Below are 66180 nucleotides of genomic sequence, written 5' to 3' on the forward strand. Positions count from 1 at the left end.
GTTGTTATTTACACCTATTTATACAACACTGAAAGCGATTAGGCTAAGAGATGAACCACTTTATTTGTTGCACGGAATATTTAACGCTAAGTTACGATCGAACGACTCTTATTTTTCTTTCGATCATCGGTGTACATTTGAAATTTTACTGAGTGAAACACAGTTTCACAAATTTGTTCGAATTCGTAGAATTCTAAAAAAACAGTGTAATTATCTGGTTATGAAACGAGAGAGGTAAAGGAGCCATTAACGCCCGACAGCTTTCCTCTGAGGACGCATATATGATTGATTATTTTAAACTCACATGGATAAAAACAAAATCGATTAGTGAATTTAGAGTTTGTGGGTCCAAATTGTAAAATAGGTTTTAAAGTGTAGTTAAATATTTACAATAAAAGAAAGAGTTTGTAAATTACACACCACAAGAGAGTGCACTGCCTTTCAAATGCTGCCAATTTAAACCTAGTATCACGGTCGTTCATGGCTTTGTTTTTCTCAAAAGATATCATTTCTCAATAAATTATTCATATTCTATGAAAGTCGCGCGCGGCGGGAAAACGACGAGGAAGATTTTTGGTTGCTCACTTAAATTTGACGAGCGCTCTCGATGCCTCGAAAGTGTTAATGAATTACTTCACCCCCAGTAAAACTTAATTATTCCTTTTATTGAACTTTCGAAAGATGAGAAAATGGTTTTGAGTCACTATTCACAAAGGAGTCACGGATTTAGCATTACAAAGAGCGGAGGACTGATTCGTAATCGTTATCGGGAATTTGTGAAAAGGCCGGAGAGCTTTCGCTCATTAATGTTTTTATCTGCAGATAAAAGAAAAAAGCCTTTATCAGACTAGCTAAAGAGTGAGCGAAAGTTGAGCGACCAATATATCTTAGGATAACGGCGCAATTATAATGTTCCCGATTAAAATTAGTAATAGAGTTTATTCATTTTTGGACCAAGTAACAGAGAACTTCAAACAAAAAATGGGTTTAGGATAAATTTCTTCTCAACAAAATTGCAAAACGGGAGTCGTGTTTTGCTTTGCTTAATTTACATCACTGAATCTACCATTTAAAAGCGATTTACTTTTCTTAACCGCATGGCATTTTAAACAGGTGAACTATAGTCACCGGTACCGGAGTGGATTTTGTCACGGGAGAAAAGAAAGCTAAGAGTCAGGATGAAGAATTGGTTCGAAAAGATCAACATGATTAAAAGTGTGACTAAATAGGGAATTTTATCACTGTCTTATGGGTATAACATAAATTGAAAATTTCCTGAAAGAAAAGTCGAAAACACAAATTGTAAAAAACAAGGATATTCGTCTATCAGGCAATCTCATGCAATGAACAAAGATGATTAAATATTCATGGTAAAAGTGATGTTTAAGACAAAATTTTAATGGTATCATTATTCACTTGGGAAAGGTCCAAGCCCACAACATCAGCCTAAAAAAAAAAAAAAACAAATACTTGTGTTTCTCTGCAGGACTCCTATGCAGAAGGGATGGGGATGGGGTTATATGGTGGACGTGCAAAGTTAAAAGCTTGTTTGCTCGTGTTATAAAAATTCAAGTGTCCACGCGAAGCGAATATTGGACCATTTGCACTGAGTGGAAGCCATGGACAAATAAAAACCGCAATTTGACATTGAATTAGTCGCTTATCGTTAGTAAAACAGGAAATTTTAGGTTAATGGAAAGCATTTGCCTGTGCTAAGAGATATTTTAAAGACCAATGGAGTACACAGTTGAGTGCCAGATAAGTTTGGGTGATAAGTAGGCAACCCGCTGCCTGGGTTAAACGAATTGCTTTTAGTGTCGATAAAACGTAGACTGACTTAAGACGTTTCCACGTGTTTTAAATCCGCTACAAAACCTTCAAAAGGCTGCTTTTGTAAACGAATAGCAACCAGGGGTAAGACGAGAAGAGTTAGACAAAAGGACAACCAACAATAGGGAGTGTCTCGTAAAATAAAGGTCTCAAATGACGTTCAAATTTGTTGACTTAAACTTCTTTGCAATCCGTCAACAAAGACATTGAACGACATGCTGCCAACACACGATGAGACTCGTTTAGTTTACAAATTGCCAAAGCAGTTAGTTTGAGTTATGCTTTCAGCGTCAAAATAAAACAGCGAGGGCCGGATTGTTTATAATTAACGAATTGAAGACGTTTTAAAACCATCCATAATTATTTTAAAAACTTATTGATGTTGGCAGCTGCTATGTATTCATAACTCAATCTTTTCGCAGAAACTAATTTTATTGACGTGTTAAAACATGAAACACTGCCAACTTTTAGACATAATGGCCAATTTTGTGTTTTTATGTGGAGGTTGTCGAATTGAAACAAGAAATCATAAGAGGAAGTAAAACAAGAAGTTGACCTTGAAATGATGCGAACTTTTATCGCAAGGCTTTAATAGTCGCAATATCTTGCTATAGTACGTGCTTATTATGACCACTTCTATTGTTTTACATCTCGGTTTCTTAATTTAATACGTTATCTGAGCAGTTTCGGCTTTGTTTACACGCGACTCATCACGAAACCTATTAAGCTTCCTTTTCGAGCAAGCGTTATAACTAAACGTCAAGGAAATGGGGCAAACGTTTTGGTAACTTGATGCTGTAGTGTAGCGTAAATTGCTAAAAAGAAGAGAAATGATTAATTTTATTGAATTTAAATGATTCCTTTCAATTTTTTTGTGGTCATTTGCCAGCAGGGAAGCATATTAATAAGCCCGATAAGAAAGTGATAAAATATACGCTCGAGCGAAGCAATTAAAGGGTTGCCAGGCAAAAGACGTAAAAAAATACTGTCCACGGGCGTGAAGCACGAAAGAGAGCTTTTCTGAGATTTCGGTGTTTTTTTTTTCTGGATTTTTTTAAAAGAAGATATTTTTTCCATTGCATTGTGAAGAATACGAAGATTGAAGCATTTTGGACAAGAAAAGTTTGTCTACAAAAAGCGTTGTTTATACTTTAAAAACGAGGCGTGAAGTTGATAGATTGATAAGATGAAATCTACCGAAAATTCGTCTGTTTGATGAAAAATATGGATGACTATATTTGACAACAATGAGTTTTTGTCGCTATTGACTCGGGAAATGTGGGATATTTCCTCACAAAAAGGGTTGGATTAAAGACTTCCTCTTTAAGAAAGGGACATTAGAAGCTTAATTGCGCGAGTAAATTGGGAAATAATTAATAATATGGCGGGGCTTCCGGTATATTACACGATACCGAGGGATAACTCCCTGAAGTGCCGGTAGATAAAGATAAGCTGATTCTCGATTACCAGATTCATTGTTAGGACAAAAATAAAAGTGGAATTACAGGCGGTCCTTTTCCGCTCATGAAGGTGTGTTAAAGCATATCTTCTCTTTTTGTCGGACGCTTAGGAACGACCGGGGATAATTAAAGTTCTGAAAGCAAAATGCCTTCCAGCTGAGTTGAAAGATTAAAGACAATTTGTTGTCATTTTATTTTCGGTTCCTTTGTCCTGTCTTGGTGAATATATATTATCAAAAATGATCAACAAATGTAAAACGAAATTACACCAATTATTTCTATTTTTAAATACACGTTTGAGGACCTCCCTGAAAAGCACGGGATGCGACGGGAGCTTACCTCATAAAGATTGTTATTGTTTTTAATAATATTTGGAAATAACGTAATGACTAAACTGCGCACAGAATTAAGCTCTTGAGAGATGTTACCCTAGCTAGCTGGCAGAAGGAAGAAGATATTGTAATTTGTTGCTTAAAGTTAATACCCAAGAAAACAATACAAAATATTCGCTTTTAACTGACGTGTGACTAATGTCTAGTGTTTAGTGAAATGAATATTTCCTAAACTGCAATGGGTTAGGAGATTTTTTCAATTAATGTATGGACTTATAGCTTTTTATGAACTAAATAAAGAAAGGAATTTAATTCTGTAAGGAATTTAATGTCTTAAGAAGTGGCCCACTATTCAGTACAGTAAAGCGTCAGCATAAGTGGGCCTTCTTAACACAGACGGAAATCAAATTGGAGATCAAACCTGTAATGAACTCCCTATTCAGAGGAATAGTAGCACTCCTAGTCGTTCATCCTACGAAAACCGGTCTATGCTCCGGCAGAGTGAGTCAGTAGGCTCAGTGCTTCTGTAATTAGTTTTCACCTTGGGACCAAGGCATACACACTGTGATTGATCCCAGTCTTAAGAAAATTTTGTCAAGAGAAAGTGCAGAAAGACCATGAACGCGACATTTTGAAATTATGGTAAAAAAATTTCTTTAAAAAAAGATTGCAATGCTAAATTCGAGCTTATCATGAAGAAATTCGAGGGTCTTTTGTAGACGAGGGTTGTAGATTGCCGTCTAAATAACTATTTCAGTATTGTGGCATAAAGAATTGGAAGTCAGTAGATCTATAATAAATCTAAGCCTAGGAGGTACTTATTCTGGCTAAATAATCATTTTTCCTGTTTGCTTTACTTTATAATATTTCACTGGAACTACATCGCAAGAACATTTCAAAATATACCTTCGTATTAAGAAAAGTTTAAGTAATATAAACAAAGGTATCTCCTTGTATTAACCTATCTAAAGTAAAAAAAGGAAACAATCAACAAAATAAAAGGCAAAATATCTATTTCACTGTTAGCGAATGAAAATAATAAACAAGGAAACCCCACATTGGTTTTAGATAACTCAGGAGAGGTTTAGTTGCATGTGCTCGAGTGTGACGAAAGAGATAGATTGCATTCCCAATACTGGCTTCCACACTTGCAAAAAACATTTTGATAAAATGGCCGTTTTGTAGGAAGAATTTTTAAAGTAATGGGTTTCTTGTTTCGTTAAAAATTTCGGCAAGTTTTGAAGTTAAGACATGTATTAATATTGTTCTGTTTCTGTGAACCCGTGTGAACCGATCGAGTCCATACTCTTGTTTATTCGCACAGACGTAATCAAAATGTCCATTACAAAAGCATATCAAAGGCAATATTTTACACCACAGCTGAAGAAATATTTTTGAGATTCATTGATGTTTTTCAAGGAAAATGCAGAGGCGAGGCTTAAGAGTGGGTGAGTTTATTCTTCTCAGTTCCCTCTGTGAGGCTATATTATTCTGCAAGTTGCATGGGGGCTCAATATCAAAGAGCGTAAACTACAGCTGAGGTTATTTTTATCGCTCCAAACTTTGTTGAACTGATACTGATATTTTGATACATGTCAAATGTTGCTAGACCAACGTAAGTGAGATTTATAAAAAATCACATTAACAAAGGAATCTAGTAACGTCAGAAGGCTTTTACAAACAGTGATATTATACTGATGCTAGCGATATCGCACAGGCAATCAAATACACACGTAAATGACAAAACTAGTCAGCAGAAATCAACCTATAGTGTTATGTTTGGTAGCTGCAATCATTATGGTCGGCTAAAAGGAAAAATCTTTAAAATCGATAACTTTATTTCAATACACAATGGATGTTTCGAGAACATTTGCAGAAACTACTTGAAAATTCCGTAATAGGTCTTATTTAAGCTTGTATTGGACGCTGTTTTTAATTTTGAAACTTGTTTCTTGATAGTTTCATTGTGTAGGCGGTTTGTTTATTCCGGCTTGCTATGTCTTCAATTAATTCAAAACAAGTCGGAACTTGGTAAATGAATGTGGGAAAAAAAATAACTAACTTTTCTATTTCCGTTCCAGGATAAAGCTATGATTTTCTAAAAAGGAATTCAGCAGAAGCAAATTTGCCTGCCTTCCTTCAGAGTTGAGGAAACTCTGAAAGATAAGCAAAATTCGAAACAGTTCTTGAAACACACTCCCTCGGCTTGTGTCATCCTTCCACGGTAATTTCTTTTCCCTCAGTCTTTCTCTTGACGAGAGCACGAAACACTCGCCCTCACAAACGTTCAAGTTACGTTCATTGTTTACATCAAATTAATGAAGTTTTTTATCCCTGCACATATTTTGCAAGAGTTCTTTTATAGGCGAGATAGAAATGGATCTGTTCGAATAACCAAGAAGTCATGTGATAATTACGATATTTTTCGAAATGTTTTAGTTATCGTCTGGTATGATGCAGCAGTCAAATGGTGTTCCTGATTATACTTGTGTAATTTCGCTGACTCACGAAGAGACAGCAACTAATTAAAGTTGTTATGATACGAAATATCATTTTTATGGGCAAATAATTATTTCAATTTTTTAGTGTTGCCATTAAAAATATTCATTTTATTTTTTTTTTAGAATCTGACTTATCACAATCTACTTGTGCTGAGCTGCAAGTAGAAATTGCTGCAAAAATGAAAGGGTAAAATCTTTGTCAATCGAAAGTGACTGAACTTAAATTATATGACAATGAAAATATATCATTCTAATTATTATGCATGCTATGAATAAATTGGGAATTATCTTCTACAGCAATCTCTAATTGAAACAGATCAAGAAAATGCTTATATTTCGACATTTAAGGCGTGTATTAGATATATTGGCAGAGTAAAAATAAAAAAAATATACAATATGCAATACAATTATACAATCCAGGATCCATGCCAAAGAAAGGATCTTGAGCTTCAACGTAACTTAACACATTGAGTTATTAATATTTACCATGAATAATATTTCCGTCAAATCGAAGAAAAGGTTGAAAAAATATTTTACGGTATAAAATCATCAAATAAGTAGTTAAAAACCAAAAACAGAACAAGGATGGTTGAAACGGGTTTAAAACTGCGAACATGAAAATATTAGGTGCCATTTCTAACACACCTCTTTTACGAAGTGTTGCTTTCAACACAGTTCTTGTTTTTTCATTGCAGAATCACAGATCTGTAACGAGTGGTCATTTCTCGTTTATACTGAGCGTTCGGGCATTTCGTTCGTAGTGATAATTCGTTTATTCGGGGTTAGTAACTAGCTGATGGTGGTATTAAGAAGTGGTGGTTTCGTACTTGCTCTACCGGGGTTGCGCATGCGCTTAAGTAGGACAGTAGCACAGATCCATGAAAATATACCAATTTTATAATCTTCTTCTTGAATTTGTTACTAATACTTTCACTACGTAGGTAAAAAAAATAATATACTGCTCCAGGATGCGTTCAATGAACAGTAATCAATAAAGTCACTTAACACGGTTTGTAGCTAAATTAGCGCAACGGTCCTTCTAAGTGATTTTGAATTGACAAGCACATAGCGTTGAAAGCAGGTTGGTATTTGCTCGTTTACCGGGTTTGGTTTCATCACAACAGAACTAGGAGAAATAGACGGTAGAACTGCGCCAAAACACCGACTGAGATGTCTTTAGACTGGCAAGTACTGTTTTTACAGAAGCAGACAAGAAATGGTTTTACCACATAGAAAGACCGAGGAACGAAAAAAAAAAAAGGAAAACATCCATTAGAGCAAAGAACAAAGGCTATCAAATATTTATGATGTTGTGAAGGTTAAGATAAGTTACACATTACCGGGAAAATCTCCCAGCGTGTTGTCTTCGGCTTTATTTAAAGATATTTATCACCCTAGACAAGAAAACCTTTTAGCAGTGCAAAAAACATGAAGTTGACCATGTATATAGTTAAAAAACAGCGATTTAAAATTTTAATTTACGCGGGCGAAAGTATCAGACTGAAGAGCAACTGGTGTATTTGACACTTAACTTTTCGCTAATTGTTTAGACTTATGAAAACAAATAAAACACAAAAATCTTCGGTTAATAAGAAATTTCTAAGCGAATTGATTATTCAGTTACGACCAATTAAGAATAAATTCGTACACGCTTCTAGTCCACATTTACCGACAAGTTCGCTTTGAAATGAAGCCGACGCAACTAGTTAAATTAGTGCATCTAATATCATAGGTGACAAATTACTCCTTAATTTTGGCGCGAAATTTTAACGTTAATTTATAATTTCACATGTGAAATTATGAAATTGCCATAGCAACGTAGTTAGCGGCAAGATGGCGTCCGGGATAAAAGATGTTTTAAAGCTTAAACTTTGTATATTTTCGCTTGAATTTCATCTTAGACAGCTATATTTGAAACTTTTTGTCAACAGCAGAAAGGAGTCGAACAAAGGTTTTCTTCAAAGACTAAAAAACTTGCGAACTTAAGCAAAATGTATGCTTTCAACTTTTCACGCTCGGAGTTCGCGATGCAGTATACCAGTGAAAAACCTAAGATTCCAAGCGTAATTTGTCACCTATGATATTAATATGAAATCAAATGTTATACTCGTGAAATTAGGAAATAATTTCACTTGCATTTTGTCAAAATTCTTATAATTTCCCTCGCCTAAAGGCTCGGGAAATTATTAGAATTTTGACAAAATGCGCGTGAAATTATTTCCTAATTTCACTCGTCACCATTTGATTACCCATTCTAATATTGGGGCCTATTGCAACCATTTAAAAGCTTTTCTGTCACCTGTCAAGATATTTCAAATAAAATTTAGCTTTCTGCTTCTTAACGGTTCAGAAAAAAAAAACAAGTCTCTGGCAATTAACTTTACTGAATTGAAGAAGTTTTTCTGGATTTAAAGTTGTTTAAAAAAATATATAATTGCTTTTTAAAACTTCCAAAACTTCAGCTAACCAGGCCGCCGCCTGGTTAACTCAGTTGGTAGAGCGCCGGACTGCTGTGCGGGAGGTCGTGGGTTCGAACCCCAGACCGGACCAAAACTCAGGGTCTTAAAATAACTGAGGAGAATGTGCTGCCTTTGTAATTACATCTGCAAATGGTTAGACATTCTAGTCTTCTCGGAAAAGGACAATAAACCGTAGGTCCCGTCTCCTGTATCTTCAGTCTTATCACAGGGGACGTTAAAGAACCCACACACTATTCGCAAAGAGTAGGGCACGAAGCTCCCGGTGTTGTGGTCTGGCCTTGTGTAATTAATTACAGTATGTGTACAGCGCATTTGAACATATATATATGAAAAATGCGCTATATAAATTCATTATCATTATCATTATCATATTGTCTTGATTCCCTACCAAATTCTTAGAACTATTATTAAAAGACTTTATGGTAATCAGTAGTGAGAATTTACACTTTTAGCCTGGGACAGGAAGTGTTTTGAAGTCCTAGTGCAGGAGCTGCAGAAAACTTATTATATTTATTCGAAACCCATTCATTTTGTCAACAATGTTTAACTTGTTTATAATCATAAAACGTTCTCAGCACGTTGATAAGTTTGAAAATGAGGCTAAGTTTCCTCAATGACTACCGCTTTTCTGTGCAACTTTCTGGAATTAAATCTAGAATTGAAAAAAACAATACGCTAAGACTGTCTTCAAAAAAGCAAATTATTATTATTTTATGTAATTCGTTTAACTCTGCACACAAGCGTCGGTTTTTCTTCAATTGCACTCTTAAATAGTCATATTATTTGAGATTTTCGTTTTTCTTTTAATTATTATTGTAAAAATATTATATGAGAACATGTTCCGTTGATGAATCCGTTTCGGAAACTTGCATTTGTAGAAACAAAGTGAAAGCATTTTGTTTTTGTAAATTGAATTTAAAGTTCCAATATTTCTGGTTATTTGCCAGAAGGAAGACTGACAAGTTGAACCTATGTAAAATGTTATTTACATAAACACATAGTTAAAAACTGCAATTCAGAGTTTATTTTACGTGTGTAAAATTATCAGACTGAAAAGCAACTGGTATAATTGACACTTAACTGTTCGCTAATTGTTTAGACTGAAAAAAAAAAAAAAACAAAGCACATGTTTTATTTGAAAACAAGAAATTTCTAAGCGAATTTAATGGATTATTCAGTTACGACCAATATTCATTTACGCTTCTAGTTTGCCTTTACCAAGAAGCTCACTTTGAAATAGTAACATGCAATCAGCATATGCATGCTTGGAATAAGCTTTTTAGAACTAGTTTAAAGCTTTATTAATTGTCACCTGTCAAGATATTTCAAATAAAATTAAGCTTTCTCCTGCAAGATGGTTTAGTTAAAACAAGTAGCTGGCCATTTAGTAACATTGATACTGAATTGAAGAAGTTTCCTAGCTTTCAAGGCCACCCAATCCTAAGTTGTTTAAAATAACTATGATTTCGTAGTTTTTATAAATTCAAAACTTCATGCTTTGCAATTTGATTCAGGTTTGGGACAGGGAGTGTTCTGAAGTCCTAGTGCAGCAGCTGCAAAAAAGGTGATTATAATTATTCGAAACCCAATCATTTTGTCAACAATGTTCAACTCGTTTATGAAATACTATGGTTACTGCTTATCTGTGCAACTTTCTGAAACTTAATCAGGAATTAAAAAGACAATATCCAAGACTACTTATTTGCTTCAAAATAGCAAATTTTTATTTTTAATTAACATTATTTGAGATTTTCTGGGCTTTTGTATTATTGAAAAAAATAATATATGAGGACGTTTTCCGTTTCCTTCTTAATTCACAGCTTCAAGTAAGGGAATCCATTTCAGGGACCTGCTGGTGTAGAAACAAAGTGAAAGCATTTTTTTGTAAATTGAATCTAAGAGCCTATTAATTCCTGGTTATCTGCCAGAAGGAAGACAGATAAGTTGCGTCCACTCTGTAAAATGCTATTTACATAAGCATAAGAAAGAAATATTAATGTTGTTGAGCTACGTTGTGTGGATTAGACAGAAGAAAACCTTCTTGTAATCCAGGGAAACTATGCTTATAGTAATAAACCGCAATTCAGAGTCTCACTTAGGTGGGTGAAGTTATCAGACTAAAAAGCACTGAACTTGTATAATAGGCTGTTAACTGTTTGCTAATTGCTTACACTGAGCAAAACAAATAAAACACAAAAATCCTCGGTTTAATTGAAAACAAGAAATTTCTAAGCGAATGGATTATTCACTTACGACCAATTGAGGATATTCATACACGCTTCTATTTCACCTTTACCAACAAGCTCGTTTTGAAATTAAAAGATGCGACGCAACTAGCATATACATGTAATATTGAGGCCTTTTACAACTATTTTAAAGCTTTTTGTCATCTGTCAAGAAATTTTAAACAAAATTAAGCTTTTTGCTGCTAAACGGTTTAGTAAAAACAGGTAGCGCTAGCAGGCCATTTGCAAAAATTAATTCCGAATTGAAGACGTTTTCTAGCTTTCAAGGCTACCCAATCCTTACTTGTTTTTAAAAGTATCATATAATTCTTAGAACATTCAAACCTTCATGCATGTTTATTTGGTCATATTGTCCTGATTCTCCGCCAAATTCTCAGGACAATCATGAAAATGATTTTTTGTTAATCAGTAGCGAGAATTTACACTTCTAATCTGGGAAAGGAAGGGTTTTAACGTCCCGATGCAGCAGCTGCAAAAGAGTCGATTATATTTATTCGAAACCCAATCATTTTGCCGACAATGTTTGAATCGTTTATGAAATAAAATGTTGTCAACACTTCCGTTCTGTTTTTTCTTAATTCAGAACTTCAAATTAACGAATCTGTTCTTGGCAACTTGATGTTGTGGAAATAAAGTAAAAGCATAAATTTATTTTATAAATTGAATTTTAAAGTGCCTATTAATGTCTGGTTATCTGCCAGAAGCACGACAGCCGCAGTTGAGCCCGTTCTGTTAAATGCTATTTGGATAGGCGCAAAGAGATGTGAATGATGTGTGTACTTAAAGACAAATTTTGATGCTATCGGCATTCTTGAGAAGAACACTCAGCGTTGCCTTAAGCTTATTTAAATATATTTATTATCCGGCAGAAGAAAACCTTCCTGTAAGCCAGGAAAACGCACGTAGTTAAAAACTGCAATTCGGTTTAATTGAATTTAATTCATGTCGGTGAAATTATCAGACTGAAAAGCAACTTGTATAATTGGCTCTTAACTGTCTGCTAATTGTTTTATCACTGAGGTTAACAAGTAAAAACGAAAAACGTTTGGTTTATTTGAAAACAAAAAAAATTATGAGCGAATTCGAATGGGTTATTCGGTTACGACCAATTGAATGTTCATGTACGCTTTTAGTCTGCCTTTACCGATAAGCTTCCTTTGAAATTGTAAGAAGCCGGCGCAACTACTACATGCATGTAACATTGGGGCCTTTTAAAACTAGTTAAAAGCTCTTTTGTCACCTGTCAATTTTTTTAAAAATAAAATTAAGCTTTCTGCTGCATAATAATTTAGTTAAAACAAGTAGCTGGCCAATTAGTTGAAATTATACCAAATTGAAGAAGTTTTCTAGCTTCTAAGACCACCTAATTTTAAGTTGTTTAAAAAAAAAACGTGTAATCCCTTTTTAAAACTTCGTGCATGCAATCGAACCCATGGCTTCCCAGATACCGGTTGGGCGCTCTAACCAACTGAGCTACGAGAGACTAGTTGTGAGCTGGGCCAGTTGATTGAAATAAAATGTTGGTTAGAGCGCCCAACCTGTTTCTGGGAGGCCATGGGTTCGATTTCCGTCGGGGACTCAGAATTTTTCCTTGTCCCATGCTCGTGTCATGTTGAACATCTCAACTTATTTATTTATTGTCAAAGGTTGCGTGTTATAACCAAGCATGGATTTTAATTTTCCACCCCTTTCCTTTCTCTTTCTCCTTAGCCTTTCACCCCCACCTGTCTCTCCCACTTCTACTCTCATTCAATTTAATGTTTGTTTCACATTTCCTAACCAATTCAGTATCGTACTTATCTGTGCCAAGCAATCAGATAATAACAGAAATTTGCCTTAATTTTGATCTCCCTTACCAAGACCTTAGAGTATAAACCGCTAATAAAACAAAACACACTTGATAATAATTCTCTGAGGTTATACACCTTGCAGTATTAACGTACTAACGAACTTGATAACAAACCCCATGTCGTACTAAGGATTTTTACTGATCAACATAAAAAATAAGTTCATAATGGTTTGTTCCCAAAACGTTTTTTACTGTACAGAGGGTCTGTATATTGACCTGTAACTTGTATACCGTATTGAAAAATTCAGAACGAACCGACTTCTGCCCGCTACCATGATATCATGTTGAAAAATTAGCTCGTTCGAAACCGTAGCCCCCCGGTTTACTGGCAGTCTTTGAAAATCCTGAATTTCGTCAAAATGAGCCAAAATAAAGTTTTAAAATTTCCTTTATCAATATGGTTCTTATCTTTTCATTCAATTCTATGAACTGCTTTTATACAGTACTGTCCACAAAGATTTCAATTTCCTCAAAGTTTCGGGACAAATGGATACAAAATATTTCGTGCAGAATGTAATTTGATTAAGCGAATGTTTTCACGTCTATAAAAACTTCAAGCAGTGAATGAAAAACCATTTTGGTTTCATCGATGAGAGCCACTTTCAAATAGTTAATGCATAAAAAATAACAATCAGATCAGAATACAATAATTATTAATGTAAGGTCTCGCTATTATGTCTCGGCAGAGATACTTCTTTTTTGCAAGTTCAAATGTATGCAAATTTCGTGTGAAATGTAAGTCAATCCCATTGGTCTGTTTTGTTTTCCTGATCATGTTTGTCTGTGATTTTTACAAAACATGTGGTCTTTTTTTTCGGAACTTTAAGTTGTACAAAAATTCCTATTTTGAACACAGATGTCACTTCCGGAATTTCTCATCTAAAATTCAATTGGTATTTAATTATAATTATTCGAAGTTTTCATTTTCAAGTCATCTTTTCATTCGATAGCTTTACTGATCTCGTAAAAAATTCCATTCAAGTTCACACCAATACTGTACATTGTCAATGTTTTGCTGACGTCTTGAGAAGTGTCTTACTAACGTCACTAGTCAAATCTAAAATATATCTAAACCAAGTTGTGCAAACATTCTACTCTTTGTGACAGGCGACTTTGACGCCCAATTGTGCGGAAATGAAAATCGACATACTTCTTGCTAAATATATAAAAAGTAGTTTTAAAGTGGAGTCCGCCTCAAAAAAATGTACCGCCAGATCACACTGCTATTTGTAGAAACCAGCAAAGCGTCTAGTTTCAAAGTTTCCCACAAAAAGATTGCGTGACATGAATGACGTTACCCCTTTTATTTACAAAAATAGCTTCAACTTGTCAAAGCAACTACAGTTTCACAATGGTGATTATTAGTACTTTACCCCTTAAGCTTTTTTCTCTGTCCTCCCGCCGAAGCAAAGAAGTGAACCAAATTGCAGATTAGCCCAAAAATCGACCCAGTGTTCCTACAACGATTTACTGTCAAAACTGAAATGAAACCGATTGGCCCAGGCTATCCCCGTCATTTTTAGCCGACAGGAGACTATCGTCTAGGACGACCAAAGGGTAAACTATAAATCGGCCACGCCCGATTAATAATTTCTGGGTATATTTTAACCATCGTTACTTTATACGGTTATTTGTACCCAAATTCTGGGTATATTTCAACCATGGTTACTTTATACCGGAATCCGGAATTCGGAATCGGAATCCGGAATCGGGAATTCGGAATCCGGAATCCGTTGACTTGCTTAAAATGTTTTAATATTCAGAATGAGTGACGAGAGAAATGATTCACTCTTACAGCGACGACCAATAAAATCATAAGGGAAGAAATTTCTGTTTTTTTTTTCATTGTTCTGGAAAGAGCTTGACGTGAAAACGATTTTCAAAAGTGGCCGTTGGAAACTCTATCTAAATAGAATCACCATCCAGTGTCAAAAGGTTTAACAAAAACCATGCAGTCCACTGTATAGTGATTTATCCAGCACACATGTCGGAACACGTCCAGTGCGTTAAACATTTACGTGGACTGGTGGATCGCGTAGAAGCTGCATGATTTTTAACATGTGGTCAAGCAAATCTAGCGTATCTAACGAAAAGGAGAGTAAAGTAAATCATTCGTATAGCTTATTTTAAGGCGATACGTGACATCAATATTTGTTAGTTATTTGCTACACTGATACATTTTTGACTGTCAAAACATTTTGTGTGCAAAATAATCTCGTTTAATGTGTGACGGCTGCGTTTGAAAAATTTGATAGCAATATAGAACGGTCTTGATCCCAGATGCATGATTTAATGGTATTTTGCCGATTGTTAGCTGAAATAAATCTTTTTTAAGAGATTCTCAAGTAATAAAACTCGATTCGGTTCTATAGGAGGAAACTCGTTATTTCAATTCGTGATAAAAAAATAACCACCCGTGAAAAAAGAAATTAAAGTTGCAATTGCTTCGACGCCATAACTGGAATGTCGTTGATAAAAGATGCATCATAAATTCTAGATATTTATTATATTTTTCAGTGGTCAGATGTAATAGCTCTTTAATTTAGGAGATCGTTCACTAAATGAGACTTCTCCTAGTACGCACTTAGTTGTTGAGATTCTATAACCACAGCCCTCTAGCTGCTCTAGCTGCAAGAATTTCGGTCAACAGAGAATTCTTTTTCAAAAATTTAGATCTAGAATTCACATTTTTTTTATTGGGTACTTAAATTTTATCAGAAACAAGCTACGCAACGTAATATTTCGGATTTAATGAACTTGCTTTCTCTGGTCTTTCCGTTTTTGTTTTCCAAATTCCCGTTTCCGAATTCCGATTCCAGATTTCATGTTTTAGGGTTGCCGCTTTTTAAGAATGGTTACCTTATACTCAAATTGTAGGTACAAATCAAATCAGATCTGATTGAATGACAATAAAAAAAGGCACTCTGTGCATGCTCAAAACATTCGCTTTAGCCAGAAAGTTAGCTTGGGTGGGGTGGGGGCGAAAACTGCCAACACGCTTTTCGTTTCTACTACTTTTAAGCTTGCGTGGCCGGCGTTCAAAGGGGAAGGAGAAGGGGACTTGAACGCCGGACACGCAGGCTAACTACTTTTGGTCTTTCGGTCTAGAGCAGCAAGCCAAGTCTGGGAGGGGGGTGGTGGGATTTAAGGGGGGGCATTCCAAAAATTATGGCTTTAAAGGGGGCAAGCCAAAAAAATATGGTCTGTAAAGGGGGTCACTGAAAATAATTATACTTTTAAGTGTAACAACAACAACAACAACAACAAAAACCCTTTATTAAACGTGTCTGGGGTATTTAGCCTTGCTGCTAATTAGGGACACACACACACACACACACACACACACACACAAAAAAATATATAAATGTGAAAGTTAATAAGTATATCTGACTTGTTTCAACAAAAGGTGCCCGGCCGACTGACAAAAGTCTTGAAATTCACCAACAGCCACCCTCCCTTCCCCTGCGGTCCCCTGGCTAGACCAGGGATCTGGGTGGAGTGACTAGTCAACCACGGTGACAAGCCAAGCTGCCACAGGGCTGCAGCTGGCTGCCAAACACAAGACAGTCATTAAAATACCATGACCTTGCCGTGACGCAAAGTCTGGTGAAAATGAAACAAAAAACTCCACTATGCCCACCCCCCTTGGAAGCCAGAAATTCAACCCCTGACCCTGGGCTCCCAGGGCTGCTAGCTCTACCACTCAGCTACCCGACACAACCTTCCAAGACATTGCCACTCCCCCCCCCACCCCACCCTCAATTTTTTCTCGCACTTCAAGCACGGTTGGCATCGCCGACATTCTCGACGACGTTGACAGATACTTTAATTAGGGGGCGGCAGACGACTTCACAAGTAAGTGAGGGGAGCAGGGATGGCGCAGTGGTGAGAACGCTCGCCTCCCACCAATGTGGCCCGGGTTCGATGCCGGCCCGGTACCATATGTGGGTTGAGTTTGTTGTTGGTTCTCGTCCTTGCTCCGAGGGTTTTTCTCCGGGTTCTCCGGTTTTCCTCCCTCCACAAAAACCAACACTTTCAAATTCTAATTCGATCTGGAATCAGTGGGATCAAGAATAGCCACCTAGTGGAATCTCCCACTGTAAATTCCCATTTATTTTATTTTTTTTATTTAATTGTATCAGGCTTTCCTTTTTTTCGCCTTCCCTCCGCCGCGAAAAAAAAAGAAAGCCTGATCGCAGGTTATGCTGTGACTGGCAAAGTCTGGTGAAAATGACACAAAAAAACTCCACTATGCCCACCCCCCTTGGAAACCAGCAATTCAACCCCTGACCCTGGGCTCCCCAGGGCTGCTAGCTCTACCACTCAGCTACCCGGCACAACCTTCCAAGACGTTGCCACTCCCCCCCCCCCCCCCCCCCCACCCCTCAATTTCTTCTCGCACTTCAAGCACGGTTTGCGGAGTCCACCTTTTGTCAAATCAGTGTAGATATATTAAAAAGTTAATAAGTAAATATTAAAATATTAATAGTAAATATTAAAGTCAGATGAGGATAAACATAGTGGACAGTTTTCACAATTATCAACAATTATCCCCAAGCAAAGATGCCGTGTCTCTTCTTCTTATAGTTGATATGAAGGAATGTAGGGTATCACAGTTCTTTTCATCTCTTGAAAGTCTTGACCACATGTATGGACACATTTATCTTATAGAGTGTTTCCCGTATCTTACAGTCCGAAATCTTGGTTTCTTAAAGTCATTTCCATTCCGAAGTTGGTATGTCGTTCCATTTTCTTCAAACATATTCTGTAAATAGATTAGTGTCAGTTTATGTTTAACTTTGTACATTAGTATTGCCAAATCTTGTAACCTTTGGTTGTATTGAGTCGTTAGTCCAGCTTTCTTAAGTAGTTCATCATATGTCATATATGTTGTAATGAGGGCTTCTGTAATAGTAAAAAATCTTGCCAGAATGCCCAAATAACATTCCTGTGGTTCTGAAAATTCAAATTTTCCTGGGGGAGCCTATTGGGTTCTCTATTACTGCCCTTGATTTAATGATTGCACGCAGTTTGTTTCAGGTGTCAAGACCTGCAATTTATAGTGTAGGTTCTTCCCGGGGGGGGGGGGGGGTACTAAAAAGTTTATACGGGGAGGCTCCGCCCAAAGTTCTAACCCCTTACCCGTTTATATACCATTTTTGACAGAAATTGTACCCCCCGATACCTTAACTGAAAAAGGTACCCCTCTCATATACCTCATAATCACTTTTATGTAGCGCTAATAAATTAAAATAATACAGCCATAAATTGCGTCTGTTCAATATTTTAATTAAAGGCCCTTAAATAGCCAAACGGCAGATTTTCATACCCTTTCATATACTTAAACCGTGAAATCCCTACCCTTTTATATACCTGAAGCCTGAAAAAGGTACCCCTTTCGGGCGGAGCTCACCCGTATAGGCCATTATAGGGAGTAACCCCCCCCCCCCCCGGGAGGTTCTTTGTATGCTTTGTTGGCTTGCCCAGTGAATATCAAATATATCGCACTGTTGGACGGTAGAGTCGTGAAGGGAGGGTTCATATCGGGGCTCTTCCCCCACCCCTTGCTTTCTTTTTTCCATCTTTTTCCATTTCCAACTACTTTTCCAACTAGAACCGCTGTCTTACGGAATCTATTGGACCCGATTTGTACGGTTGTATTTTATAAGTGTCCGTATTATAGAGATAGAGTTTGTATGACATCCTCTTTCCCTGAGATCAAGTGAGCTTTCTGTAACAAAGAGGTATCCGTGTTATGGAGTAATCTGTATATGTAATCTTCTTAACGGCCCTCTTGGGCCTTGCCTTTGGAGAGATTCACGTATTGCTCTTTTATTTTTTTCCGCCCACTCTCTGCCCTCGCCCCACCTCTTTCAACACCTCTTTAATCGCCAATGGTATTTCTCATTGTATGTGGGAACAGCTAGATATATAGCTGGTCGGCGTTTCAGACGGCATCGTTTTAACAATTTGCGTGTTTTCTTCATTACCTGTTTTCGTGTTATGTCAGTCCAAGGTCAGTGGCATTTGGAAAAGAGTTTCGCAATAAGAATAAGAATTGTGCTTTTTCTTCCCAAAATCAATCCAAAACTTGCAAATCAACATTTCGTCAAATTTGTCTACCTACTTATTTCACGAGACAAAACGCGCACTAATAACAAGTTGGAGATGCAACAGTTTCTTTTAAAATTAAAAGGTATTTCCTTTGTGTTCGTCTTAGTGTCTGGCAAATGACTTACATATCTTATAGGTTTCCCAATGATTTTAGAACTTGAATAAGCCTCTGGGTAAATACAAACAGCATTCTTACAATGCTTGAAGTTCTCATAAATGTTCTTGTAGTAAGCTGGTAGCTAGGGTTGTTAGTACCACAAAGCTGGAAATATTATAAGCACTTTTAATCTGACAATCGTTTACGTAGGGTATTTGTGGATAATCGGATTAGCAATTAAATCTTTCAAGGTTTTAAGTATCAATTTCCGTGAGTTGTCTCTCACCTTTCGCTCTCTCTTCTCCTTGTTAGAAAAGATGAGTTTCTGTGTGTGAGCAATTTGACTGCAATATAGACCAATGCTCTGCCATTAAATGACTTTGCCATTTATAGAGCCAGCATTATTTAATATAGGGCCTGAAGCAATACATAGATCTTGATATTTTATACATTTTTCTTTCAGACGGTTTTTTCATTGAAGAGTTTAAATTGTCCTGTCTAGAGCTTTCAATCTGTATTCTTGTTAGTGCGGCTACAGACCGACCAATGGCAAGAAATTCTTCAGAAGGATTACTTTTAACTATGAAAAGAAATATTAATGTCAGTACATTATCAACCGGTTTGTTCAAGTAGAAACCGTAATGGTTCTTTCTTTCCCATGAATCTGGAAAATGCATTAAGCTATTCTATTCTGGAACGTTTCTAATGTAAAGTAATTAGTAGCTAATCGCATAATTGATCACATCCTTCAACGTTTTAAACGTTAAAAGGAGTCACGATGTAAAAATAAGTCAGTATTTCCTCTGAACAATGACAACGATACCGCCTCTAAACGATGTTAATCATTTTCCCTGCTTGAAATGGTTACAGTATGTAAAAGTAATAATAACTAATCGGATTAGAAGACTTGGATTGGAGACTATGAGAACCTACTGCCTTAGTTAATCTAATCTCAGGTTCACCGGGACTGCATCTAAGAATCCTGAAAATGTGAAAAACATATTAGGCAAGACATGGGCGATTTAAGATCAGTACTTGATGGTCACAAATGACCCCCCTTCCGTAAGCGGACAACTATCCCATTCCCAGGTAATTGGACACGTGGATCTGGCCCATACTGTACTGAATTTATACTTTATATTTCACATGTTTCTTCGAGACAGACACTTTTCTGCAAAGGCGGACAATATGGAAAAGCTTATCTTGAGTCTATATTGCTTCATTTGGAGAGTAGAATGTATACATCTGATATAACCGACTACGCTTTTGGGTGAAAATGATGGTTGAACTTTGCTAATTATTGTTAAGCCGCGGTCATTAGTTTTGTCTTTATCCCCTTGATGGAGCCCGAAACATGCCTGCATTGAAAACTCTAGAGTAGCTAAAGTACTGCCGCAAAATAAGAATAATCCTTCTCTGAACAAGCTTTTGGTTCTCTGCAGTAACAAAAATGCCGAAATGCTACCATCGACCCTAGGTATAGAGTCAGAGTTTTTAGGCTTTCTTAATTGCTCTTTTGGCATTATTGTCACGGTAGATCACACGTAAACGTTTAGGAAACCGCAGACGTTCCTTAGCTCATATAATTTATCGTAAACATATAAATTCTCCTTATTGGCCTTCATACATTTCTTATAGTACTAGTTGAAAGAACTTGTCTGGATATCGCTGAAGGTAATTTCTCGTGGGTATTCACAATTGAAATTCTCGTGACGTGTTTGCAAGCCGGCCTTGATTGACCGATTGACTGTTGACAGTATGAAGAGAAATAGAGGTACCTCACTCGGACTCCTGGGGCTTAATTCAGATTTGATTCTAAACCAAGTCGAAGCCACTCTCAGGAGTAACCTTACCGTAATGGCGTTATACTCGAAACAACAAAAAGTCAGAAAGCAAACGAGAAGGCACATATTGTTTGCTCAAAGGTAAGTTGAATTTGGCAAGCAAATACTTAAAATATTATTCTTGTTTGTTGTCAAAACACACAGAAAACGAAGTAATTCTGCTAATTATATATCAAAAACGAGTGCCGGCGAGTGTTTCATCGAGGTTTCCAAACACTCGAAACAATTAATCAGTTTTCTCGTGTTTGGAAAACCCGATGAAACACTTGTTCTTTGAAGTCTTAAGTAAAAATGCATTTTAACAAGACCACCTTCCATGACCTTGAAGCTTGAAATAAAAGATTGGCATGGAGACTACTTGTAGTAATCGTCCACTATATCTTCAGTTAGTCGGCTAGTAAGATGTGTCAAGATGTGTGTTTAAAGTATTTCGCTCGAAAAGTTTATATGAAGACGGAGTGTGGCTTTCCGTCCCCCCGCCGTTTCCTTTTCTTCCACGCGATTTACCACGAGTTTCACATAGCTTAATCACCACCTTTTTATTAGCGCCGTTCTCGTTTTCAAAAGAGTGAAAGCAGAAAACGAATCACTGCATAGAGCTGAAGGATATTTTTAAGTGTATTCCTTGTGTTAAAAAGGTACCCTGTAACAATGGAAAAAATGTCAACTGTTTTTTAGCACCATTTGATTTGTCATATTAGAGCTTATAGAGGCTTTAGTTGTAGTGATTTGATGAGGAAAATTTGCCTTTATCGACAATATAACTTTAAGCAAACTTGAAGTTAGTATTGTAAGGAAGAAAACAAAAGAAAATCGAAAAGTAATCGTACAAATAAGGTCTATAAAGGATCAAGGAAAATAATGTTACTCGGAATCGAAAAAAGAGCTAAGGAAATCTTTATTTCTACACGGATAATGCATCAGCTTTAAAAATACTACAATCCTAATTTACATTAGTACTTACTGTAATACTTTAATTCTAAGATGATAAGCTATTACTAAGGAAAGCTGCTTTCCACGAATGCCGTGCCATAGAGTACTTGTTTTAATACACCTTTCAATTGCCTAAGGGACTCTGCTTGTCTTTCGTTGGAAAGAAGGCTGTTCCATAAGATTGCGCCGCTGTAGGAAAAGCTCTGTAAGACAAGAGAAGAAAAAGTAACTTGCATGTAAAAGAGAAATGAATACATACCGAAACATCATCTGGTAAACTGATCGTTTCATTTTAAGTCGTGGTGAGGGGTGATTCGTGAATAGGTCTCTGTTTAAAGTTAATAGTCAATAGTGAAAATCTGTCAGTGGCATCTGTGAAGAAGTGATTCAGGGAATTGTCAAACAGACAAGTCATGGATAATATGCCCTGAAAATCAGTAAATGTCTTGATGCATAATCAATTCTCAAAACGTATTCTGAAAGAAACATAAAGTGATTACTAAGGAGAAGTGATATTTTAATAAAGGCAGACGTTGAAAGGCTAAAGTAATAGTCAAACATCACATATCTCGTCGTTTACTGTTTTATTCTAGTCCGGCCGGTAGCTCAATATCAAATATTTATTCCGAGTCAAACACCTTGAGTAACCTAATTCTAATTTTGAACAAAAAAGAAATATGTCGACTGTGATTTTGCTGTAGCGTTGAAAATGATGCAGATATTATTGTCGCATTAATTACTATACTCTGTAATTTGTGTCAAGGTCTAGTTTGGCAAGATGTTATTTCTTTTAATGTTAATTCTCAGAAATTGGTGTAACATAAGCACAATGTTCATTAGTTCGTGTTTTTTTTTACATTCTTGTCACCTGCCCGTCAATATATTGATATTATAACGAGAAACTATGTCCTTAGAATCTTTCGATTCACTGTTTTCAGTCTGTAATATCAATCACGGAAGAGTAACTTAACAGTCGTGGTATATTATTCTCGTGTAGAAAGTGCGTTGTTGTTTTTGTCAGTCTTAATTCTCGTTGATGGATCCTGATTTGGTTTACTTATTAAACGCTTTAGTATTTTTTCAATGATTATTTCCTAGTTAAATCGGTCTTTCTTTGGCGGTTTTCTTGAAATCGATCTTTAAGCGCAAGCAATTGATTTGACGAAAGACGTAATGGCCTGTCGGATAGGTTGTGCCGAGTCATTACGCCCTTATATTTTGCCGACAAAAGCTTGAATCATGAATTGTCTGGCAACAAATGTGTTTTTCCTTTAGATGTGCCGGAGTTAATAGCCGTGCAATACGGGGCCGTATTTACTGAAAGCTCACTTTCATTACTGTTATTATCACTATTCACCAACTCGAAGTGGCCATATTGTACGAAACTCTTAGTTGACTTTAATAGCTTCACTTGTCACTCGTTCAACACAGATTGATTTTTTTTGTTTTAGAGAATCTACCGACAGTTTAAATAACAGTACTTCAACAAAGTATAATACTATTTAAACCGACAAGAAGCAGTAAAGCACCTTTTTTCGTACATGAATGGAGACCGGAAGGTACATGTACTCCAAGTGAAGGCTGCCTTCGCGATATTGAGTAGGGAAACGATCGAGTTGAAAATTGCACTGAAATTACGAATATGCAGTGTTTTTTGAGCACGAAAAAGCTCTTTCATCAATGAATAAAGAAAAACAAAACTTCATCCAGTCGTTAAAGCGATTATTTTGCTACCTTCATTCTTCGAGTAATTTTTTTTCTACCGTAAGGGAATGATCCACTAGCATCTATGCCATAAATGTCATTTTCGCTAAATAACTCAACTAATAAATAAATTATTAAAAGCTTCTTAGTTTAATTTAGATTCACGATATAGAAATAAATCTACAGTGGCTATTGTAAAATACTCTTCATCAGGCGATAAGTATGAGCAGGCGTCCAATATAGCAAAAAAAAAAAAATTTCCTTCTCGTGTTGACGACTAAATATCAAAGATCTTGTGTTTTAAATCACTTATTTTGCACTTACCTCTGATTGTTCTTAGTGGTGGCAATAAATCTTTATTGGACGCTAAAATGACAATTTATGGAGTAGCTGTCTACCCATGAGCAGGCCGATATTTGGACATATTAGCTGATATTGGATAAAAGTCTCGTAACGAAATAAATGATGGCGTGCTAAAGGACCTAAAGCTGACCGATGACGTCAAGACGAATTCGTGGGCTGTTTCTGAAAGTCAAAGTGATTTAGCCAGATGGAGTTTCTGACCTAAACGCAAATTCATTCATTCATTTAATTTAATGCGTTCAGTCTGAATGGCTGTCATTTCAAATATTTGAAAGCTCATCCTCAACCGGAAATCTACTGTTCTAATGATGTGGTTATCACTGTAGACCTCTTTTGAGGAGTACAATTGCGCGACATTTTGATGGCAATTTCAACCCTTATTAAAGGTGCGATCACTTCAAATATACGCTCTGAAAACGATAAAGGATAATAAATCAAAACACGCGAGTTGGCAAACTTTAATATTGCCCTCGGGTACTACAGTAGAATTTTGCATTTTTCTGGAAGCGTTGGTGAAAATAAGATATATATTTTTGTTTTTATTGTTATGACCTTGGCGATCGTGCGATTTTTTTTTTTACTAAACCGCCTTAAATCCTGTAACTGAACACTTTAAATTACCTTTTATCACCTTTGAATAGCGGCAAATATATAAATTAAAAATTGTTTTCGTTAGGTTATATTAAAATCTGTTTTCATTCGTTAACTAACTGTTTTGATGAATATAAAAAAGAAAGTATTAAAAAATCACGCTTTCCTAGACCAATTCTCAGAAGTACAAGGTAAATAAGTCAGTTTATAAGGTTCGATATAAGAATGGGCAATGTGAGGATAAATATCGGTAACACACGGCTTCACTCAAAGCCATGCAGCTGATAACTTGCTTATCAAACTGAATTTTCACAATAGTCAAGTTAAAGTGATCGGTGATAATTTATCTCGGTTGTGACATGTTTCGGCGGGCTTCCGGCGCATAAATGGAATTGTGTTTTAATGTTTTTTCTTGCGCCTTTTGTACATCGTTGGTCGCTTTGGACTCGCTGTCGGCTAAAGTTGCCAGTTGTCGCTCTAGCTTCCCGCCTTTGTTTTCCGCTGGCAAAAGGAAAAGTACTTCTTGGACTTAAGATATTGTCGAAAATCATCTTACTCGCCTTATAAATGGAATGGGAGTTTTATTAATTTAAGTAATTTTAATATTCTTTATGTAGACATATACCAGGGACGCCTGCAAATATCTTTATCTGTTTTTATTTACAAGAGAATTTTTAAAAGCACATGTTTTACGAGAGAAAAATATTGACTCTAAATTCAAAGAAATCTCAGCGGGGATTTATAGTTTGGTTTATCACAAGTTAATCATCTGTACCAAACAAAAGCGTTTAAAAATTAGCTTCGGAAATCACCCCCTTTAATATCCTCTGATCTCGCAGTGACCTGCTGGAGATCAGAGGCTTTTACATAAAAGCAGCTTTCTCTTCAAGGAAGCTCAAATAAAAAAGAAAGAAAAATAAATCTAATAACTTTATCTGAACAAGGCAATTTAAGAATTCTTTTTATTTCCAATTTACCATTAACTTAGCAGAGTTCCGGTCTCCTTGCAGTAAATTAAATCAAGCGATAAGTAAATTGAAATTTTCTTTTGTAATTGAGAAAGGTATTCAGAATGCTTCATTGTACAAAATGAATGCTGTCAGTTGAATGGTTGTTCAGATCAACAAAAATCGCACGAAAGACATCGCCGATTAAGTAATCCTCACTCGCCCAAATTTACCTCTGCAATAAACTCCTTATAATATTCTTTACTGAAAGCAATCTGAATAAAGAAAAACACGCTTTCGTTTGACAGGTATAAATTCGACATTTCTTCCATGGTATACTTAGAGAACTTCTAGAACTGACCGATAGCCAACATAAATCGTAATAAATTTGACTTTTTGTAGATTGGTGGACATTTCTGAAATGGGCAATAACCTACAAATTTGAAATATACTGTTGGGAAGTCCTAGCCCATTAAATTTTAACTTACACGCGTTAATATCTTTCTTCAATTTCTGTTGCGAACATAATTCAACGGGAGTTATAAATGTACGCTGTTAATTAACTTGTCAACATAATGTTTTTATTCCCTTGTGTTTGCTGACATGCTTTAAAAATACCCCGCTATCCTTTCAGTGGATATATTTGATAAGGTTTGCTTGGTTAAATTGGATCGTATTTGGAAAAGATTGCATCTTGGTAGCGAAGCAAATTTTAGTCTTTTTGGACAAGAAAACTCAATATTCGAAAGTGATTTCGATTTTGAAGCACTGGAAAAAATATACATATTGAAAATCGAAAGCTTACAACTTTATCTGAACATGCTCAAGCAGCAACTAAAACTGCACATTGAAAAGGAGGATTTGTGGAAGATGTGTGTATTTTCCGTGCAAAAAACACGGGTCCTCGGAGTGTACAATATCGACAATGTACCGAGAAGTCTAGATATCTTGAATCGATAGCCAGGTCAAATTTAAGATTGGCTCAAATGTATAGTTTCAAATGAAATTTGTGCAAATGAAATCACTTTGTTCCTTATCATGTGTAACATGATTACCGCCGTTGTGAAGTCAAACAGCTGAACATAAAACTCGCCCAAACCCGGATTTCGTCTGCGGTGTAAAATCTTCGCCACTAAGGTCTTACCCACTTCGACAAGCGAGTCACCTGGTAAACATCACAACCGCACATAAGACTCTTTATCACTTCGATGGTAATAACAAGAACAGTAAATTTTCATTTTGCGGTTAAAATCGGCTAATTGTTCTTTCAAAGATAAACGTACAGAAATACTCACTTATAAGCAGTGTGGATCAAAGGCTTGCAGACACGTCCAAATGGCCGCTCTCCTGAATTAAAATGATAACTATAGAAATTCGCTTATTATACGATCAGTAAATATAGGGTTTGAAGGGGAATTAAGTCATTAAGAGTAAAAAAATCCTTGCTTGTTCACTAATTCCTAATCAGTAAATTGAAATTAAATTGAAATCAGACTTACTATAAAGGAATTTAAGGATTTAGGAAGAGTACCAACGAAGCCAGGTCTTATGAAGAATGCTTTTCCATAAAACCCCCAAGGTACGAAGCTAGCTTAGACTCGTTCAAACCAAAGAATAATTTGTTTATTCATAATTACAAGTCGAAAATCTAACCAAAGGCTACATTATGATTAATGAAAATGCTCTGTAGTCCATTTCACTTCTAATTCCGGAAATTAAAATCTGCCCACAAGGGACAGAAATTTTGAGAACCTGGGAGGAATTCTGATTTCTAAACTCTAAAGTTGATAAGCTGTTATCCGTTTAGTTTTTTTAGTTTTTTTAATTCCATAATCATCTCTACAGTCCCTATTTTAAATATATAATTCTCAATCAAATGCTTTTTATTTATTTTTTTTTTCATTTACGTGAACGGAAATCTGCTCTGCGCTACCTGCACGAAATATAACAACGTTAATTCTTCGCTAAATAATAATTCGCGAAATTAAAAATAGATAATAACAACAGAGCAAAAGGAAACACTTTTTACGAATTCTAGTAATGAAGGCAAATCAAACTTTATACACAACATGAAATTTTAAAATGTATCCATCACCGATTTAAACGTCTGTTTTCGTGAGTTTTGGTCGCAAAACCGGACAAATATTGAACAAATCATCTCGCACTTTACCGACCGAGATGAGCCAGGGAATCAAACAAAAAAGCGACGTAACAGTCAAGGATTATCTCGTTATTTTTCAAGTGTACCGAGCGCGTTTGCTCAAGTACTTCATCGCGCAGTTAGCAACAATACAATGATTCAAGTTTCATAAAAAGAAAAATGACTGACCTAAGAATATGTTAGTGATCTCAAAGGTAGTAATCCCCGGATTGTTCATTCTGTCAATAGTTATTTCGCTTCTATGGAAGCAGCGATAAAAGGCATGATTGAAGTTGAGTCTAGAAAGAATTGAATCTTAAAAAAAACGTTTTGATGATCAATTTACATTATTTCACCTCGAAATATTAACCGAATAGGTTCGATGTAATTTAGGAATAGGGTAATGCAAAAATACAAGTGTTAAATGAACTAGCAAAATAATAAATCTACCTTGAGCTGGATAATCTGACTATTTCTTACCTTTAAGTTTTAGAAAGAAGGTTAGCAACAGTGAAAGCATACCTCAATAAATTTACAACAGTGTTTCCAAAAGAGCTGAACATTAAATTGAACTCTTAATTAGCAGAAAAATTCAAACAAAAAGGAAGCTTAGTGATAATTTACACCGTGTTTGCTCTATTTGACTCGAACAAATATTAATATTGTTCATCAAAGTTTAATTCGTTTTGATCTTGATTAGAAAAAAAGTTTATTATTTAATAAGCAAGACAAATCTAAACCTTGCTTATATTAGTTCCCATATTTGATGTCGCTTTAAAGATGACTTCTGTCTTCTTAAGGTGCTAAATTCGTTCTATGGATAAAAATGAAAACAGATAAAAAGCCAATCTATTTTCTGCTAAAATGCCAGGAAATATTGGATTTTTATTCACTAATGCATTACGTGGGAACGAAACAAATCCATTTAACTTAAAAAGTGTTTGCTGATTTAATTTATATGTTATTGTTCATCTTAAAGTGAATTTACAGTTATCTTTCCTGAAAAGTGTTAAGATGCCTAAAAGCCAAAACTTTGCGATTAAAGCTAGTCATGTTAGTTTTTTACGATTATGTGCAATTTTGCACGACAATATTGTATTTTTCCGGCCTTTTTGTAAAAATTAATATGGGTTTTTAACAGCTGCATAATACGAAGAAGGTAAATGAAATTTTACCCGAGTCATGTTCAGACGACGCGTTTAGTTTTAATTGATTTAGTAATCGCTCAATTCACAGTTTGAGGCGATAAACTACGTTAAAGTGCATCAAGTTATGCTAGAAGTACGGAATGTCTACGTACAGAGGAAATCGATTAAGATTTTAGCGATGTTATCCATTTGTTGACAGAAAAGCTAACACTTTTGCGATTCAATATAACCTTGCAATTTGGTAATTTCTGTTTGTACTATGTGTTTTTTTGCGTCGCATTTAATATATCTGTAGAAACCTTCGTATTTTATTCAGATGAAGCCCAAGTTATGTTTAAATGTGTGTTGTAAAGGTGGAAAAAGAAGAAATGTTCTTTGATTGAAGAATCGAATTTGAGATAATACTGAGCCCGTGGAGAAAATATCGCCGGTTTATATTCTGAAAATGATAAACAAATTGAACTTGGTTTTAATGGCAGATGCAAAAGGCTTTTAGTAACTTAACGGACTTTGCCATTATCTAATTCCAGTCACGATTCACTGCAGTAAACAAAACAAGACGAAATCCACACAGAAAGTGCCATCGCGCCTAATCAATAAAATCTTACCCTAAAGAATCGCCTCTGACAATAGAAACACCCCATATAGTTATATCAGTACTCTATTATATCTATTAATTGACTCGTCAAAATTTAATGAATTTAACTCACAAAGAATTAATAAAGCAGTTGTGAAAATTTAAATGAAAGTTTTAAAGAGCTGTCAGGCAAACTTTAAGAAAATTTCCGATTGGCGGGGCTGTACCTTTGTTAGAATTTTAAGTTAGAGGGGAGTTAATCAAGAGATGTAATAATGAATCATTATTTTAGAAAGAAAACTACAAACGAGAAGCTCACTATAAAGTGTAGGTGATTATGACTTGAACATCACCGTGTTTTGAGAAGCTGTTATTGAACTACAATGACGTATTCAATATCTGAAAGGTAAACAAGGAGCAATATCATTGAGAGTTCAACTTTGCATAAAACATATAAAGGAAGCAAAATATACGATAAATGAAATTAAAGGTACCGGAATTCAAAATAACGCAAGCTTAGATGTACTTCTATTGAATAATCGTATTTTCTTTAAGGGGAACATTTGTGAAAACAAGGATGCGATAATGAAAAGCTTTTTGTGTTATTGACAATGTAATAAGCTTCGTGCCGGTCAACCACTGCACGATATGGATTATTAAGTATGTTATCAACTGGTCTATATTAACCATCTCTCGCCGGTGATCTTTTCAAAAAGCATTAAAAACAAAACTAGGAAATAGAAGTCACATCCGAGTGGGACAGAGGCTATTTGATTGAAAAGTAACAATACTTATAATAGTATATAATAAGAGACCAACTTAGAGGGAGTCTAACAGCGAAAACGCTAACTACCTCATATGCCAAAGCCTGCTCTCCTTTAATAAAACACAGCCCTGTGCAAGTCACGGATTGTTTAGCAATGGACAAATTCGAGCCAAACGAAAGCATGGAACCACTCAGGTAAATTTTTAAACTTCATCTTTTCACTGTTTTTCGGCGTCTTAGAAAAAGGGACGATTAGAAGTAATTATTTATTGACTCAGGCCTTCTCGTAATGATTTAAAGGCGATGCTGGCAAATTTAGCTGGAGCTCGCCGATATAAATCTGTTTATGGAAGCTATCTACTATTAAACAAAGTAGTAGCTCTTTCCAACGTTCGGCAGCTATCAAAAGTATGCATTTTCTCCACGTACTTGTAATCTTTGCGCTTCGTATTTTTTTAGAAGTTACCAGATCACCAAGCAGTACAAATTTATCAGTTTATTTCAATAGACAACTATAAAACCGCTCAACGATCAATATTTAATTATTGAGATAAAAGTAATGTTTGTTATGTCAGTGGCACACACGCGCCCAGAGATAAGCATTACGTGCCGTTTTAAATTTTTACTACAAGTCTCCCGAATGCTAGCTAAAACTTAAAAAAAAAAAATAAACGAAAAGATAACTTCATAAGAAATATAGGAATATGTCTAATTGTCGCAAGCTGCAAGGTGTGGCTGACGGCTTGAGACAGTTTTCATGGCGAAATCCTTGTAAGTGCCAAAATCCAAACAGGCTTTTTTACTCACTAAAAATTCCGTCAAAAGTGCGTTAACAAAGTTTTTAACCATCAATTTTCTACTGATTCCAGTTGAAACATCATGAAAACCATTTATAGTTTTTCCTCGGTATATTCGCAGCAATTTCTTATCAGCTCTTTGAGAAAACCAGGCTGTAAAGAGATCAGTACTGCTGCTTACATGTTTGAAGTTTGTCTCAGCATATTCGCAAGACATCAAAACTAAAACTCAGGTTTTTCGCTTCCTACAGTAATTTGGTTTATTGGTTTATTCTCCGATTTTACAATAAATCGTTTCTTAGGCATTGATCTTTCAAGTTTTATTTTTGCGTGCAATTTGAGGTGTAAGTGATAAGCATTTTAGGACATAATATAAAACGTTTGACCTCCGTAGACAGACGGATAATCCAATATTTAATCCGGCTATTTATTCTCTATTCATTCCTTACATATCTCTTAATGTTAGTTCTAAGAATTCACTAGCTCATCGTGGCAATATCTCCTAAAATGACTATTCGCTTGCTGATAACTTTTTCGTATTCTCCACATAGTGTGTGTGCCGGACAATTTTGAAGGACATTGTAGGTCAGTTAATCATTTCGTGGCATTGAATTAAGGCTCCTATCAACCGTGTTGTGATATGGGTAGGTCACCGCTAGATGTTGACCTACAAATTTCTACTTTTATTTACAACTTTTCAATCTTTCCTTTTACACTCAATGATACCCTCGATTGACAAAAAACAAATCGATTAACGCCCTTTTTTCTTAAAACAATTTCATCCTTCCGTTCTTCAAGCTAAACGAGCAGACATTTTTACTTATGCCGCCTTATTCAATTGATTCCCCATTCTATTTGTTTTCGGTATCCAAACAGTAATACAATCGTGATAATTTTCAATCGGTTTCTGCTCTGAACAAGGTTGGTCGAAACTTCATTGACAATGAAATCCCTTGCTAAGCATGAAAATGATGTGATTCACTATGAAATTAGCTCACAAGGAGGGTAGGCAACCATCTGAATCCATCTGCTTGTGACAAAGCAAAACATGTGTACCCAAACAATTAGAACTCTTTTTCGAAAACAGCTTAATTAAAGGTACACTAGTATTATTTTACAACAAATATCCTCTCTGTATAGAAACCTCTCTTGTTAAGTGTATTTGTTTACAATCAAAGAAAAGGATAATTAATGTTTTGGGTCTTGTCCATTCTGTTGCTTTCGTTTAAATGTCCAATCAGTAACTCCAGGCTCCAAACATGTTGTGGAAATAAATCACAAAATCCTGCAACCTCACTTGTGCTTCTTATCCTCGAGTCAATAACATCCGTATTTACGGTATTCACCCTGTGACTGGTGCATTAACTGTTCTGTATATATTCTTTTCTTATTTCACACGAGTTTGTTTACTTTATTTCAATCTCCAGCTGGCGGTGTTGGAGTTCGTTTTAAATTCATAAAGCCATGACAATATTTGAGCGATGAATTGCGAAGGTTTTTGTTCTTATGTCGACTTAAACAAATAGTTCAGAGGACATTTGCATTTTCCCTTAATTTTTTTCAGTTGATACGTTTTTGTTGAAATTCTCTCAATTCGTTTATTTAACTGTGATTAGAAAAGCCCAAACGTCGGCTCTTGGTTAAGTTTGCGTTAGAAGACTCTGGCCTTTGTTGAATGTGTTTTGCTTCAGGCTAAGGTAGCGTTTCTGCTTCAAAGCTTTTCTTGTTAATGATTTAATTTCCTGTGCTTGTCTTCGAATAATAACTTCTTTGCAAACGCTTCTTTTGTGAAAAACAATGAAAATCACTGAACCGGCTTCCAGTCACATGGAAGATTAAAAACGTAGACACGTTTACAAAGAAAATTGTCCATACCTCTTGCATCAAAAAGTTTCAACTCCTTCCTAGTAATTATCTACAATATGGGCAATTTCCTTAATGAAACATTAAAACCAACACAGCGGTTTTTGCCGCCTTCGTGTCAACCACGCTCCCAGATTTCCTAAACGCTTAAAGTTGCCCTCTAGAAACCACAATGGCGGTATTTATACAAGACATTCATAATATTTGAATTGTATAATACTTCATTGTTTTAAAGCTATTGAGCTCTTGTGCGGTTTAAATCACAAGTACCGACACAGCCAAGCTCATTAACGTCAAATATCTAAAACTAACACTGCTGTTGTAGCGAGTGTGACACAAGGAAAGAATTTTCCTTAGATAATATCTCCCTCTGAGGTTTGCAGATTGTTTCTAATTGACCCGGTTATTAGCATTGTTGTTAACTCGGTAAAACGTTTACCGCCTTATCGCGAGAGAAACCGTTCGGCAAATGGCAAACCTTAACGATTATTTCAAAGAATATTCCACTGATAAGAGGGGATACAGAGTAATTATGTAAAAAAAACGCACTATATAAACAACGGCGGGTTGCTTTCAACGAAATGAAGATGTTGGGCATTTTAGAATTTTAACCTTCTTAGAACATGTCTTTTTTCTTGAATGAACGTTTATGACGATGTCTTACTATTAACATTTCTTTAACGAACTGCCTCGATTTCTCTTTGTTCAGTTTCCCAAAATATACTTGTTAACAATAACAAATTGGCGCATAAGATACTTTAGATATAGATATGTTCCATGTTGATTGAATTGCAATTATCAAGCTGGGTGTTTAGGCAATCAGTGTTCTTTTGAGAAGCAGTGTAAGAGTGCAGTTTATCTTTGGCAACAGAAGGTTATTTATAACACGACTCAGGTGAAAAATATTCATAGACTTATCCGGTCATTCTGTCTGTAATGATAAACAAGAGAAAATATTTGGATGTTCGTCTACACAATAGTTTACCTTTAGGGAAAACTGGACGTTTTTTGGAAGTTGACTGTTTTTTCGAACCGAATCATAGAAAGATTTTAAAGATAAAGAGGTTATAGGCTTAGAAACAATTTACGAACAGGGATTTATGGGTCGTCATTTTGTTGGCACGGAAATCTAAATGTTTCTCCAGCGAGTCATTTTGTCGGCGAGATCACAGCAATCTTGCTTGGTGCGTCAGTCAAAGAACTGGAACCAATGAGGAGGTTGCCTTTCTCAAAATGTGTGCCTTTGTTCGTCCGACCCCTCCTTAAGTTAAGCGCTAAGGTGCTTTCCAATTTCTATTCAGGGGTTTTCGGCTCCGTTTATCACCAAAACTTATTGCACGCTAAGCGAGGTTTCATGTTTCACCCGAGCAATTATTGTGAAGTGGGTTTTTTACCCTAAGTGAGCATTAGGTGCTAATCGCTATCACAACTCATCGCCACTTGAGGTTGTCAAATCATTCAATTAATTTGGATGACAATTATGCGTGCACGCAGCAATCAAAACAAGCTTGTCGACCGACGGTGACTTCTATTGTACCGCCGCACATCAGTTTAGTATAGACACCGAATTTAATCCACCCCCAATAGCGTTACCAGAGGTTTCGTAACTCCGTGCGCGCTTACAGCGAACGGCGCAGAACAAGTCGCCGCCGTGCATAACAAAAGTACAGCGCGTTAAGCTAGCAGGATGCAAGGCAGTGATCGGTTTTCTATCAATTCTCTCATTGATAGCAGAAGTCGAGGAAGCTTGAGCAGTGATGCGGAGGACACTCAAGACATTTCTGGCCCCGAAGACGACTCCGCGCAGGAGACAAGACAGGCAGTGACATCATTCACTGTCAAAGATATTTTGGACCCACACAAGTTTAACGCTCCAAAAAGGCGCTTAAGCGAAAGCGATTCAGAGACTGAAAGCCCTAGTAAAGAAGAATCAAGAAATAATTCCTCATGGCATCCATGGATGGCGGCTACAAGATTTAGCCGAACGCAAAAATCAAACGGCGGTAAGTCCCACATTGATTGTGATAAATCAAATTTCTCTTGAGAAGAAAAGTTTGTCCAGCGCGATGTCGCGATTTATTTAACTTAAATTTTTAGTTATTTGGTGATTGAAGACAAGATTTTTTTTATTTTACTGCAGCAATATTAATATAAAGTTCTCAGTATGTAACACACCTAAAAACGATTAATGTAAAAACAGCTAAATCACACCCGGCATCATTTTATATATTCCCATTTTTGACCACTGAGCTCACATTAACAGCCATTTAGCTTAAAAGCTTTACCACGGCAGCAATTAATTCTCTATAAAATGTATATAAAAAGTATTTCTAGTTTTACTAACGTTTGTGCCGTTTAAATAATTTAATGTTGATAATTTGTCTTCTCCTCGCACGACGACGCCGACAAACGAGTCTGCACAAATATCTCCTCAAACACGATCAGTTAACCACTCCATTGAAATGCTTGTTATCTGAAAGGCAGACGAATTACTCGTCGATCATTAAGTATAAATTTTAATTTCTCTTTGAACAGAATCTGAAAAATGCACGGAAAAGGACAAGACTGATCACGAATCAACCAACCATCAGGAGAATGAGGAATGTAAGTCGACAATGGCACACAAATCGAAGCGAAAGCGAAGCGGCTCTGAACGGTCAAAGGAAGGAAAACCACGACGGGCACGAACTGCCTTCACGTACGAACAACTCGTTGCTTTAGAAAACAAGTTTAAGAGTACCAGATACCTATCTGTTTGCGAAAGACTTAACTTGGCTCTCTCGCTAAGCCTGACAGAGACACAAGTAAAAATTTGGTTTCAAAACAGGCGAACAAAATGGAAGAAGCAAAATCCTGGCGTTGATGTGACCGCTCCGCCGCGGCCGACAACTCTGCCACACGCTCCTTCTCTGGCCGGTTACGGAACAGGGATTCTGTGTTCATCGCAGTGTCCAACGCAAATACACCACTATCCTCATTATCCGCCTCCTACTTCAGCTCATGCTTTGCAATGCATTATCAGACCGCATCCAACTTATGGACATTTGTAGCTGGAGAGACAAAGAAGCAGTGCATCAAAGATGCCTAATTCCGGCCAACAGAGGGAGGCGAGAACTCACCATAGGAACTTTGTATAAAAAGAAATGAGATGTATTTATGTTTGAAATCAGTATGATGTCTGATCTCCAATGCGACTTTGTTGTGGCACGCTTTCCCTAGGAGTGAAAGAAATTGATATATTCTGTGTCCTTTACACTCGTAAAGTATCGAACCAAGTTCCGATCAGTTCGTAATCTACAAGGTATTCTCTATCAAAGGCTATTAGGGTTTCTTTAATTTAACCAAAGTATTTAAATATATCCATTGCAATGAAAGGTTTTTTTTACCTCAGTTTATTTTGTTTCATGAAAGCAAGCCTTCGTATGCCTCTTGGAATTAAGCCTGATTCGTCTTTTTCCTTCGAATGAACTCGAGCCAATTGTTTGAATCGAAACATTTAAGTGAGGGAGCTATTAAAATATTGGTATTTGTCGAACTTCTGAACTGTAAATACTGTATAGAACCAAATTAAGTGTAAAATAATCGGCCTCGTGAAGGATAATAAACAATCGAAATTACAATAAATGTTTCCCAGTTTAGGTTGTGCGCTAAAGAGTTGCAACCCAAAAAATGTGTTAAGCTTAAAATGTACTTTTGCATTTATTGCTATATAAGGGGAAAAGCAAAATAAATAACTTTTTGACTTAGTCCTGGCTCGTATTTAGGCCGTTTTTTAGCATCTCACCGAAAACGGAAAAAAGATTTCTGCAAACAGCTGTTCCGAAATTTTGACTTATTTTATAACCACAGAGTCGGCAGCCATTACTGCAGAGGCAACTTATCGACTGTTTCATGTACGGTAATGAAACTGGCAAAGCAGTCTATAAATAAAATATACACTATTTTCACTTCAGAATTATCCTTGGCCCAAACAAAGTGTTTAGTTGTTCTGTGAAAATTTGTTTTGCTAATTGGCAAGAAATTTTTCTTTGAATGCTCCAATAAACCGCCTCCTTTGTTGATCTATTACGGCCCAATTTAGCCACACTGATGGTAAACCGGCGAACTCATCAACCACACCATGAGATTTCTTGTTTTCTTCGCACATAAAGGTTGCTAATTCTCAACAAATATTGAATTTACAACCACTTCCTGATGTCGGCTTTGTTTGAAAAAGATTTCGAGCGGAAAAGCCCACATTATGTACAGCAAAGTCTTTAAGGGCACCTGGTCGTGAGTTACACAAAATATCAATCATTTTCAAAGCAAGACCTTGACATTCAAGCGTTCCTTCATTTATATATTTTCAAAATAAGTTCGAAAAAGGCTTGTTGATGATCTTTGTTTATAAAAGTTCTGCTCAATTTGTAGGATTTTTTTATAATTCATTGGCGTCTCCCACGCCTCGTAAATATCCGAGATAAGCTTCTTTTCAATTTTATTAACTCATTGTCGAATATGTTTTGATTTAAGTGACCAACACTGGGCTATTTTCCTTAATTTTGCTGTATGATTTCAAAGTCGTAGATAAAGGTAACTGCTGAGATAAAAAAAAGATAGGCTTTCTTATGTATGGAAAGAAGTGGGTTGAAATAATAAAAATTGTTTCTCCGCTGTCGTTGTGACGTGTGGCAAAAAAATGATCAATGGCCTTTTTACCATTAGGTTCGTTCATTTACGTGTTTAATGGAAATCAATAAATGAGACATCTCTTGAGTGTTCCTTTGTTACGTGAAGTTTCTCGATTTTGCCACCAAACCTGACTCGATGCGTTGAAGTCAAAAGCACATGGAATGGTAACGGGGTCTTTGTGCTTAGTATGAGGCTTTGGGTTCATTGTTAGTTCATGAATGAACTATAAAATTGTTTTTTGAATACTGATATGTTACAAGATACTTTGATTTGATCGTGTATCTGTTGTTGTGTAGACTGCTTATGCTCTGTATCAGTTAGCTTTTAATATCGAAAAACCGGGAGAGTCGTCGTTTTCTGGTTAACCCAAGAAGTTTGTTCCAACAACAGCGAACCTCTAGTTGCAACTAGAGTTCTGCTGAATGGGCGACTGAGATAGCTCCAAACTTTTCATGATAAAATCAAATTCTGTTTAAATGTAGAAATATATCAGTCCTTTTCTTTCGTGAAGCGATAAGGATATCAAGGCAATTTTAATAACCTGGTTCGTTACCAAACAATAAAAGCCGCTTTCTAAAGACAAGTTGAACAAAACTATAGCCGAGATGTTATCTTCCAAGCCTGAAGCAATGGTCCTTATTTTGCGGTTAAACTTAAGTTAGCTTGCCGCCATCGTGGAGCCAAGACGCTGCTCATTTTCACTGAATTAAACTTTATTCCCTTTGCCTCTGTTATTCTGGAAACGTTACCGACAAGGGCTGTGTTCTTGTGGTACATTTTTTCCAACTTTTGACAAGAACAGAACAATGGCGGGTTGGAAAGGTTGGAAATTAAGGTATACCAATCCTTCGAACTCAGCTAAAGGAATGGCAAGCTAAAAGGTCATAGCAGTAATACCGCAGTGAGTATCATAATGAATCAAGAAAGGATGTCTGGAGATCATCTACAAGTCAAATTATTAAATCAAATTGGTTTATAATGTCCTTCTCCAGGGAGAAATGGCCTTGCCCTAATTTCTTGCTGAAATATATAATGCTTTAAAGCATGTGGCCGGCTCCGTAGTGAGGTCTTAATCTAACCAAGTTTCTTATAAAAAGGAGGAATAAACATATTTCTGTCAGTAGTAGTGAGTTAAACAGTATGTGGAAAAGTAAACGGTATCCTTTAGTGCAGGATTTTAACAAAGACAGAGATATAACGAAGTTAAATTTGTATTAAAAGACTATGTGACTGAGGAAAGGCCAGAAACTGCAATGCAAAGCTAACCTTGAATCACTTTCTACAATTTGTGAAATTATGATTGTGAAAATCTTATTCCAATGACAATAAATGAGGGTGCATTTAGCGCCAATAATATAACTTACAATTTGCCCACAGTGAAAAATGCAACATGCGTGATATCTGTGCAAAAAAAATGGAACGTGGCCTTACACCGGCAAACTGTTGTTGTCTCTTCTTTAGTGTGCCAGATTGAAATTGGAAGCAGTGGACAAAAAATGCGAGATTCCTTCTATTTTGAATTTATCGCCAAGGCAAGGCAAAATCGCCCCCAACAAACAGTGAACTAGGATACATGCACTTACAATAAGGACTGATGAAGTCTTTGGATTTCCATGAGCTTTATTTGCCATTTCCTTCTTCATTTATTGAATAACACCATTTTAAAAATATGGATTAACAATGACAGTTGACAACTGCTGCAGGAACATCAAACGCAAGTCAGATCAGCTTAAAGGACAAGTAAGCAGAAGAAGAAATTTGTTATAATTTCGTATCATTCTGTCATGTGCTCTTTGATAATTCCTCAGGAAGAATGCTGTTGTCTCAATTCTTCTGGAAGCCGTAACCAAGATACAAGCACTATCATCACAACTAACTCTCAATTAATATTAAGAAGACAAACGAACGCAAAAAGCTATCTAGATGATATCAGTTGTAACTGTGAACTTCTATGAATTTTATTAAGTATGTTTTGACCGAATACAAGCGCAAGAAAACAAAATGTGAAAGGCATTGAATAGCAATCGGGCAATAGGATCAGGTCTTCAAAATCTGTTAACTCCATGAGTGTTCCTTAAAAACCTTTTCTCTTAACATAATGTGTATATTGTATTTATAAAGGTATTGAAAATTAAAGAAGTGGCCACTAAAAGGAAGCTCTTGATAATTTAGCAGATTATCCCAGATAGCGTTATAACAAATTTAAAAACTTGCTAATTTAATGAGAATATGTTCGCTTACGTTAATGGAAATCTGGAGCACTTTTGTCATGTTTGATGACATTGAAATCGTCCCTTTCCTTTTTGGGTTAAAGCAAGTGAACGAAACTTAACTGAGATACATATATAGATATAAATATCTTTTATCCTTTGTCTTATTGTGACAACGTAATTTATCATTGCTCAAGTAGTTAGCTATAAACAAAATTCCAAGAGAATAAATATTTAATTAAAAGAAGTGGTGTATTTCCTGAGTACTATCGTTCGTTTTTCTAAACACAAGTTGTCGCACGTTCAATCTGGCACATTGTCAGAACACTCTCGGCTACAAATGGCAATTCACGCGGGGGTATTACTCAAAATAAAGGCGATAAGGATAAATAAAATATCTCGTAGTAAACGATACTTAAATACTGTGCTTAGGATTACAAGTATTCGTCGATAGTGTTCAATTGAAGACTAGATAAAGATAGGAAGCGGCAAATAAATGAATCATCTAGATCTCCGCGTTTATAAACGGCTTCAAGTTATTTTTTTTTCTTTCACTGATACTCACGTCACTAGCGAATTAAGCTGAATATTCTTCATGTTTCTTCGGTTTAAGGCCGGCAATCTTCGACGCGGCGTGTTAAGTACCTCGTGCCGGCTCGGTTTTACCCGACAAAGGTCTAGATTTTCGTGTAATTGAGAATTCATGTGTTTTCCCACGGACTCGTTTTAAGATCACAGCATTTGTGTCAGTTACAGATCGATTCCTCGTTTTTTTTTACGCCAAGGAATCCTGCGACCATTTGAGGTGAAGAAGTAAAAAGGGGTTGTTGTAGCTTTTTTGTTAAACATTTGAACAATATTAATTGAATTTACTGACTGGCTTAATAGAAAAAAGCAAACATGTCGAATTATATATGTACTTCTGAGTGACTTACACCACTTCTATGCCCCATTAGCAAACAAAATCAGACAGATATCTTGAAACAGTAATAAACTGACATCGCAAATAGTTTGAAGACTTCAAACAGTTTTATTTTTTAATGTTCATGGGAACTTGTAGTGCAGTGTCGGGTAATCTTTTTCATGTGCCATTGACAAAGCCATTACTTTGTCGGCAAACATTAAAGGAAAAATTGGCTATTATTCACGGCTCTCAAGCGTTTTGTTTACTCGTTTAGTCTGCTATCATTGCGCCTCACGTAAAGAAGGAATTAGCCGTGGCAAACAGTTTAATTAAATAAGTCTTTGTGGGCCAAAGTAAATACAGTTAATGAGAAAACACACAAAGGCTTAGAATAATTTAGGGACTTAACTTGTTCACCATTATCAGCACACGTCCTTGAGTTTGATTGTTTCCGATCAAGTCTTGATACGGCTTTGTATTGACCCGGCTGGGGGCCTCATGAACGCAATTTATGACATTTTTTTACTCATATTTAAAGCTATTATACCGGTGGTCAATTGAGACATACATCAAATTCCTTAAGCACACAAACTTTTTTATAAATCAAGCTGTTGGATTGTTGTGGCCTGTTTGTTAATGAATCGCAGGGGCATGTTACAACACTGGTTGTAAATTGTCTATTCACAAGCCATTTTACTGTGAAAAGCCATTGCTACAAAAACATACAATCAAAAACGCCTTGTGCTTCGTTAAATTCTGTCACCTTCTGATTGTAACATACTGAAAAGTCAGCTGTATTCTAAAAAGGCCGGTTTTGTTTGGGCACCAAACACGTGTTCCTAAAATACGCTTCGTTTTGACTATGATTAAACAGTTATTTCAGAAGATCCGTAATTTTTCCATTTTGCAATTTCACTTCTTACCAGGGCTGGGGAATAAAGACCTTTTAATAATAACCAAACTTATTTCCCTTCCCCATGTACTGGCTTGCAGTTGTTTCTGTGAGACAGTGCAGCCTGTACGGTTCAGCGTACACCGGGGTGCGACAATTCTAACAAGAGCTGTTTCCGCTACTGGCATATGCATGTGTTGATGAGGTTGCTCTCACAAATTCTGAGAATCCTTCTGCAAATTGACTTATAATATCCTAAACTGTTTAACAATTTCCCGTTACAACTGTCAGCGATCCAGAATCACGGAAAACTGTGAAAATTCTTTACAAAATTATACATTATTCCCGGCGGAAGAGCACTTGTTAAGGCTTGTCGCCCCCTGCTCAGCAACCAACATGCTACGAACATGTCGCATTTAGCTATATAGTCTGCTGTTCAGTTTTAAAAACAAATTCGATAACACAAAGTAAATAGACCCCGGTGATGTATTGGCCAGAATAAGCAGTTAAGAATACTGTTAGCCTTTGTGAATGGCTGTTTGTCTAAACGTTTTATTGAATTCGCAGCGAGGTAATTAATTCGACAATGATTATACTTTTACGCAGTGGTACATTGCTCGTGCCCTATTTTTGAATACAGAACTGCACAAGCATGAAGAACGAAGCGCACACCAGCTTAGCGAAAAGTAAACATGGCAAAAGTAATCATAATATCAAACGGATTTAAGCGTCGGGGAATCGTGAACTTTATGACACATAACTCTAAGACCAAATTATGTAAAGCGGCTTTTCAATTATGTCTCTTATCCCTTGAGGGCTAAGTGGCTAACCTAATAAAGACCCGCGGTTCCTATGAATGCTGCTTAAACCAAACTCAATTGTGTCCCGGTGTAATAAATAGGTATAAATTGGCGTCAATCAATTTGATCTATTAATTGTGGCTCTCAATCGAGACCCGGCGACCTTTTAAAACAATTAAACGAAGCTCATTGTCCAGTGTTTACAATACCCTGGCGTTTTGTAGCCCCAGGTCCTTATGTTTAATTGCTTATTGTGTTTAATCTCTTTGACTTTGCCGCAAAACTAATAAAGTTTTATGAAAAGCAAAGAAGCAATCGCGCGTGAATTGGTGGTCCATTGTTTTACATTTCTTCAGTTCTTCATTTCTTCATTTTCGGCAGAACCCATTCTTTGATGTTCTTAAACACTGCCCTAACAACAAGAGTCACTGCATGAAGTCCACGGTATCGGATCTTTATCTGTCGTTCGAAACTTCCAGTAAAATGAAGTGATAGAAAGAGCATAAAAACTCCTTTATATTCACCTGAAAATGCCCGGGTTAAATGCAGTCTTAAGTTAAGTTTAATTCGTTACAATTAGTGAGGACCCTTAGACTTGGTCAGAATGCATGCACCCAAATGTGACTAGCTCTGCCTACACACTCAATGATAAAATAAACCTTTTTTTTTTCACAAGGCCTTTTTGAAAGGGGTTAGACGTCGGTATGTCTACTCAGTAAATGTGGCTGAGACTGACTACAACTAAAATCACTCAGGGTGGACTTGTTCTTCAGTTTAGTCCTGGTTGAGACTTACATAAATGAGCACCTCTTCTCCAATTGTGCTTACAGCAATGAAATAGGAATTCTTAACCTTCACAGCTACCGGTAAAAGTTCTTGTTGAACCTACAGTAGATACAATTTAAGCTATCAGTTTAGTATTTATGTAAAAAGCTTGTAACGTATTGATGAAATATACCACAAGTATATTGTATATATCCACGGGGAAAATGTTTGGCCTCGTGGACACCGCATGGTCTAGTGGTCAAGGCATTAGGCTTGAAATCGGGATATCCCTGATTCGAAACTTCGGCTTCAACAGTATATAGGTGAAAGTGCAACTCTGAAATGCCAAATTTCACCTTCTAGGCTATACAAACAGGGTCAGTCTTTCTGCACTAGCTAGGATATTCTTACTTAAACAGTACTAGCTCCATTAAGAACATCTGTTTGTTTATGTCGGTGTCCACATTTAGCACTACAATGCTTATTAATAAAAGCGATACCTAAATAAAGTGGATCAATTGTTATTTTGTATTTGAGCTTACAATATGTAGTCTTGCTGAATATCTCAGCATAAATAATTGAATATTACATGCTAGCCATTTTTTGTGATCAATTCAGCTATTTAAAAAAACACAGAGATAGTAGCTTTACACCTTTTTGCACCTGTCCGTAAAACAAAGCCTTCTATAAAGTGACGAAGCTTAAGCTCTTGGCGAAACTACAGTCAACTCTCGCCTTGCGGACACCTCGCTATTGCGGACGCTCGCTATTACGGACAAAATCCAGATCCCCGGCGTAAGAAGTTTTACTGGAAATGACTCCCGCTATTACGGACTCTCGCTATAACGGACACTAAACGACGCCCCGAGCGTGTCCGCTATAACGAGAGTTGACTGTAGTAACAAAATCATATCACACACAATTAAATTTTAATTCCTTTTTCGCTTGGTGGCTTTTACCAAAGTTACAAAACCACTTGGTTGCTTGAACGGCATCAGAAAACTAACAGATCGTAAAGCAGGCATGCACGAAGGAATGTTTTTTCCAAATTGAAGCTTTGTAGCGATTTTTATAATCGAGTTATTGCGAAAACAGAGCACGAAATAAGGCGATTATACATCTACATCTATTTTTTATTAAGTCGGTAAAAGTCCATTCGGATATCACACCAACGTCTTAACATAATTACAGTGATTTAAAATAGGTGAAAGACAATATATACATATATAAAAATGAACAATTCTAAAATAGGAAAGCTAAATTGACAACTGGGGGTAAACAACTTAATAAATAAAAAAAATGAGCAAAGACGCCGCACGTACTTTCTAATCGCTACCTGGGTAATCGCGTAGTCCAGACTGGGAACACGCAAGAGAGACTCAACAATCGCCGCAGGGAGTGCGTTCCAATCTCTTATGGTCCTCGGAAAATACGCGTTTTTCGTCGCTCTATGTTGCGTATGTTTGAAATTATGGCTGCCGCGAGTTCTGGATCCGTTATGTCTACTAAGATAGGAGCCATCAATATCATTCGCTTTCACTTTTTAGCTACGTCACGGACTGAACTCATCTTGAAAAAATTGGCTAGTTTTTTCGAGTTTGTCGTTCGTAATCCGTCTTAATCTCCGTCAGTCGAAACCATCCTTGGTTATTTTTGCCTTTTGGTGTTTTTCTATGTAAGAAAACAATTATTTCAAGGTTTCCTTCAATTTGGAAGTAATCAGAAAAATGACTTAAAATACCGTTCTTTAAGCCACACTTTTATCCCATACACCAATTATCTGAGAAACTTGCATTGGGACTAAAACGAGTGCGCCCCAATCATGACAGAAATGATGTTGCCAAAATGGGGACGAGTGGTCCAAATAAACGCCAGCTGCACAGAGGGCCAGAGTACGGTAGGAATAAACATATATTTGATTAGATACTTTTATCAGATGACACCGCCCCCTCCTCCCCGCAACCTCCCACCCAAAAAATCAGATCAGGGCGCTTTGGCAGAAGTTTTCTGGGCTTCACGCTCTTCTGCAGTCAAATAATATTGAGGCTCAAAGCAGCAAAACGATAGAGTCGCTACCTCCAAAGTTTACAGCGATTTAATTCCAAACTTTAGAAAGCAAGTTCAATCTAAAAAGATCAGATCGATGCGCTCTACAAATGTGTCTTGACAACTTTCTTTGGTAAATTGTAATGGCAATTTATTATAAACGAGTTTGCTAGTTGTGAATGATGTATATAGTTTTTTGGTTTCTTAAGATTGATTTAAATAGTTTTACGTTATTTTATTATTTAATTTTCATTGTAAGATACTAGCAGTAAATGCTACTCTATAAATCCGAATGTGGAAATAAAGTTTATGTTATGTAATAAATCAGCCATAGAATCACAATCCAAAGAGCAACTGACCAACTGCAAAACATTATAAAATTGAATTACCGTAATGATTCGATTTAGCGCCCGGGGCGCTTATTTACGTTTGGCACCTCGAGGGAGGGCGCTTATTCGGGACAGGGCGCTTATTTAATTTCTTGAGAAACAACCAAATGTATCTAACAATAACAGAAGCTGTAACAGTTAGAAATTGTTTAAAGTTCAGTTACTTTTAAAATAATTGTTCATTTTAGCAGTAAATATATACATGAACTGTACGGCGAACGGTGAGGAGTTTATCTAGTTGACGTCAATGACTTCAGTATGGGCAGTTATCCACAATAGGGGCACTTATTAGAATAGGGGTGCTTATAAGAACGGGGGCGCTAATTAGAATGGGGGCGCTTATTGGAATAGGGGCGCTTATTTACAAAAACACATTCGAAGGGGGGCGTTTATTGGGAAGGGGGCGCTTATTTGAAGGAGGGCGCTAAATCGAATCATTACGGTAGTGATCATAGGCAATCACAGCCAGACCTTTGGCATAGAAGAGGCAAGATCTGGGAACTAGAACTAGAACATTTTAAAAAAATTGGAAGCACTGAAACGCTTTTCTCAATATTCTTCATCGCGTATTCCTTGAGAAAAATAAATCTTTTTCAACTTAATATATTTGTTTATAATTTTGGGTCACTATCTAGACGTGTCTCGTCTTGCCTCTTGCTAGCTACGGCCAGACATAACGCTGCACTAAGACTGCAATACTTGCCATTTCATATCTCAGTATTACATATATAGCAAGAATTTTGGGCAAAATACAGTCGCGAATAGATGTCTATATTTGCTATATTTCAAATGTGAGAAAAGCGATACGTCCAATCAGCTTCGCGTACAGATTTCTTCACATGTGGAAAATATGACCAATATAATCAGCATCTAGAGTGGAACGACCCAACCAACCAAAGCAAGAGAATTGAAATGGTGCCCAAATGGTTGAAAAAACAGCGAGCGGCACTTTGATCCCGACGACAGTTCATGTTTTGAAAACATGGCTACACGTATGGAAGGCAAGCAAACAGGAACTCGCCAAGCAAAACCAAAAGAATACGGTAATAAGATGATAACGATACGAATCATTCTTCAAAGGCGAAGCAAGGACAAAAGTTAGACAAAATTTATATCTACCAAAATTGTTTACATCTCATTGCAAACTTAATTCTGTGTTACTGTTTCAAATACACCTAATTGCAATAACGTTGTCATAGAAAAAAGTAAAAAAGAAAAAGGTAAATAGGAATTAATTAGCTTAGTTTCATAACTGGTAGCATTTACAGAAATTTCACGAGTTTTATCTGCACTTTTTAAGTCCACATTTTTATGCTGTAACAAGATTAATTGATTTATTCGTATTTTAAAGCATTTTGAGGCCATTTGTACAAATAAATTTCATGCATGCGCTTAATTAATTCCTATTTGACTTTTTCCTTTTTACTTTTTTCTATGACAACCTTATTGCAATTAGGTGTATGTCATTTAAAAGACATCATTTCCAACAACACCAATCATCGAAAACAAACTGAATTCCGCTGAATCGTTTAAAGGGACAGTCTCGCGGCTCAGTACATGTACAAGCTATATATGACGCAAGCAAAATCACTTCCATTATTTATAGACCAATCGGGAGTGATTTGTCAATATGCAAATCGAGCGCGTAATTTCCCGTGTTGTAGAACTTTCGCGTCAGCTGGTCAACCGACTTATTCAATCGAATCTTTTCACAATTTCAAAGCTCATGCTGTAGTGTGTACATGTGCTTAAGGAAAGATTGGAACAAATCGAATGTTCGTCCTTGCAAAAACACACGGCGAATTTTGCACTGCTTTGTTTATATGCCCGGAATGATTGCTAAGAAGCGTCAAAACGAGATAGGATTTCCATTTTCCTTATTCTTTAAAGCTTGTACATTCAACGCTTCTGTTATAATGGATTTCTCTCAAACGTGATGATAAATCGACTAAAACACATCAAAAAGCACGTTCAATTTTGAGATTCGCGAATACAATCGCGAAAACATCGCTGCGGACGTGAGATTTCTCAACTTATGCCGTGATCCAAAAAAAGTATACCTCCATCAGCTTGTTTCTATATGGTATCGACAAACACTACCGCTTTATCTTGCTTTACAAAAAACTTTAAAGTCTTTGTGTAGTGAGTAAACAATCTGTTTTATCGGAATGTTTGTATCTCACACATCAAAACACTGTTCATACCCAGACATTCTACAATTATGACTGATTTCCACAAATAATGGATTCCTTTTGTACGCCACACAAGACCGCTTTGCACCACACCAGATTGATCTATCTAGCTTTTTGATCTCCAAGGACTCTTACGCGTCCTGTCGCCGGTCGATCACGATGTCACTCATGGACTCTGTATATTAAATGGCTTTTTCTTTGCCAAATCACTCACGGCATAGCTACTAACTATGCTCCCGGGTACTTGAGAAATAGCTGACTTCAGTTTGTCTAAGCGGAACGCCGGATTCACTCTAGTCCAGTCCCTGAACTCTCTCTTCCGCGCGCCTTTTTATAGGGGCTGAACCCAGGCGCGCGAAGAGAGAGTCCAGGATAACTTGCATGCGCATTCGCCAGTTTTTCCCCCAAAATTGGGGGCATATTTGGCAGCCGTTTGGAAAACGTGCGCGCACAAATGACGAGTTCAACTACGCGACCGTGTACTAAAGCAGGATCCCCGGAATAACTTTAAAAAACCTAGCTTTTCAGTCAGTGTCTGCTAAAAGCTAACGGCCAAAACAAAAATCGCTATCCGTCAACTATTCCTAGTATTTTGTAGCTGTTTATTGAATTAGTTTTGGATGCAATTGAGCAAAGTTATTTTCTTGCATTTATTCTCGCGCTCGGTCGCGTTATTGAATTCGTCATTTGAGCGAGCCAATTTTAACCTAGTGCGCGTCCCAAGCAAGTGACGCCACACTCCTCGCTTCTGATTGGTTCGATCTGAGCATGCGCATGCAAGTTATCCTGGACTCTCTCTTCGCGCGCCTGGGTTCAGCCCCTATAAAAGGCGCGCGGAAGAGAGAGTTCAGGGACTGCACTAGATTCACTCAGATTTAACAAACGATGGCTACTATGAATTCAGTGTACTTAATTTCGCGAAATGTCGGGCGCCGAATTTCGCGAGTATTAATTTTCGCCATTGCAAGAAAAATTAGAGCAAAAGTGTATTAAATTTCGCGATTTTGTCAGTGTTTTAATGATCAGTCGTCAAAGACTAAGGAACTACTGGAAATACACAAAGGTCTGGCTCAATGTATTTACAAGGAACCTGCAAACAGAGACATTGGTGACTGCCCTAAAGAGGTTTTGGCCAATTTACAAGCTCAAGAAAACAGTAATCAGAGGAAGGCTACAGTCGAAACCAAGACGGAAAGTTATTTTTAAAGGTAGAAAGTTGGAGTTCCAAACATTTCAAATTGTTATTAACTTTTGATATAATATGGTATTAATTTTCGCCCTTAAATTTCGCGCAATGTTATTTTCGCAATGTTAAAATCGCGAAAATCGCGAAATTTAGTACTCGCGAAAATAAGTAAGAATAAGGTATTCTGGTAGCTGTCACGTCACGCATGCGCATAACTGTGAAACCTTCGCTTTAATGGACGATTTTACAAAACAGCTAAACCCGAGGTTTTACCTACAGTTAACATTTGAACTTTGAATTTCATTTTCGTACGCTCTGATAAGAAATTGATGTTGGTGTTATCACGGATATTTACTTACATATTGAACTTTTCAATGGGGTAGAAAATGACGCAATAGAATTTAAATTATTCTGATACTAGATATTTGTCCAACTTAAATTAATGTCACGGTTACTCGATTTCCTGATGGATTCCGTCTTAAATCTGATTGCACGTCAAGAAGAGCTAGAAAATGGGATAATACCCGATTCCCTCTATAGCGCGCGCCTGCAGGGAATCACGGTAGTTGTATTCATCAAACCAAGCGCAAGACTAAGCAACGATGCACATTGCTGAGTCTCGCGCATGGTTGATGAATACAACTACCGTGATTCCCTGCAGGCGCGCGCTATAGAGGGAATCGGGTATTCAATGGGCATCTCAGGCGAGGGTAAATTTTGATCAAGGGACACGAAATTTAGTTCGATTTAGCGGGGGATTCGAGTCATCCGAGTTCGAGTTAACCGAGTAAATATGACTGAAAAGGGAGGTAAAATTCAAGGGAAGTGGGACTTAGCTCGGGTTAGCGGGAGAGTTCGAGTTATCCGAGTTCGAGTTACCGGGATTCTACTGTAGTTCCCTTGAATAAATTGGCATTACTGGTAAACTTTCAATTTGTGACAACACAAAAATGAAGGGGCTCGAGTAATTTGCCATGTCAAAATATCGTTATTATTGTCTTAACTTGTAACTGACCCGTCAAATAAGGTTTTTTCTCAAAATTTCAGATTAATTAAAAAAGTAACAGAAAATTTTACGTTTCTATCTGGTTTCCTACCGAGGTGCCTTCCAAATAAACGAAATGCAGACAACTTAATTTTCAAAAATTACGGGGGATAATTCTAGACCCCCTCCCCATCAACAAGCACGCGCCTACGGCGCCCAGACCGCCTGGCAAGATCGCGCACACGTCACTCAAGCGAGCACCCGGACATCGACGTTCCTGCCTACGGATCTGACTGGACCTCTTTCATTTATGTCTATAAATATACTGTCATACAAATGTATCCACTTCCCTTCACACTAAAAGGCAATATTAGAGGATACTTTAATGTGCGGTCAACACTTAGTGGAAAAGCACTTACCTGACACAATGACACGTGGTACAAGTGTTCCCTTCCCAAGTATCCTTGTAGTACAAATGTTCCTTTTCAATGTATTCCTGTGTCCCTGCAAAGTTTTCTCTGCCCTTACTGCCTTTGGGTACAAAAAGCTCAGAAGGCCGAGGCCGTCGCTAGCCTTAGCTGTTTTTATTAAGTAGTTTTGAACCAATCACATTACACGTTATATTACTTTGTTTTATTTCATAAAACATATTTTATTTTCTCGGACATTTCATCTTTGATGGGCCCATTTTTACAAGTGCACTTTGTGCTTTTGCTAGCTAGTTATTCTTTTTCTTTTCCAGGCGTTGTAGCTTTGCTAGGTTTTGTTTCAAAGTGGTGTTGTCTGGATCAAGCTTCGCAGCAATCTCATAATGATGTCTTGCTTCCACATGTTCACCCTGTAAAGAACGGTTAAAAGCATATGACGAACGTCAGTAGGTCGAATATTTTGCCTATTTTAAGTTTAAAATGTAAATTTAAATTCAAAAGTTTCATTATTCCACTTCTTATAGCGCAGCGGCTTTTTTTCAGTGCAAACAAACTTACTTTGTTCATCAATCGGTTTTTTCTTCTTGCTTACACATTATGTGTCAATAAACAAAAAAGAAACAGACAAACAAACAACAAAACTAAAAAACTGGAAGGTGTTACCGTATACATATTGAAGTTAAGGCTAAAATGATTTTAAACTGCACTTTGATTTCATTTTGTATTTTCCTTTGATTCAGATTTATAACCATAACCCTTAAATAAAGAAAAATACAAATCAAACTAGTAGTCAGGTCGCTTAGCGCAAATTTTTGGAGAAATCGTTACACGGTTGATAAAAGCACCAAAATTTGCAGAATGATTCTTTAAAGACTATTAAATAATTTTATCTGTGGCTCCACCTGAAATTTTTCCTGCAATTTGCAAAATTTGCTAAACACTTTGACCACGTACAAACTCTCAAGCACCGCTTCCACGCCATTTTGAATCGATTCAATGAAAGTGGGACAGAAGGAAATATTTCTCTTCTCCGTAAGTAATTTGCAGTTTTATGCTTAAATGTTGCAAAAATATATATAAATTAAAGACATTGCTTAAGTTTTCGCTAACATTTTATTTTTTAGATGCAGTATTCTAAAATGTTTATTATGGTTAATTATGCGCTTGTCGTTTGTGGCCGCCGAGGGATGCGGAATATGCTTAAAGAAGCCTTGAAGAAACGAGATTACACAGAGGACTCACAAATTTTGGTCAAGGCAGCTTCAAAAATAAGAAAATACATTTTCAGCCACGAGGCATATAAATTTAATAGATCGTTTCCAGAAAATAGTCAAGAAGCTTCGTTACCATCTAGCCTCAAAACCTCAAAGATAAGCACGAGTCCCAAGCATGCCTTACCGTTGGCAGCCTATTGTCTACAATACTAAGAAAAAAATAAAAGGAATCCGATACAGAAACAAGGCACTTTTAGGAGCGTGAACCGCCTCTGCCTGTCTACTGATTGACTTGAACACACACAGATTGACGAGATGCAAGCGGAACATCCAGCATTTACACCAGCTGGGAATTTCTATTTCCCATGACCGAGTCACACAGCTTGACGAGTGGATTGCAGAAGCCATGTGCGAGCACTTTGACGAAGACGGAGTTGTATCCCCTGCCTGCCTGCTAAAGGTCTGTTCACTGTTGGTGCCTTAGACCACCTTCAAAAAGCTCTTTTCATGGTACCGGCATCAGTCTCCTCCAGTTTCCAACTGAAAACCAACCGGGTATGAGTATACCACCAGTTACGATTCCTCCATCGGTACCTAGATACCTCTCCGCCATTGTTCCACGCTATGTCTGGTTGTAACACCACATCCACTTTTAGGAGAAAGGACAGGCATTTTTAAAGAGGAAACAGAAACACTTGCCTATTTAGCCTCCCATCCGATTGAGTCCCTTGATGCAGACTGTGAGCACTTCCGAAAAACTGAACGGCTGGTTATTATCGTTTATGACAAAGAGAGTTCGTCCTTGTCCCTTAACCAAACTAGGATTTAACTTTTCTGTCTTAAGAACGTTCACTGACAAGATGCCACCGACGGACAATGCTTTTCTTTAACGCACAAGACGGGCGTTCAATCTAGGACACTTGTACTGACGCTGTGCAAAATATCCCTTCACCGGACTTTATTTTAGCAGAACCACGATTTCTACACCTTATCGAGTTTCACTCTCCTTATATTTTTCATGTCTTATGTTCTCTTTTTGGGTCAAAGAAGTGGCTAGCCGCCCAATCCAACGCCACTAGATCCACCCCTGTCTAGGATATTACAGATAATTTTGCAAGCCTTAAGCCGCCGCATTTTTTTCTTTTGTCGGTAGAAACGACTGCGTGGGATGCTAGGGTAAGGGAACTTGAAAATCGCGTGGTTTTCTCTTCAATTTGCCTTATGGGTAATAAATATCGGGTACTCTAATAAATGCCTGTGCAAAAAAGAGACGGACACCCCCTGAAAAAGTCTAATTGACCGCTTACGAAAGGGAACATTGCAGAACAGCCCTTATGAATTTATGCAAATGAGCTAAGAACGCTCTTGTTTAAATTTCAAGAAAAATAAAAAAAAATTTGGATGGAGCTACGGATAAACTTAAAACCAGTATCGAAAATAGGCTGCATGCAAAAATTGGGGCTTTTATCACAAAATCTAATCGATCACTTACGAAAGGACATTGCGGAACAGCTTTTATAAATATATGCAAATGAGTTAAAAACGTTCTTGTTTAAATTTCAAGAAAAAATAAAAAAATTCGGATGGAGCCACGGATAAACTTAAATAAGGTATAGAAAGGAGGCCGCATGCAAAAATTGGTGCTTTTATCACGCCGGTAACGATTTTTACGCTAACCGACCTGACTATAGTTTAAAATCATTTCGACTTTAATTTCATTTTAAACTACAACATAAACACCCCAAACTAATACTGCGTTTTCTGTCACACAACCGTTTCTTCCTTTCAATGGATTTGTTCTGTCACACAACCACATATGTACAGTTAAGGGACCGTTCATTTTTTATGGGGTAGGGGGGGGGGGGCTGGTGGGATTTGATAGATAGTCACTGGTATATATAATGCCCCCCCCTTTTTCATCGAAAATTTTTACCTGGCCCCCCCTCAAAATCCTTTTTTTTGATGACCCCCCCCCCCCAATAAAAAAAAAAGAAAACAAACAAACAAAACAATAATCAAGTGAAATTAAAATATATCGATATCGAGCCTTGTGACTAAAGAATGTATTAGTGTACAAAAATCACATCCCCAAATAACTGGCATTGCCTCAAATGTTTATTGTGGATGCCGTCTGTTAGTATGGTTTGTCCACATTTGTAACCAATAAGCTGTTGGGTTGAGTTGATGGCGTTTGGTACATAACAAAATAGGGGGGTCCGGGGGCATGCTCCCCCAAGGAAAATTTGAATTTTCAGAACCTTTGGAATGTTATTTTGGGCATTCTGGCAATTTTTTTTTTTACTCTTATAGTAGCCTCTTTACAACAAAAGTATAATTATTTTTAGTGACCCCCTCCCCCTAACAGACCATATTTTTTTGGCTGACCCCCCCTTTGAAGCCAATTTTTTTCGGATGGCCCCCCCTCAAATCCCACCAGCCCCCCCTACCTCATAAAAAATGAACCGTCCCTAATGACGTTACTTTAATTCTTTACAATCCCGGCACAGGATCGTTACTAACCTCAAGATGGAATATAACTCCAAGATTCAAATGAGCACTGGCGTGTTCTGGATCCAGCTGCACCGCCATCTTGTAGCTCTATCGAGAAAATAAAAAAAAGGAATCTGCTACACCGTCTTTCAATATAAGATAGCATTGCATAGATCACCTAAGATGTAAGAAAATAGAAAAGAAAAGAAAACACAAAAATTACGTCATCGTCCCCGCTGTTGAATGTAAACTAAAACCAAAATGAAACAATAAATGATTGGTTATCAACTTAGTTCAGTTGGGAAGGCCGTATCACACAAAGCTCTCTACTTTCTTTTCGGCCTCCCCGCCATTTTTTCTTTGTAACTAATTTACGTTATTTCATTGTATCCTGTTTGGTCTTCCTTTCTCTGGCAAAATTAATTAATAAAAGAAATGCCATAGTCATCAATCTCCACTGTAATTTCATTTGCAGCCGTTATTAAAGTAAAAGGTAAAGGTAAAGCAACTTTATTTATACACGGTTTGTGTTTTTTAAAGCTAGAAGCTTGTGGGGCCGTGTATATGAAACAAATACTGAACAAATATAATATATTAAATAAACATAACAGGATTAAAAATCCCAACTGGCAGGAGGCAGACCAGTTGGCTATTTACAAGCATGACCGAGGATTTGAACTCGGGGCGACCGAGAACAAATCCAGATAGTGGTCAGAACGGGATTTGAACCCGGGACCTCCAGATTTCATGTCCGGCGCTCTAACCACTCGGCCACGCTGCCTCCTGTCGTTTATACCAAAAAGTGTTACGATCAAAATAGCGGCTGCATCTGTTGAGTTACCTCAGTGAATATTTCCATAAAGTTAAAGGAGCTCCGTCAAGTACGACACATATCTACGAAAATGGCCATGTTTTTAATTTCTTTCTTAATGATCCGTCTAAATCGTACTTAGTCGTCGTTGGTATTTTCTTCCTTAAGAAAAAAAATTGTCATCTTAAGGTTTCCTTCGCTTTGAAAGCAATTTGAAAAAAGGACTTGAAACATGGTGTCATATTCCTTTAATTAAGTTGGTTGATATAACTTCTCTTACCTTCTTAGCTTGTTGCATGTTGTTCAGGTCTTTATACAAATTTCCCTGTTGGAAGTAAAGGTCTGCATCGTCCTCATGAAGACTAAGAGCTTGAGCAATAACTTGCAGAGCCTGCAACAGGAAAATAAGAAAGAAGAACACGTTAGCCGACTTAAGTGCATCGATGTAGTTGCTACAAGCACTTATTTAATAAAGAAGGAAAACAAAACGTTTTAAGAGCAACAGCAACTTGCCTCGTTGAACTGTCCATACTGAGCATGCATTCCAGCCAGTGTTTTGTAATGTCCAAGATTCTGTGGATCATCTAGAACCAGGCTCTTTAGTATGCTCACAGCTTCATTGAGTCGGTTTGTTTGACCAAGAAGAATGGCCTGGGGATAACGAAAAGTGATGCCATAAACCATCATGGAACAGGACCCTTCAACAAAAGGATCTTCTTTTGAAGCTGCCAAAACTGCATGCTAGCTGAAGTGCTAAGTGACAGTTATTCACTCACTCTGTCACTGTAAAATTACGGTAATAAGCTCGGAGCTTATGTTTGCTAAAACATTGTTTTCGGTTGTGTGATTGTTGCTTATACTAGGGGTGGTATCACGAGGAGTCCTCTCAGTTTTTGTGTAAACTATGATAGAATTATAAGGGTGCACTCAGTGATCCACAACATAACCTTTGAACAACAAAAAAGCATAACTTTATTCTCCAATTAGTGAATGAATGTAATCAATAGTTTTTAAGTCCAAGTAACACTATCAAACTTAAAAACATCGGCCCAACGTTTTTCTAGTTTTAGGCCACTATTGTACTATCCGTCCTTAGCCAAACCACCTTTTAAAAATTTTCATGACTAGTGAAGAACGTTGTAGCAAGGCCAGGCCACTATTTGTGGACTTCCAATTAATACCAACACCTTCATTGCATTTTCAAGATGCACAAAATTACGGTGACACTATTCCTTTACAGGTACTTGACTTCGTTTTGTATTGTTTGAATTTCGTTACCAATATGCAGTGTGCCGCCCAAGTGAGTCTTTATGTAGAAATATAGCATGATAAATTTTGCATAACTGAAAAACTCGGAAAAAAATTCCGAGTACCAGATGGGATTTGAACCCACGACCCTCCGTGTTCTAGGACGGATGCTCTACCACTGAGCTACTGGGACTCTGTGGCGAGCAAGGGTGAAATGTGGGTCTTGACTAGAACCGCATCACGCAGTCACATAGTCAAATCAGTACAAGTACACATACATAGGACTCATAACTGCATCGCGCAGTCACATTAAAGCATACTTGAGATGCAACCATCCCGCCGCCCAAGTGAGTCTTTATGTAGAATTAATATACAATCTTCGTTCACTGTCCAAAATCCACGCGCGCAATTGGTTAAAATAGATCACGTGATTTTGCTTTACCTGTCGTCAGCAAACTCCGACAGTGCAGTATTGACAATAATGCACACAAATCGTGCATTATTGAAATGTCTTCAGCTTCAAGGCTTGTAGAAGTGGAAGAAAAATATATTCTTCAAATTATCAACGATCCAATACCAAACAAAATCGAAGAGGATAACAACTTGAAGCGCTTTTATGTTCAAAGGTAAACTGCAGCTCAATAAATAGATTTTTGTGTGCGATTGACTTGCTTGTAGTTGCTTGATTGTGAAAGCCATCGACTTGCTGACTGTTTCACTGCTGTTTTTATGAACGACCACAGCTGATGGACGACTTTACGAACCATTTTAAGCTTTATTTCTGTACGGGTTATTTGTGAATTTTATACTATTGATGTTATCCCGTGTAATTATGTACTACTAGACTTCTTTAATACTTTTAAACACAAAGCTTATTGTTTGAAGGTTGTTAAGTCGATGATCGTTTGCAGTGTACTCAGATTGTATATTAAAAGGGTTAGAGTCTGTCCGTTCGTGTTTTGTTGACAAATACACGCACTTGCTGGCCTCACAATGAACTCGAAATTTTCAATACTGCACTCGGCTACGCCTCGTGCAGTATTGAACATTTCTCGTTCATTGTGCGGCCAGCGCGTGCGTGTATTTGTCAACAAAACACTCACAACAGTCTCTAACCCATAAATATAGCATGATAAATTTTGCATATGCAGTGTGGATATCATGCAATATGCAGTGTGGATGTGATTTCCGTTTGCGTAGAAATTGTCAAGTGTACTCACATAATTTGATCGTGTCTCGACACTTGATGGTTCCAGCTCTAAAGCCTGTTTCCAAGCTAGTTCAGCCTCTTTTAACTGCTTATTGTGGTAATACAATACTCCAAGCAACTGCAAAGTACTTGGTTCCCGTTTTATCGACAAAGCTCTGCAAAAACAAAGAACATAACTTTTGCTTTAGAGAATCCGTGGATTATCTTAACGAAATGTAGGTTGGATCGTGTTTGACTAAGGGTTTAGGTAGGACTAGTTCGAGCCCGTTCCATCTTTAAGAAGCGCCTGCAGGGAATCTTGATACGTGTATTCAACACGACACCATTTTGACCTGTTTTTTTTTTTAATGCAACTAAAACTATTCCTTCGGCTGTTAAGTCTAAAGGAGCGAACTGGCCATTGCACTACTACAACGTGGACGAGTAAAAGATCCCTTGGACTGCGTCAGGACGTCTGATAGCGAGTGCAGCTATTGATCCAGTTGAATGAAGAAGGTCGAGAAGAGTGAAACTGGAAGATAAAGTAGGAACTCAAAAAAAGTGAGAGTAAATGTATCTGGGCTCTCCATGAAGTACATACTCAGTCAAGCAACATAACTGATTTGAATAATAGATGAAAACTCTTGTATGCTTTGGTCAGTAGAAGTTAAAGCATAAAAAAAAACGCAAGACCCCACAGTTTCAAACATTCTACAATAGAATCCCGATTTCTTGAAGCAATTTCCCTTCCCCTGCATGAGGTTCAAGAAATCGGGATTCTTCTGTACTTTTGTGTAAAGATATCATGTTTCATTTTTTTATGATTCAAAGGTGGAAACAAAATTCTGAATCAAGACACATCCAGGAATTACATTATACAATCGATATTGTTAACTGTCGGGATCTTGTTAACTGGCGGGATCCAAACCTCTTGTAAGCTTGTTCTGCTTCCATAATGTTTCCTGCTGCACGCAGCTGTCGTCCCATGTTCACCAAAGCCACTGTGTGATTAGGATTGAGCTGCAGGGCAGTGATGTAATTTGCCAAGGCTTCAGCTGTTCGACCTTGAGGTATAAAACCAAAAGACAATCAAGTACATGCAAACACTTCATCTAGTCATCGATTTGCCAAGAACGATTTTTTCAATTTCTTATCTGGTTCTTCCTATAACGAAAAAATGTGGGTTTTACACATCAAATGTAATCTTGACTGTCATACTGTGAAAGCTCTTCTAAGTAACCCCCACCCATCCCTAGATAGTAACAGTAACAAGGCAAATGCACTTTCAATGGTATTCATCCTCCACGACATTTACTTATTATTGTTGCTTTTTTGTGAGAATGTGTTACAAAACAGGACTAAAACATTAAAACATTCACTATATTTCTTCTTTATGAAACCCAACTGAAATATGACTTGCAATAAGTCCCCGGTCTCTGTAAGCCCCCATGTCCCCCCCTCTCCCCCTCCCAAAAAAAGCTCTTAAATTAATAAGCACCCGGCCAGCTTTTACGGTTCTTCAAGTAGTAATCGCTTACACCAAAGCTAAAACCACGACAACTGTTGTCTTTCCCATATGTTAGAACAGTATGTGAACAGCAACTCTCATGTAATCTTTCTTGCTTACCCCTGTTGCCAAGGAAAACTGCATAATTGTTGTACGCATCACCGTTGTTGGGTTCTAAAGTCAACGCTTTTTTGTAAAACTCTTCAGCTTCATCGTACTTCTGTTGGTCACTGAGCACACCAGCAGTGTTCATCACAGCATCCAAATAATTTGGTTTTAACCTGACAAAGAAAGTATCTACCCAATCAAAATAAGCCTTTCGTAGTTTGGAAGAATATGGAAGGTATAACTTTGCAACATCAAGTAAAGCCCTCAAATTTTAATAGAGCCAAGTGTCGACTTTGGTTGGTCCGAACTTGTACGCACTTACGTCGAGATCAAACTGAAATAGCTTTTTTGGCAAATAGCGTGCACTTGTGAGTAAACTAGCGAGCTCGTTTGGTGACTCAGCGCAACTCTGTTAAGTCAGGGCTTTAAACTGTGTAGGGCAATCTTTATCTACGTCTGCAGCTTTTGACTATTATCATTTAGCGAGCACTACTACTATCTATTGAAAATCAAATTGAGTACAGCAAATTCAAAGACGCGCTAAATTGGCTTCTGTGGTATTTAGTGCCTGTGGTAAATTTGACGGTAGCACGCACAGCTCTAGAAACGTCTGGACATATCGCAACCATTTTCAATCAGTAGAAAGGATAACTTGTAGACGCCATGTTATAAATTGCAGTAGGTTTTCTGTTTTACCTGATTGCTTCTTTTAACATTGCTTCTGCTTCAGACAAGCGCTTTAAGAACGACTTTCAGCAGATTTCAATCAAAAAATTGATTTAGCGGCAGAAATTGGAAAAATCGATTTCCCTCATTTTTTGTCCACAAATAGCCTTTAGCTAGCCTTGAAATTTGATGTAGTTTTTTTCGTCTCAAAGCGCTTTACATCCGTGAAAAACAAGAAAAGGGAATTTCGCCCACAAGATCGCCAAAAATGGCCGAATACAAAGCTAAAATTTGGCAACCTAAGTTGTAATTTAGTTCGCGTGCAAAGAAGAACTTGAATTTTTGGATACGTTTTCTTGAAAGGCAAGGTATTCAGCTTCTAAAAATAGGTAATAACTTGACTTGACCTTCATTCGAGAATTAATTACAAATTTTGTAAAAATACCTTTATTTACTTATGGGAAAATCCCTAATTTATTGATAAAGTTCAGAATTTTTTTTCGCCATGTGCCATAACTCCAAATTTCTTCAAACTTCGGCTGTGGAACCATTTTATGCTGTTATAAATTATGTATAAAATTCAGCATGGGTTTTCTTTCGAGAGATTTTCGAGGCGCCGCTGAATTAACCAAATTTTAACGAAATTATCAGCAAATGTAAACAATGGTTGCTGGTTGTTCATTTCAGCGGGCTTGTTGAAACATCCAATATATCTTTTGAAATTCCTTTACAAACATATCTCCGTTCTTAAGATATAAATTGGTTCTTGAAATTAAAAAATCATGGCAAAAAATTCATTCTTGGATAAAACACTGTCATTAATAGAAGAAATATTTATTTTACCCGTACGTCGGTAATTAATTTGGTGGTCGGCATTTCGTGATTTCTGTAGATTCCTTGTCGCCGTAATGTAAACAGTATGTGTATAAAACTGCTTCGTGAACGAACGCTGTTAAAAAGGATGGCAAGATTATTTAATGTATTTGGCAGATAAGATGCTAATAAAATGCTTACCTTTAAAACACGATATGTAAAACACATCACTCAGGATACTTTGGCGTACTTTTTACATTTGGTCGTGATAATGATCTTGATTGACGTTTTCAAATTAGAAAACCTTGATACTAGCGCGGGAAACGCTTAGAACGCGAGTTTGAAGGAAACGTGTTTTTTATCATTATTTCTGTATGGAAGCGAAGTGTTCTTTTAGCGCTATTGTCGGAGATTCCTGCACCTACGAGCGAAGAGATAAGGCGAAGAAGACAGAAGTTATTCCGTTGTTATACTGTACTTGAGAAATAGCGGGACATAAGTCTACATGGGGGATCTCAGATGTCGAAACAGAGGTTGATTTGATTCTTGCCAGAGCAGCAGTTTTTTCCTTTCCTGAAAACATTGGTCAGTTCACTATTTGTCCCTACCACCGATCTTCCTTGGGAACTGGATGGCGCCGTGGATCTCAGCGATGCCAGGTTCCTGAGAAATTATCGGGCCATAGCGAAGATAGAAGAGAGATGGCCTAAAGCAGAGAGAGGCCTTGGAAAACGGGGAGCAAAGTTGATACATCAGAGAACAGGTGTATTTGTTGCCGTCGGATCAGGTTTGTACAGATTACAATGAACATACATAGCTATTAAACAAGTAGTAATTTCCTTTACAAACTAAAGATCATTTTCGTAAGGGACGGACCATTATTTTCTTGGAGGGGGGGGGGGGGGGATGAAAAATATTGAAAAAAATTGTTTGCAGGGCCTGGAAAGACAAAATAAATTGTTTGCAAGAACGATATGTATAACAAAAAATAGTAAGAATTTCGAAAAAAAAATGTTTGCAGAGGTGCATAAACTAAAAAAAAAAAGTTTGCAGAGGAAAATTTTTCATCCCCCCCCCCTCCAAGAAAATAATGGTCCGTCCCTAAACAAAAAAATTCATACTCTGAGGGATATGCCAGCCTGGTCACGTGACTTTGTTGTCAAAAGTAGTTCTTCTCATCACACGGGAAAAAACAAACACTGATGACAATGTCCCATTCAATGTTAATATTGATTTGAATTTTTATTTGTTTTAGGTGTTTGTCAGAACTGTCGTATTTTACTTTCAAAACTGGATTGTGAAGCAGAATCTACAACAGAAAGCAGAGAGGCACTTGCTGAAGAGCTTAGTGACGAAACAGAAGTGCTCGTCCCCATGGAGAATCTAACCATAGTGAGTCTCTAATACTGAGCCCTTTTCTCCTTTTTTGTACTGAGCGTGGTAAACAGTGTAAAACAATTCTAGACAAGATACTACTAGTGTAAAATCCGAAAGCCCCAACCCCCCCCCCCCTCGTCCAGGAAAGCCCCTCTCTCCAAGAAATAAGTTCCCTAAAAACCTGACGCAAGAACCTTTCAGATAATAAGCGCTCCCGATTTAAAGCCAAGAAAGTACAATTTTTCGGATTATAGGCTGCTGCTGTGGAGGTTGTTTTGTTAGTTATAACAAAAAATGCCCCCCCCCCCCCTACCCCACTAAACGACTAAACGAACTGTTTGGGGTTTTAAAGTGTTAAATTTAAAAAGCTTTGCCTTCTGGTATTGTATACCCCAAAAAGAGAACGTACGGAATCACGTCCCAATAGAAACGCAAATGCATTGCAAACATCCGTATAAAAAAAACCTCGCCTCCCCTCTCCCCCCCCCCCCCCCCCCGCATCGTATGTAAGCCCTCCCCGGAAGTAAGCCCATTTGAAAAAGAAATACAACTGCTTACAGAATTTCAATAAAAACTCTATCTATTGGTTGTTTACTCACAGGAAAATTAGATTTTGAAATAAAAAAAGGCGTGGCACCATACTGGGGATTCCACTCTACCCTGAGAATATTTTGCCGGTTTTTTTTTGCGATCTCTGTTGCCTAAAAGAAGTACCTAAACCACGACCGACAGGAAGCGTGTCTCTTCCTATGGGCTGGGCATTGCGGTCGTCGCAAGCTAAAAGAACTAGATTCAATACTAGTCAGAGAGATTACTTGACAAAGAAATTCGATCTTGGAGTGTTACGCCGCATATTGTAATAATCGCCGCAAAATGTAATACTAACGCAAAATGTAATAACAATCGCCGCAATATGTAATAATAGCGCAAAATGTAATAAAATTAACGCAAAATGTAATAAAGTCGTTAACGCAAAATGTAATAACTTTCGAAGCAAAATGTAATAAATTTTCTAACGCATAATGTAATAACGCAAAATGTAATAACACTAAAATAACATGTTTGTTTCCTGAATTAAGCGAATTGTACTCAATAATTAACCTCGTGTATTCCATATAGCAACTGCCCCTCCCAGACCTATTTCTTTCTGGCAGTTACTTTAGATATGAATTTTTTTATCCCCGTCAACCCCGCTGTCCTTTTAGATCGGATTTGGGAGGAGATGGAGCCTTGACTCTGAACTGTCAAAAGGTTGGGTCTGTTTTGTACATTAAAATGTAACAAATCAAACGTGTTTCATTGGAGCTGGTAAAACTGGCCTCTTAGCATTCGAGACAAGTGAAAACAGAAAGTGAGCGGTTTAAAAAATACACCCCCCCCCCCAAATCCGTCATAATAGCAAAACAGATACAAGCAAATAGTCGTCTATGTTGTCAATCGTACGTCAGTTTTTGTCACCGACAATCCTATGCAATTTACACTTTCTCATCGAAGAAGGTAAACAAGAACGTTAAAGTGAATGGTTAATAAGATCCCTGACAACAAGAATACTTTGTCCTCTGCCTTTTCCAGTAAACTTGGGAAATATAAAACACACACTGATTTCATAATATTATCAACTTGAAACTTATTACAATCACCGAAAACTTCCTTTTTCCGACGTTATCTCTCTAGTAAATCCATTCTAAAAACAAAACAGTCAGTGTCCACAGAATATTTCAGACCCTGCCAGTAGGCAGTCTAAATCCCACTTTGCATTGATTGTCAGAATTTATTTTATTTTTATTTTAAACTAAGAACACTCTATTTGTGGTCTGTTTTGTCGAGGAATATCCCAAGTATGCAAGTTTAGTTAGACTGGAGCTTTTCTTAAAGCAAAGGAAGGGTACGCCTATAATGCCGAATTCGCATAAAACCAACAAAAGTTAATGTCACTGAGCTTGGCTACACGATTTCAAAATATATATAAATTTTAGAGTTATTACATTTTGCGTTATTACATTACGCGTTAGAAAATTTGTTACATTTTGCGTTAAAAAGTTATTACATTTTGCGTTAACAACTTTATTACATTTTGCGTCAATGTTATTACATTTTGCGTTATTATTACATTTTGCGGCAATCGTTATTACATTTTGCGTTAGTATTACATTTTGCGGCGATTATTACATTTTGCGGCGTAACATGGAGAGACATCAGGGCGTAAAGCAGATCCAGACTCTGTTGCAAGAGCCATGATGACAGCCAGGGACAGTGAAGGGAATCGTTTCTTTACAAGCGCCGAGTTTCTGACTTCCAAGCAGATAGCAAGCTTTTTTAGTCGCCTGGCTGCTAAGCGACGCCGGCAAGATGTAGCAGATGTTAGTGATGAGGAAGTGGACAACGCAGAGAGGGAGAGTGCCCTTCAAGAGTTGACCAATACAGTCATGCAGGAAGTGTCGCTGGAGCATCCAATAGTTTATGACTGCTATAACCTATGTGAACTCGTCCGTTCCTCGAAGCTGTCTTCTTTTGCTATTCAAATGCTAAAAGAAATCTGCAATCACTTTGAAATCGACACCAGTCATATTAAGGTGAAACGAAAGAAGTAATACGTGGATCTCTTGGTTTCTTTTTCGAAGAATTGTTCCTGCCAGAAGTAACTGTGACCAACATTGTTCAAGGCCAGGAAGAATATATACTCGCTTTCTTTATATAAGAACCTTTAATTTTTTTAAGAACGTCGATGCTGGAGACAACGAATTTTATTTCAAATCAGGTACGAAATAATTTTTTTTTTCAGGAGCCATCGATAATGGCCCCTGATCATTTCAAATTCGATTATGGCTCTGATCTTTTTAAATTTCTGACCTGAAACCACCAACAATTTGCATTACTAAGTAAACTAGCGACGTAAATATGTACATTTCAGTAAGGGATGAATTTACTGCAGTACCAATTTCATAGGTGACGGAGCAGGGGACTGTATTCCCCCTCCCCAACAAAAAAGTGGGGCAAGCCCCCCCCCCTACCTCCACCCCCCTCCCATCTTTCAACAAAACTTCTCTTCCCAAAACGCTACTAGGAAAGGTCCACAACTTGTAAGATCGTATTTGAAATGGTGGCATCGGCGACTTCAAAGCAGACATGTTCTGCTCTCCGACGTCTTAAGAATTACCCCCAAAAAGCGCTATGAAGCAGGATCGTCTAAACCACCTAGTTCTTACCTATCGTTTATAGACACACAGTTGTTGAAATAATTTGGGAAGATTGAGTAGGGGTATGCGCCCACCTCAGTGGCGGGGGGGGGGGGGGGTAGGAATGGGCTTGGCTTGTTTCAAATGGCGCTCTGTTGCATCTGACTTTGGTTTTAAAATTTTTAAAAAGGGCATATCTTTCGGCCGAAAATTAGACGTTCTAATGTAGAAAAGAGGGTGTATCTTGGAATTAGCGTTACTTAACCGTGCAGCTTAATCGACTTCATGTCCACAGTGTATCCACTGCTTTATTCCATAGCTAACCATGTTTATACCCTAATTTTAATTCTTTCTGCCGGTTAACTCTTTCCATTGACCATCAAAAACTCGCGGTCTACTGAACAAAAAACCACGCAAAGATGTAGTTAAGTTTAATTTCGCTTCGTTCCTAAATATGTGTCGAACAGTTCAGTTTGTAATTTGATCATTTCTTACAGTGTTCTTTAATTTTCGCTATGTCACACAAAACTAAAAATTTTATACCATTTATTACTTGGAGTGTTTACGGAAGACCTTAGTTTTTACTTAACATTTGATTTGGAAAATCTTTCTTTCGGTATTGTGTTACTTTAAATGCATTAATTGCAGTGGTCCCACAATACAAATTAGTTTATATTTTCGTCTTGCGACATGAAATCGACAACTCGTCAAGATATGTCTCACACTAGAGAAATTCATTCAGCTTGTTCCAGTTAAATATTGTTACTTTGGCGCTAAAATCGAGTTTATTCTACCTGTATTTAGGAAACAAGATATTGGCTCATGAGTACTAAGAACTCGTAACACAACTGTCGGCTTAAATCGCCTTTTTTGACAAGACCGCTTGGCGCCAAAACACGGCAACAGTCCGCTGTTTACATTTGCTGATGTTATTTCGTTAAAATTCGGTTATTTCAGAGGCGCCTCAAAAATCTCTCGAAAGAGAACCCAAGCTGATTTTCCTACATAAGTTACAATAGCATAAAAGGGTTCCACAGCCAAAGTTTGAAGAAATTTGGAGTTATGGCACATGGCGAAAAAACATTCTTAATTTTATCCCTAAATAAAGGATTTTCACATCAGTAGATATCGGTATTTTTACAAAATTAGTAATTAATTCTCGAATGACACTCAAGTCAAGTTATTACCTAATTTTAGAAGCTGAATACCTTGCCGTTCAAGAAAACGTATTCAAAAATTCAGGTTCTTCTTTGCACGCGAACAAAGTTAAAACTAAGGTTGCCAAATTTTAGCTTTGTATTCGGCCATTTTTGGCGATCTTGTGGGCGAAATTCCTTTTTCTAGTTTTTCACGGATTTAAAGCGCTTCGAGACGAAAACAACTACATCAAATTTCAAGGCTAGCTAAAGGCTATTTGTGGGCAAAATATGAGGGAAATCGATTTTCCAATTTCTGCCGGCCGATATTTGAAATTTGCTGGAAGTCTTTCTTAAAGACCTAAACAAAATACAAAGTTAACCAGTAATTAAAC

General features: G+C 37.1%; 3 protein-coding genes, 1 long non-coding RNA gene and 1 other non-coding gene across 9 annotated transcripts in view; 2 read left to right on the forward strand and 3 right to left on the reverse strand.

The window, feature by feature from the left end:
* Positions 1-415, forward strand: part of LOC144642834 (uncharacterized) — a 3216-nt gene extending 2801 nt beyond the window's left edge. The window contains exon 2 of the mRNA XM_078501923.1: positions 1-415. This exon is cut by the window's left edge and continues 839 nt beyond it. The gene's annotated coding sequence lies outside the window, so the exon portion shown is untranslated.
* Positions 416-20019: 19604 nt separating this feature from the next.
* On the forward strand, positions 20020-36326 carry LOC144642824 (uncharacterized). 4 transcript variants are annotated; one of them, XM_078501911.1, is made up of 3 exons: positions 20020-20834; positions 34314-34585; positions 35118-36326. In XM_078501911.1, the coding sequence occupies exons 1-3, from the start codon at positions 20668-20670 to the stop codon at positions 35630-35632; spliced, it is 954 nt and encodes a 317-aa protein (XP_078358037.1). In that variant the 5' UTR covers positions 20020-20667; the 3' UTR covers positions 35633-36326. The 4 variants fall into 4 exon arrangements, with proteins under 4 accessions (XP_078358037.1, XP_078358038.1, XP_078358039.1 ...); XM_078501912.1 differs by having other exon boundaries at positions 34317-34585; XM_078501913.1 differs by lacking the exon at positions 20020-20834 and adding an exon at positions 29481-30117.
* On the reverse strand, positions 21610-27968 carry LOC144642845 (uncharacterized). 2 transcript variants are annotated; one of them, XR_013568791.1, is made up of 3 exons: positions 27912-27968; positions 26587-26638; positions 21610-21889 (listed from the first exon to the last, which is right to left on the reverse strand). It is a non-coding gene; the product is annotated as an uncharacterized LOC144642845 (long non-coding RNA). The 2 variants fall into 2 exon arrangements; XR_013568792.1 differs by lacking the exons at positions 26587-26638; positions 27912-27968 and adding an exon at positions 23715-24022.
* LOC144642826 (uncharacterized) lies at positions 29475-59359 on the reverse strand. The gene is made up of 9 exons (XM_078501916.1): positions 59314-59359; positions 58630-58790; positions 57931-58066; positions 57034-57178; positions 55079-55216; positions 54846-54956; positions 53785-53862; positions 50042-50460; positions 29475-29555 (listed from the first exon to the last, which is right to left on the reverse strand). Exons 1-8 carry the CDS (start codon positions 59331-59333, stop codon positions 50341-50343), a joined length of 909 nt encoding a protein of 302 aa, XP_078358042.1. The 5' UTR covers positions 59334-59359; the 3' UTR covers positions 29475-29555; positions 50042-50340.
* Positions 55934-56006, reverse strand: Trnal-uag (transfer RNA leucine (anticodon UAG)). Its single transcript has one exon. It is a non-coding gene; the product is annotated as a tRNA-Leu (tRNA).
* Positions 59360-66180: the final 6821 nt, after the last annotated feature.

Source organism: Oculina patagonica, chromosome 2 (genome assembly GCF_052425735.1).
Source record: "Oculina patagonica isolate OP01 chromosome 2, crgOcupat, whole genome shotgun sequence".
Lineage (NCBI taxonomy): Eukaryota > Metazoa > Cnidaria > Anthozoa > Scleractinia > Oculinidae > Oculina > Oculina patagonica.

What these genes read in the sequence shown, in the direction of transcription:
- LOC144642824 (XM_078501911.1), top strand. Translation starts at nt 20,668, where the DNA reads ATGAAGAGAAATAGAGGTACCTCACTCGGACTCCTGGGGCTTAATTCA. An exon ending in CACATATTGTTTGCTCAAAG is followed by an intron (nt 20,835 to 34,313) that starts GTAAGTTGAATT and finishes TCTCATTGATAG; the next exon opens with CAGAAGTCGAGGAAGCTTGA. An exon ending in AACGCAAAAATCAAACGGCG is followed by an intron (nt 34,586 to 35,117) that starts GTAAGTCCCACA and finishes CTCTTTGAACAG; the next exon opens with AATCTGAAAAATGCACGGAA.
- LOC144642826 (XM_078501916.1), bottom strand. Translation starts at nt 59,333, where the DNA reads ATGTTAAAAGAAGCAATCAG. An exon ending in ATGTTAAAAGAAGCAATCAG is followed by an intron (nt 58,791 to 59,313) that starts GTAAAACAGAAA and finishes TTTCTTTGTCAG; the next exon opens with GTTAAAACCAAATTATTTGG. An exon ending in AGTTTTCCTTGGCAACAGGG is followed by an intron (nt 58,067 to 58,629) that starts GTAAGCAAGAAA and finishes TTATACCTCAAG; the next exon opens with GTCGAACAGCTGAAGCCTTG.